Raw genomic sequence first — 72,089 nt, forward strand, 5'->3', positions numbered from 1 at the left:
TGAGGATTAACAATCCAGGGAGGCAAGTGGGTGGTTTTTGGTTAGAATGGATCTATGTAATTAAGAGCCATGGAATCGATTCAAGAGTGGGTGGGAAGTTATCTGTTCCAGATGCATCCAGAGTTTGTTTTCCCTCGGTTGGAACGAATTAATGATTATTTTTTTTTAACGTAGAATGAAATATATTCAACATCTGCAATTCCAAGCTGACACCCACCCTTTCTTGAATAGCCTGCAGTTTATTTCCACATTCTACTGTAACCATTGATGAAAACAATATATAAAAAAAACATGTAAAAACAAGACACAGGGTGTGTTATACGTATGACTGTCTACTACATAAAAAGTACCGCAATCGTGTCAGTATCTGTCCTTGTGTATAAAAAGATTACTGACTAAAAAAAAAAATGCAAAAATGATTTCTCACTTTATCATTTTATTGTACGGGAAATATCTGCTACGCTGTCCTTCACATTATGTTTTTTTTTTTTCATTTCAGGAAACATTTCAATATTCAAAGCCGTAACAATGCCTATTGTTTAAAAAAACGCAGCATTTTAAAATGTTTTGAATATCCCATTTAAACAAGATGCTTTTAAAACATATGCATTATCTATGAAAAACACAATTTAAAAAATACATACATATATATCTTTAAAAATCAGAACCAGAAAAAAACCCTTCACAAGTTTATTTTTTTAAACATACGGTAAACATTGTTATGAAGTGAGAATACCAAAACAGAAACCCCACCTGAAACATAAAACTTAATAAGAAGGTGCTTATACAAAGCAATAACAAAACAGAAAATAATTTCAAATTAGCATTGGGCTCCCCAATGTGGTAAAGCTGCTTGGTGAGCAAGGGACCTATGTCAGACATACCCTACATAACTTAAGGTGAGACCATTTGCACCATTACAGAGAAGATGTCTCTATTAGCAAATCCGACTGGTCCCACCCATCATGTTCTGAAATGAAGGTCCATTTTGGGTCTGAGTATACCCAGACGTGGGTCCCTGGCTAACTGCACCTAGAAAGATACCACATCGATGAGGCTGTAACGTACATCTGTGGTTGCTCCGTTCTGCGTGCAGAGAAGGCTTGCCATGCGTTTCAGGTCCGGTTTATCATGATAGGTGGGACCAGTCTGATATGCTAATGAGGAGGTCTTCTCTCTAATGGTGCAAGTCAGCAAAAGAAAATGGTAATGTTTCTCCAGTGGTGGAATCCTTATATAGGGCAGGATAAGTTGGTGCTGTCTGTTCTCAGTCTGAGATGAGGCTCCTATTTAGTTTTCCTCACCTTAGGTTATTAAGGCTATGCCTAGACATGGGTCTCTGACTCACTACACATAAGAAGATACCGGCTGTGGTATGCTGATAGGGCTTATAAAGAAGCGGAATTGTCTGTTACCTGTAGTACTTATTATGCAGAGTAGATTTCGTATGTCTGAGCTGTCTGGATATATAGGATTAGTGTAATACAGCAAAGGAGAGATTGTTCTTGGGCAGGCATGGCCATTTAGGACCACTATGCAATTTTAGCACTGTGTAGTTTTGACATGAGATGGGGCTTTTTATGTTTTTTTTTACCTTACATACTTTCATATTCGTAACGCAGGAAGATGATTGGGTTTTGGCGCACATGCTGGTTCTGTTTTGGCTTTGTGACATTGATTGTAGGTGCTGTACAGTACATCACGGTACAAGCAACCTGTTCTCATCACGTGCGAATAGATGCAGATCTTCCATTCTGTATTGTTTTAAAGAATTAAGTGTTTAATAAATGATAACTGACAAGGTTTAGCAATTTAGATGCTGACATATGTTTCCTACGTTTTTTTGTTTTCAATTATCTACATCAAAGAACTGGCAACAAAATATTGTAGTTCATCAAAGTGTTTTATTTAGATTTGTCTTGGGGTAAACCAACAGCTTGTATGTAGGTATCTGCCAGATCTCACCTAAATATCATCAATGTGGTCATTAAAAAAAAAGGAAAAACATTGAAATATTATCTCGCTCTCCTTCTGTTTGTATATTTTAATACATCAATTAGAGGTTGGAAAAAAGGTGCTATTCGTACATTACTAAACATGGCAAACCAAGCCACACCAAGCCCACACATTTTCCAGTCCTCTCCAATGTACTAATTATTGCTAATGAATGAAGGGTATACAAACTAATTGTCCAGGTGGCCTTAATTCTTGGATGACCTCATAATATAAATAAATATATATATATATATATATATATATATATATATATATATATATATGGTAGTAGAAGCATTATTAAACATCTACAGACACCAGATAAGCCAGAAAGCTTGTTTGTCCCTCAGAAATCTAATGGTGCTGCCAGAACTACAAGGGATTCTGGGTAGGCATATGCAAATAAGGTCAACAATAATCACCTTTTGCCTCTATATCCACTTTATACATGGATCTCTTGAAAGTAATTGCCCGCTGTACACGACAGCCTTTAGACAAAACTCGGTAAGAGGCGCAGTGGCCAGATCACCGCTCATGGACAGCTGTTTTGTCCTTAATGGGACTCGTCAGCATGAGGTTTAAATACTGGCTTAATACTTTAAGGGATCCATGTATAAAGTGGATATAGAGACAAAAAGTGAATATTGTTGACCTTATTTGCATGCACCTACCCAGAATCCCTTGTGGTTGTGGCAGCACCATGAGATTTCTGAGGTAAAAACAAGCCTTCTGGCTTGTCTGGTGTCTGTAGATGAGTGTTTAATAATGCTTCTACTACCCCCATAATTTTAAGTGGAAGGGTTTTCCATCACCTTTAACCACCATAACTTAAATATGTAAATCGGAGACAAGCATGGGACAGCTCAAAAGCTGGACTGGTGTCTTATGTTTGTGCTTTTTAGAAGCCCGATGAAGTTGACGCATATACGGTTTGTTATATATTTTTAAGGTTTTTTTAGTTTGGTCTCATCTGTCTGGTTTTAAAATATCATGCAGCACCATAAGCTGTGTTTTGTAAAGTTCTTAAGGAAATCTTTAAAAATATACAATCATTAAAGCAAGTTAGCCTTTGAGCATAGCTGTTAAGGGTATCTTGGAAATGTTTAATGTGATACGTTTTAGTTTAATTTTACTTATTTACTATGTGCATTGATCCTGATGAAGTCAAAGCACATGCCAATTTTCCACACAAAAAAATAAATAGGGAAAAATGATTTTGTAACACAATGGGTTGTTTGAAATAAACTATTTTTTATTTAAAAATAATCGATCTAAGCTTTACAGGACTTTGTGAATGAAACCACAGATCCTCCAATCATAATGAAATGGCTTTTCTAACCTTCTTAGTCTGGGGGATATAGATCTTGAATGTATGGTATGTGTACATTGCCATTAGGTCACCCCTTAGACGCTTCTTTTTTTATACATTTTAAAAATACTAGCTATTTTGACAAATATATGATTTATAATAACGGCTTGAAAATCAGTAGATCTTCAAAACTAGTGCATTTAATAATGTCAATTATTTCCCTATAAACAATTTACTTTCCCTACAGGGATGGTTTTCCATGACATTTAAAAAAACCTGAAACTTTGTTTGCTTGAAAGTAGACTAATGTCATCTTTTTTTCCCCTTTCTGACGTTGTTTTATTAAATATCCGAGTCATATTCTTACACTGGGGACATTTATATTCTCAAACAGTCTTACGCAGTAGGACATCTCATTGGCTACAACACATCTAATGTACCAAATTTGTAACACACCATTAACTTATTCCAAATAGACACATGCTAATTAATATTTATAGTAATTAATATTTGTACATATTGCAATTCATTAAAGTATTTCACTAACCAAAAAGTCCTTCTACACAACGAAGTAATTGCAAAAATGATTGAGCAATCCCTTGTCATTTGAAGCATTAATTTGATTTATTTCTTAATGTTCACCTTTTTTTTTCTTCTACAAATAAACATCTAGGAATATAAAAAACCATAAGAATCATGAATATCCGTACATTAAAAAGGTGTTCAAAAAGACAACATTACGTGAAATGGAGACACAATGGTGACTATGTATAAAAAAAAAAAACCTACTCTGTAAAGTTGCCGTACTGCCAAAATAATTCTCCTTCCAACGGGATCATTTTAATGGTTACCATGGTAATTAGGCCATTTTCCAGATTTTTCACCAGAATTATGTTTTATACAACTCACGTAGTATGTATACATTGGTTTCGTTTCTGCTGTCTGCATCCGTCTTTGAGGCTTCAGAAGGGGCAGACATGGAAAGTTCCCATTGTCACATCTCCTGGCGTTATATTGCTCTCAAGAGCAAACATTTCATTATTTGCTGTATGGAGATCCACTTGGTCACTTCTGACTTCTTGGTCACTTTTGAATCTTGACCTTAGTTGAATAGCATTTCTGACATGTGCATTACAGTAGGTGTATCAGTGATCTCCTGTTGACCTGCTCACGTGGAACCTCTAGATATATACATAGCAGGGAACTCTCCAGGTTTGACCCGGAGTCTCTGATTGAAGTGCTGCTTTGTTGAGTCGTGCTCAATCCTGGCCCAAATCCTCTTTTACACCTACTTTAAGGGTATTTGGACCTAGCCCCAACTCCACATGGTGTAGTTTTCCACCAAACAAAACCTTGGAAGGTCACAGGCATACCTGGGAGCTTCTCGGCTCCGGCTACCCGGAGTCTTCCCTTGTAGGGGGTGGTCCCGCTGACGTCGTCGGTGTTCCCCCTGACGGGAGCGGGAAACACCCCCATTGCAAGGAAAAAATGGGCAGGCAGCAGGGCATGTCAAGACCCCGCAAACCGGAAGATTTGGGTCTTGACCCAGAGAACCGGAGAAGCGCTCACCCAGCAATCTCCGGGTCAAATCCGGAGATTTCCCAGGTATGGTCACAGGTAAGGATATATGCTATAACTACCATGTAGTCTCTGAGCAAAAAACACTGCCATAGATAGTATACAATCACTTGGGTGCATTTATAATCTCACTTATTAAACGTCTGCCTTGCTAGCTTTATTTGCAGTTGCAGAGAGATATTCTTGCCTTGCTGTAATATAAAATAACTTGCACTTAACACTATGTAAACACGCGGCAATCTACCGCGTGAGATCACAGCGAGCCATATATTATACACTGCTCTTGGCAGAACAATTTATGAATTTAGACATTATCTATGGATGGGTGTGAGATGCACATTCTGCGGCTGGCGGGCGATCTGTATTATTCTTATAACACTGTATCCTCCTGATTGATTGCACAGCTTAAATTAACTCCATATGTTGCAGATGTGCAAATCTAAAAACCCGTGTTCTGTTAAATGATGTGATTTTAATTCAATATGCCGGCTCATAAATATTCTGCAGCTATCAAGTCTTACAGTTTTGGATAATAACAATGAAATGTGATTCCTTGTTGTGTCTTTACTAAAGTCAAATTGTTATGTAAATATAATAGGAAGTGCAGATGAATGAAGGACATTTGTACAGAATCGAAATTGCCAAATTTACACCCTTTTTTATAATTTGTATGTGTATATTGTTATAGATATTGAAATCCCATTGCACTAGATAGTTTCTAAAATATCACACAGCCCAGTAATCAACTCATTTTTTTGTCCCTTGAAAAGTAGAAGCTTGCTATTTCTACAGGGACATGGTAAAATTAGTGCGTGGGGGGCTCCTCGATGATATAAGTGCCCAGGAGGGTCACGAAATGCTAGCTGCGCTTACATTAAAAGTTCTTCACGAGATCTAGAATTGGAGCCCACCAAATGTACAAAGCAAGAATATGAATTGCCAGACAAAGCAATAGTTTTACCTAGGAGATGAAATTACATTTAAATCATTAAAAAAAAAAATATATATATATATATATATATATATATATATATAAAATGTAATAAATAATTATGTAGATGGGAAAGAGGTAGGAGGGGAAGATGCAAAGAAGAGGGAAGGGTAAGTGGGAGAAGGGGTAAGGAGGGGAAGAGGAGACAGGTGGGGGAGAGAGAGATGAGGAGAGAGAGATGAGGAGAGTGAGAGGAGGAGAGGTGAATGTAAGACTGTGTGTTCATGTATGTATGTATGTATGTATGTATAAGTGTAGTGTTACACTTGTTAAAGTTAAAGTTTGTGTGTGTGAGAGTATATGGGTTTAGTGTATGTTAGTATCTGTTGTGTGTGTGCCTATGGTGTTAGCATTTCTGTGAGTGTTTGGTGTTAGAGTGTGTGTGTGTGTGAGTACATGGAATTAGTGTATGAGCACATGGTGTTTAGCATTAGTACCGTATTTGCTCGATTATAAGACGACCCTGATTATAAGACGACCCCCCAAAATCTGATTATTAACTTAGAAAAAAAAGAAAAAGCCTGAATATAAGACGACCCCAAAGGAAAAAAGTTTTACCAGTAAATGTTAATTCATGTAAACTATTTTTTTTAATAAAAGCTATGATTGATAAAAATATTTTTTTTGTTTTTATTTCTTGTATTTTCCAACCTGTCCCCCAGTTACGCACATCTGCCCCCAGGCTTGCCACTCCAATATGGCACTGTGGCCCATGATATGCCTTTTAACCCTCTATATGCCACTGTGCCCCATGGTATGCCTTTTGACCCCCTATGTGCCACTCTGCCTCCAGAAATGCCTTATCCCCCTATATCCCATTCTGGCATTTAGGGGGTTAAAATGCATATTATGGGGCAGAGTGGCATATAGGGAGGTATAAGGCATTTCAGGAGGCAGAGTGGCATTAAGGGAGTTTAAAGGCATTGTATAGAGCACTCTGCCTCCAGAAATGCCTTATACCCCTATATGCCACTCTGCCATTTAGGGGGTTAAAAGGCATATTATGGGGCAGAGTGGCATATAGGGAGGTATAAGGCATTTCAGGAGGCAGAGTGCTCTATTAAATGCCCCCTTAACGCCACTCTGCCTCCTGAAATGCCTTATACCTCCCTATATGCCACTCTGCCCCATAATATGCCTTTTAACCCCCTAAGTGCCAGAGTGGCATTTAGGGGTATAAGGCATTCCAGAAATGCCCTATGCCCCCATTTAACACACACACACACACACACACACCCTATACCCCCATTTAACTAACACACTAACACACACACACACACAAACACACACACACACTCTCTCTCCCCCCCTCTCTCACCCCAATTCCCCCGCTCTCCCCCCTCTCTTACCGGTGCTTCCAGCCGGGGCAGCGGGTTGACGTCGCCTTCTGCTGCAGCCGGAAGGAGGTGTGGCTAGCAGCGGGGGTTTGTATGCGTCCGTCGCGTATACTTTCCCCGGCTGTCAGAGATCAGAGTTCCCCGCACCGGTGCGGAACCGGTGCGGCGAACTCCGATCTCTGACAGTCGGGGACGGTCTATGCGGCGGACGCAGACAACCCCCGCTGCTAGCCACACCTCCTTCCGGCTGCAGCGGACGTTGTCTACGCGGATTGCGTAGACATCAACCCGCTGCCCCGGCAACACAGCAGGAAGCACCGGTAAGTGAGTGTGTGTGTGATGGGGGGGGGGTCGGGTGAGACAGGAGGATCCAGGTCCCCTGCAGCGGTGCGGGGGATCTGGATCTTAGTCTCCTAATCAGACCTCTATTTGAGGTCTGATTAGAAGACGACCCCGATTAGAAGACGAGGGGTATTTTTCAGAGCATTTGCTCTGAAAAAAACCTCGTCTTATAATCGAGCAAATACGGTATGTGTGTCTGCATATGGTGTCAGGGGTGTTCTGTCAATCAGATATATTTTGATGTGTTATTAATATGTTTGAACACACCTGCTGAGTTTATCTGACAAAAAGGGCTGAAGTGGCCCTACAATTAAACCGACCATGATTTCAGAGAGGTGCACTTTTGATATAAGGGATATGGATAATGGCTAGGAGTCTGGCCTTTGCCAATGCTTTTTTTGCAATTTTGTGACTTTTAATACCTATTTATGTAACTAACTAAAGTATTTAGAAGACAAATGTTTTTTTTTATTATTATTTTTTCTTTCAGTTTACAAACTGTTGGCTGTTCATATACACATTATGGTGACGTCTAGAGCTATAGAATTCTGTGATTCATTCATACCTAGCACACATTCTGATCTCCTACAAAAGATGGGCATCAACAGAGGAAAGAAGAACAGATACATTTGTTCCAAAGAGGGACTGTCCCTTTTTTCACTTATACTTGGTAGGTGTTTGTGGGGCCATCTTCACTTTTCCTGCAGGTGGCAATTGGCAGGGTTGACCTTCATAATCCAAAGTAAAGAGTTTCAGCTCTCTTTAAATTCACAGTTTTGTGAATAAACCCCACCGAATGTACAAAGCGAGAGAAGAACAAAGCAATAGTTTTACCTAGGACATGAAATTACATTGAAATCGTTTTTTAAAAATATATAAAATATTAAATGTAATATATTACAGAAACATATTATTGCCTTCATTTTTATTCATTGCACATATTTCTAATTTTTTGCATGATTAAAAAATATAATAGTAGTTAACGCTCATTTCTACACCCTATATGCTTAGGGATTTGCAGTGATATTAATTTCCTTTTATTTTTGTTCTCTTCTTTAATTATATCATGTTTAATGAGCTTTTTTTCTGACTCAAACATCACATTTCAATAAAATATGTTTGTCTTCAACTTCCAACTTGATCAAATCAAAATTAGGTACATTTGTGATATTTTTCTAAGAAAACATTTGACAACCTTGCTCAGGACCGCTGATGACAAGCCGACACTGGCACTTTAAGGCCAGAGGCCGCATGATGAGTTGATGACTGGAGATGCCTCGCCACACGCTAGGTCTTTATGCTCATATCCAGTAGCTCTCGATCTGCCGGTGGAGTGGCAGATTGGGTGAATATGGGGAATTCTTATGTGTGCTTTTATATGCATTTTTATACATTAATCAAAAGATCCAAGGGTAATCAACGGCCATCCTTTTAGTTTTACGATCTATTTGGGATCGCGCTCCAGTCTATAAGACTAAATTAACCATTCCCAAGGTGTTGCAATGAGTTGCATATCCTACTATCATTGTCTAAAGAATTGGTGAAGGTAAACTGCAGCACTAGAGAGGACTGTCCGCTCTTATCTATTATACCCATTCAAATTGTGCATTGAACATCTCAAAGACTTGACATAATTGTGGAGCTATATGATTAACCTGTGCGCATGCATATAAATGTTATAAAGGCAGACACAATCGACTCAATACATTTCAACAATAGCATGTAAATTGCCAAAAGATCTGTCATTTGTTATGACGTGAGTGACATCTCATATCTAATCTTTCGCGTTCTCCTTTTGCTAAACGTAACGGTGATTCCATGTGACATCCAGGCCAATTGCAAAGTGAATTTTTATGCAGCTAAATATTGTACATATTCTGCAACATTTTTGCAAATCTGCTAAAAAAAAATCTATTTTCGAAAGTCCTATCATGGCACTCTAGATCGCTGGCAGTACATTGATTTTCATCAGCTTCCCTCATGTGTAACAAAGTTGCAGTATTATTGCTGGAGATTCTTCGACTCATTTCCCATTTCCAGTACAAAATGTGACATGCTACATACCACATTTCATAAATATCCTTATTCTGCCACCAGATGGTTGACCATATGCAGATGAGAAAGCACATAGGAAGCATTCCGTCTATGTCTGTTTATTGATTTACGGAGTTTCTGTTTTTCAATATATTAATCTGTTGTGAATAGCGTGCATGAATGGACGAAGGAATGCATGAATGAGCCCTATATGTGCAATTAGTTTAAATGATCTAGAAAACAATAAAAACAGTCACTGGGTTTAAATGTAATTTCTTGTAAAAGGAAGTCTTTGTGTTTTATGACACTTTTGCCCCCAGGTAATTATCCCTGGAGTGTGCACTATTTTCCTTGAGGTATGAAAGAATTTTTTTGTTAACACGAAATCAAGCAATTGACATTGTGTACTACTAAGATATGTGTTTTACAATACATTACCCCCCCCTAGGATATGCGTAATTTATACTTATGATTTATAGAGGCAAAACTATGCACCTTGGATTGTCTGTTACCTTGAGTGGAGGAATTTTGCCTTGTGCTTTAGCTCTAGACCTTGTAGATGGCATTCGGCTAATATTTCCGCTGTTCTGGCACATGTAAACTAAAATATAACTTCTTAGAGGGTCTCTCGGTAGAGCAGGCTGCTTACACTCCACCCCTGACAGGTATCGGTTTTCATCTGAAATGTTTGGTTGCCACCATTAGCACGTCACTAAAACAGAAGGACATTATCATCAGGGCTCTGAGATGGTTTATCAGAGCTCATATTTCATGGAGCTTTGTATGAGGAGTGGTATGCAGGAGAGCTGAAAACCCATTAATCCCGGGTTATGATGGACAGCTGATACTAGTTACTTAAAAAGCCTGATGTATCATGTTATCCATCACGTTCCAGAACCCACGGAATCAAGACACATGAGAATAGAATATGGAGGATAATGCTGCATATGTAATTAAACTAATGGAACAGTCACAGAGCACAGAATGGTGACCATTCATAAAGTTTACAGTGAAAAGTCATAACCTGGCATTAGATGCTTGATCAATACACTTTTCCAAAGATCCATATTTTAATATCCATCTTAAAATAAGTATAATTCATTTTATTGTAATATTTTCCATGATATTATTAACTGTAACATGTGTTGCGGACTATTTAAGACACAATAATATGCATTTGGTTGTTGACTGACAATGGTTACTGCCTTCGATTAGCAAGCAGGTCACACATCACCAAGAATTGAAGAGCCAAAGGCATCCTACTGTGAATATTTACAATGAATTCCCACCGCCACAGCTCCATGGAAAAGAAGAAACACTTCTTTAAAATGTCAGATTGGGTCGCAGAAAACCTACTCTCATTATCACTGAAGGACATGAGTTTGTTTCCCTTCAACCCAGTTGGAGGGCCATTACGTGTGCTCCTTAGCACTTATCAAACCTTAGGCATAGAACCTCTGTGACCAAGTAGATGGGTTAAGCCTATACTGAATGACAGCCCATAGTCACATGACTTTTTGTTAAAAAAAATCCCTTTTTGCAATATTTTCTTGTCTTTCATTATTCGACATTTTAAATATGGATTTAAACTGTATGTACCACCTCTGGCACTTGGGGGAACAAGAGTGACTACTCTGGTCAAAGTATAGTTTAGGGTGATAGGACAATTGAGAACAATAAATATTAATATTTTTCTTTTAGAGCCCAGTATGGACATACAAAAGCAATCTTACATAGAAAAAGTATCGGGAAATGTAATACCATGTGCAGAAAAACAATAAGCGCATGTTTATGATTCCACAATTGGTTGTTATCAAACTAAATGTTTAATGTACTCACCATGTCACAGAATTCAATGAAGAGTTCCATCCCTGTAGATATTCCGTACATAACGTATCCCTAAACATATGTTCAAATTGGGGCTGATGCAGCTGTCAGCGCTAATAGAGTCAAAGGCAGGGATGCTAAGAATATTAATTTAGCATATGATGTCTCACATGTATTCAGTTATGATGCACAGAAACGGTAAAGAAACATTTGGTTTTGTAATAATGTATAAGTGTATCTATCTGCAACACATTCGCATACTATTCCGGTTGAATGTTAGTATTTACAAACATTCGTTTAAAAAAAAAAAAAGTTGTTCTGAAGAGCCCCGTGAACTAAGGAAAGGGTACTCAAATGCTTCTCTTTTTCCACAAATTCATTTTTATTATTCTGGCCTCTCGGTGCTCTTCTACAAAAGGACGGGGCCAGGGACAAAGCCTCTCCCCGTTCCTCCAACTGGAGGAGAGAGTTCTCTGTATCATTTTATTCATTAGGGGTCACTCCTTGCTTTTGAATATTCGTACAGATTGATGAAATTTGCAAATTTCATTAAAATTCAAACGAAGTTGAATGCAAAAGTCTAATTACATTTTTAAATCATCGGAATGAAAAAAAACCAAAACTTTTTAACAGGAAAGTTTCAGTTGATCTATTCATTGTCTGGGTATACGGCCACCACAATGTATAGCCCAAATAGCAATGCAGCATATGAGAATATGTGACATGTTGCACTAAGGTGAGAGAAGCCTCTCTAACTTGAAAAAAAAGCCTTGTAGGAAAAGATACATATATAACACGGGAGCTGACATATATTTGGATGAAACATATGGGGACTGGCTGCTCTTTGAGGACTTATTGATAGGGCTGTGCAAAGAACAAGAGGTCATCCATTCGGACTTTAAGAAAATGGATATTTACGGTAAGAGCAGTAAAGATGTGGAATTCACTAACCACAGACGTTGCACAATCAGATTCAATAGACTCCTTTAAATATGGACTCAATGATTTTTAGCAAAGAGGAATATAGAGGGATATAATTGGCTATAATGACAGGATTAGTTATAACTTGCTGATCCAGTGAGATATCAGATAGCCATTAGTAGTGAACACCAAGGCTGAACTTGATGGACTTGTATCTTTTTCACACTGAATTACTATGTCACTACATTACAAAAATCCTAAGCATGAAGATGTGAACCAACAACCTTCAATTTGACAACCTTTAAATATGAGTTACTGTCTTGGTATAATTGTACAAAAATGTAAATGTTATGTATACAGTGCGTCTTTAAATAAAAGTCCAAATGCAGACTCTGGCATCATTATCCCATTAGATTCTAAAGATTCCTCTAATTGACATTTAATTAACCAATTAACATTTTGCATCAGTAAACATTATGTTAACTATCACCCTGAAAACCTCGAGGACTGGAGTTGTGTGGCCTTATTATGTAATAAGAAAGAAGATCTACAAAACCTACAGTAAGCTGCAGCAAGTTTGTATTATTATTAGACTTGTGCATTCATATTCGGGCGAGCATGAAAACGAACACGAAGGGTGCGTTTTCGTTGTTCAGCCCGAATACCGAACATACGAACATGGCGGCCGCAAAACGTATACGAAGACACACAACACAAAGAATCTTCGTGTTTGTCTTCGTTTACTAATCTCCCTGGTCCCCGTCTAGCCTACCTTATCTACACAGCAATGCAGGGGTTAACGGGAGAGGAAATCTGTAGGTTCGCCGTCAGGAGTTAAAGGGCCATGCGAACGACTCTATTGGTCTCCTGCAAGGGCCTCCTCTGGCATCAACCAATTGGATCTGTAACTCTTGGAGCGGGGAGATCAGTGGCAGAGGAGCTCCCTGCCGGCGACCAATAAACCTAAATAACAGGTTAGTAACCACTTCGGAAATCTTTCTACCTAAACCAGGAAGCGTGATTTTGATGAAGCGTTTTTCCCCTTGCCAATGAGCAATGACCATGCGTGTCTCGCTTTGTATGTATGAATATATTCTAACCACACAAAACAATTGCTTGAATTACACCCATACAGTACTTACAAGTTTACTAGGTCTTATAGGGCCTCCAAAGCTTCTTGGTGCACCAGTAGACCCATTAAGGCTACCACATATGACGTCTCCATAATGGAACCACACACCGGAGCATCAGTTTCACAAATATGCAATTAAATTCTGGGTGTGCCATTGCTCCTGATTAAGCTAAATCGCATTTCTTGACTTCACTTTTGGTTATCTAAAATTTCAGGATACCAGAGGGGGAACCTGGAACGCTAGGACTCCGGTCCCAACAAAGAAAGCAGTAACAACTTAGAAGAGCCATATATTTTAACTATATTGTTACTAAAAAAAAAAATTCTTTCCTGATTCCGAATGGTTTCTGCATCGGAGATTTATCTTTTGAGTTGTTTACGTAAAATAATGTTACTCATCAACTCAATTCCATGATCAGCATTTCTAAATCCTCTTCCAAATGATGCCACACATAACTATTTATGAATCTCTGTACAGATATGGTACATTCATTTTGCTTCGCCTAAAGCGGTTTTCTCTTGTTTAATATCCTTTATGTCAGCTACTTTTGTGCTATTCGGTATGTTATTTTCATTGATTGCTTTACCTTCTAATTGCTACTGCAAGGCACCGGCACATTGTTATTCCGAGAGGAAAGAGAGAGAGTAAAGCTAATGGCTTCAATCATCTGATGATCCAGTGATGCTATCAACATAATTGTGCACTATGATATATATGAAGGTATGCATGAAGTCGTGATGAGAGCCAAAAATCACTTAAAAATTGGCAAGTAATTACTTTATATTTCAATATCCAGTACAAACACTGCATGAAAATAGATACATTTGAGTTTGCTGAAATATCATAAAACTTTTTCGGCAGAATAACTGGAATTTATAAGTCAATATCTATGTAAAGTAATGTGAAACAGTTATTGATGTTAATGTTTGCATAATTGCAGTTTATTTCTTTTCTTATTGGGTTGCTAGATCCGTCACTTAAACCTGTATACCTATACATTCTATACTTTATTTTGTAGGACAGACTTTTGACCAGCAATATGTAGATGTGATATCCTAGAATAAATGAATCACATTTCTGAACTGGTCTTTTATCCCTAAAATGGTTTATGTGACCAAACATACCCCAACCCATAAACTAAAATAAATGTTGCTGGAGATTTGGATTCCATTGTACATTGAACTATATTCTCACTTCTTACATTAAAATAATTAGAAAAACAGCATATTGTTAATCACAGAGTACAACACTCATCTCGATTACCCTTGCCAAATCACCACATCATGGTGTGACCTGGGAAGCCCAGATTTCTAGATGGAGAACAACCCAAGGTCAGCGCAGGCAATAGAGATTCTTAGAATGTAGAAGACCCATATAATAACTGGCAGCAAACGTTTCTTGTGAGACAGCAAATTAGGTTCATAAAAAAGAATAGGATACAATAAGCTGCACTTGGAAATGCCCTAAAAGAATGTGTCCTGTTTGTATTTGTTGTGTTGGTGTCACCATGAACCTGACTGGTGATGACTAAACAGCCCTGGCCACCAAATGGAGGTGGACGCTCTTTATGTTTGTATTCTTGCTCAGTGTAACTTCTCCCATATCCAGCCAGCAGCAAAACACTGTAGGGCCCAATCTGCCAGTCTGGGTAAGTATGTGGCGCTATTGGCCAGTGGCCCACCTGGCATTTGCCAGTTGTGCCAGTTCGGGCCTGATATCACCATGGCCGAACTGCATTGGAAAGTCCCAAGTGGTTCACGACTGCACATATTTTTCCAGGGCCTTTAATTAAGTTAGGCCATTTTGCTAAGTATGTCACGCAAACACATTTCCAGTGTTCTAGAATCTATAGAATAATCTTATAATAAGCCAATTTTCCAGTCCTCCTTAGGAGGAACTCTTTATCGACTCCAAAAGAATTGCCATTATTAAAAAGGAACAATAGATTGCTTGTTGGATATTTTGTATTCTTATTGCGTTCTTTAGCAACTATGAATGTACAAATCACCGAGATTACAATAAACCATCATAAAGGAGCTCTGTTTGTAATCATTACAAGTGTTCACGCTGACACAACTACAAATAAAGTTAGCATAGCGCCTTCAATGTATTGATCTGACAGCGGCTTACATCGTTTCCACAGTAATTATTTCTATAGGGTGCTATGAATAAAACCGGTTTGGAAATCAGATTTCGTGCGTGTTTTTTTATTATTATTTTCAGTATTATCCATCATTGTCAGCCGTGGATTAATACGCGGTAGTAATTGCCATAGTTTGTTTACTGCACTGCATTTTGAGACTATTGCACTAGTGTTCATGCAGAGAAATTATAGTTATGCAAACTTAATAAGTTTTAACCCTTGAAGAGGGATAAGGTTGGCAGTAAGTGGTAAGTGGAACAGCATTTGGTACTCTCAGATCGCTCACTAGAGCGGGTCCGACTGCCCATCAGGCTTCTGTACAATAACCTTGTCAACAGCTATCAAGGCCACGCAGTTGGCTGATGTCATGACTGGCTGATGTCATGACTCAAGCAGCATGAGAAAACCAATGGTTGAGTCTATCATGCAAGTCCCGAGGAGACAAGTTGACCTTATTGAGTCTCAAGTCAACTCTTTGTGAAGATGTGTTGCTACACAATTCCCTCACTGTATTAGTATCTACCACTTATGATGGGAGGCTGTTCCATTTATCTACTATTCTCCCAGTAAAATAAAGTACACTATATTTCTTAAATCACTCAGATATAATTACCAAAAGTCCAAGATTGAAACAGCCTTGTTTAGATTCCCAAGTTGGCTTGAGGTGGGCCCTGGAATTTTATTTGTTTATAATTGTAATATATCCATTCTACATAGGATATCTCCCCATTTAACGGTAAAGCCCCAGCGTTTATTAACCACTTTAACACTGTAACAATCACAAACAAATAGGTTAAACGGTAAAGTCAATTAAAAAACTAGTGAATTTGCAACTGCTCCAAACATATTCATTTTACCAAAGTATAGCATAAATCTACAACATCACTTTTTAAACTGTTTACTGCAAAATCCCTATTTAAATCTAGAGAGAGGCAATAATGAATATATTATGAATATAATAATAGCTTTTGCTGACAGCATGGTTATTTAAATATTCATTTGACTCCGAATGTGATTAATGTTTAAGTTACTAATTTCAGAATCATGTTCTCTTATTGGGTAGTTAACAGCCTTCGACCTTTGTATGGAAATTCCTTTAATTTGCTTTTAATAATTAATGTACATTCTTCAATGTAAAGATACATCTGGAAGGGCACTTACAAAGAATGTAACTTTTTTTTTCTTATTTTAGATTAAATGCGCATGCAAGGCTTAGTTTACAGATGAGACCCGGGTACACGGCCTTGCTTACGCATCCAGAAGGAAGGGTAAGCATGAAATGCTCCAACATACCGTAGTTCCACTTTGAACCACTTAATGGTATGAGCTGGAAAAGATTTTATGAGACCATTGGAGACCCTTCCTCATGACAGTCCATCATAATAAAAACCTGCTTTCTTACATAGTTTTGGGTGTACATGTTAAATTCATGTCCCTCATAAGGCCACAGGGGTCTTTAGGTCTCCTAACTTCTTCTGGGACCATACTCCTCTATGGCATTTGTGATATGTTCATCCCCCCTCTCACCAGAAGACCAAGAGAGCTGGACCTTCTTCAAGGGGAGGTAATACCCCGCCATACAAAAAACCAAAGAGTCTTCTGAGACCCGGCTCCACTATGACATGCACATCCGTGCAAGCCTCGTCATATAGGTGCGCAAAAAGGTGCAGTGTACATAACCAAAAAATTAAAAAGTTCCATAAAAATCTCAGCCCATTATAAAAAATGTATCCATCACCCGCCAGCCATAGGACAGGTCGGTAAGAAAAAATATAATAGCGGAAAGAAGCCACAGGCACATGTCCTTAGCCTTAAGGTCAAGTTTTTGCCCCTCACAGTTACTCATTTTATCTTAACCCAAGGGCCAAGAAGTGAAAAAAACACATATAACATGCTATTATTAATTTATTAATTCATTTTAGAAGAACGTTTCTTTACTTTGACCGCATTTTAAGATCTGAGGTTTTTTCTGTAAGCATTTTCTCTATACCTGAATAAGCAATAAATATATGTGTATAAGACTCTTTATGTTACTGTATAAATAGCATATATGTGTAGTCAGACAAACCTGCACAGAATACATTATACAGTCACCTGAAATGCTGACTATATATATATATATTATATATATATTCCTTCTATTCCGGTTAATTATAATACGCTTGTAACATAAGAAACTCTCTGTGGGCACGTGTATGTTTGTGAAGCTTGAAGAAGTCATGTTTGAAGGTTACTCAAGTTCATTCCAGTTTCATCCTATTATGTCCAGTCATGGCTGTTTGCATTGGGTTGTGCTGCTTTGCGATTTGCTTTTCTCTTTTTTTGGCCTGGAAACATTGATACTAATCATATATATTTTTCTTGTTGCGAAATGGGCTAATTTGCTAGACATGATGCGTTTTGCCATTTTGCCTACCATTAATTGCGCTGATAATTACACTCTTTCATGTTTGTAGTTTTAAAGACCTCTTTAACAACAACATGACATGCAATAACAAATATTGCTCAAGGTTTTCGTTTTCTTCACTTGCGCTTTTGATCTTTCTTAAATTAACACTTAACTTGTCCCTGGGCTCAATTTTCTAAACATTTAAAGCAGTGCAAATAAAAGGAATAGCTTAAAAACACATCTTGAAGTGGGAGTATGTTAATTTAGCAGCTACTTGAAGATACTGGGATTTGTATTTTATTATTAACTTGATGTTCTTTAATGGAATTTTACTCAATGCTATGCTTTCTATCTCAGCAGTGGCTCTTTATTTTTTGTTTTTTTTTTTGCCCCTGTATTACATTAGAAAGGAAAAAGACCTGAAGCTGTGGCATATTCTGGCCTAAGCCAACTAGGCCTAGGGCAGCAAGACGAGGGTGATGGCAGCAACTACACTAGTCAACAGGTTGGTTAATAGGGAGATCACTGATCTCCCCAACCATCCCTTTAACACTATGGAGGCAGGGCCGGCCCTACCATGGAGCAGAGTGGGGCAATTGCCCCAGGCGGCACTTTCGAAGAGGCGGCACATTGCCGCCCCAAGCGCCTTTTTTTTTTTTTAAAGGAGAGGAGAGAGAGGAACGCCGCTCGGCACCCCTCTCTCTCCTCTGAGAGCCCTCTAGCTCGGTCTCGGTGCCGGCTTATAATGCTGAGCGCCGGAATATGACATCATTTCCAGCGCTCAGCAGTAAAGCAGCGCGCACCGCGACAGAGCAGGGAGACTCGCCGCAGGACTGCTGGAAGGTAAGGGAAGTATAAAAGGGGGGGTAGGAAGGGTAGCTAATGACCCCTGGCGTCGGTAGGGAGGGGGCGGCATTTTAAACTTCACCCAGGGGCATTATGTCTTGGGCCGGCACTGTATGGAGGGCTTACGTGCCGCGATTCCTATAAAAGAGTGCCATGATATGATGTCAAAACATAACTAAATTTGTCGACTGCTGGCGCCAGGGCCGCCTAGTCACCCACAGTCCAGCCCTGTTGCCATATATCATTTGAGGAGTCTGAAATTCATAGTATTTACATTTGTTGAATTCTAAATCAATTGGCAATAATACCAGCCGTTTGCCACTGTATCCGAAGTTCGCTCATTAATTCTAGCTTATTAGCACTTACTTTCTATTGCATCTTCCTTTCAGAAGATCGGGTTCTGTTGACCTCAGAGATGCACCAAGCAAAGTAACCAACTACTTCAAGAAACCATGTGCAAGAGTGTAATGTTACAAAGGACGACTCTTCAGTATCTCAATGATCAATACAGTTTAAGAGAAAATAATAGCCCTACATACAAATAATCCTCACACTGCTCTATTAAAGACAATTAATAGCCACTTAATAGTATTTAATTACCTGTAACATAACATGTATGTCTTTTAACTCCCAGAATCTGAGCCCAGAGAGTCATTAGCCTTAAATCACTTGGTACATTTTTTTCTTTGCATATATATATATATATATATATATATACTCTGCTTTAAAATGTTCTATATGTGCAGTAAAATCTTTTGTCCAATCAAAGTAAATCTTACAAGTGAAAGCATTATTGTTAGATCTGTGAGAAAAAAAGCCAAATTAGGCTATTCTGGAAAAAGATGTAAAGAGATTTGGGTGGCATAGTTACAAGAAAGGATAAACTTTGAGGTATGTTAATCCCACATGCGTTAACAATGTGTCAAGGCACGACAACAGTGGATAACATTTTATTAGACCGTATTGTAAATCCATGGTAAATATTTGCACAGCTGCTCGGAATGTTAAAGGGGGAAAACACAGACGGGAGATAAAAAAGGGAAAGGATATGACATCATAGCTTGGTATTGTATAGAGGATAAAAAGAAGCTTGTAACTATTTGTTGAAAGTAAAAAAAGAGAATTTTTGGAAATAGTGAAATGACCGTTTCAGGCCTTTCCTCAACACACAGAAGAGAGAGAATTTTGTTCTACAGGTTCAACACCTACAAGTCCTGAACTGAAGAACAAAATGTCTGCTCGGTAGCAAAGTGCAGAAAACAATTACACTTTGGACAAAGGAATTACACAATGAAAACTTTCAGGGAGATACAACATTTAATTCAAAATCAATAAAAGGAAAGTGAATGGACACAGAAGGATACAAAAGCGCAGCTGCACAGAAGACGCACAAAACCCAGAGCCCCAAACCAGACGAAAGCAAGGCCGTCGAACAATCACTTATCTTCCCTCGGAGAAATAGTCTTGTGCTGCATCAATATCCAGATTGGATAGTTGACAGAAATGCTTAGGAAAAAATATGATGGCTAGAATTTTAGATACTCAGATAAATCATATATATATACGGTATATATATATATATATTATTAGATTGTAAGCTTGTGTGAACAGTGCCCTCTGTTCGTTAGATACATTCTGAGTTTTGACAGCCCTTTTGAATGTAAGCACTGAAAAAAGCGCTGCGTAAATTGTTGGCAATATATAAATAAAAGATTATAATAATATGTTTTCCAGTCGATACTTCAGAACAACATGAAGAGCAGCTCTGAGGTGGAGTAGAGAACAAAATGTTACACATACCAAAAAATGTATGAAAATACAACCCCTGCATCCTTCATCTGCTACCGGGTTAGCCTCTTAACGTAACCTATGGACATAGGAGTTCATCAACACAAAGGGTGACCGGATCCTCCTTGTCAAATCCCTCTACATCCAGTGATTTTCTTTGCAGTCGTAAGAATATCTCCCTCTTCCAAACATTGGGGGGGGGGAAATGTTTTTTAAAAATTGTTTTAATAAAAATAAATAAATTCAAAAAAAGGAAAACTACAACAACATTTAACTTGAATTTTTTTGAGACTTGCTGGAAGTTTTGGCGCCCCTAGATGCACCGGTCTCCCATTAAGCGTAAGATTTCTAAGGTGGACAAAGAGAATGGATTAGCTGGTCCGAACCTCTATACGGACACAATTCAATTTGATCTTTTGGATAGCAAAGAAAATAATATAATTAAATCATTTTTTTCCCCCCAAATTTTTGGAAGAGGGAGATGTTCTTACCAGCAAAGCATTGTCATATATTATAAGAGTTAAGTCATAATAAAGTTTGAGCGTGAGAGGTGAGAGAGCTGTCCTTTAGGATGACCTGTAGTGATCAGCGGCAACAGTGCAGTTCTACTGGCAAATATCTCCTGAGATTGGGTGGAAATTGAGATGAAAAACATAAAAAGATAGAATTTGATGGAAGTTAAGAATTGTACAGCACACACTGTCCACCTGCTGTAAAATCTCATCAGCCATTTAGCCGACGTTCCCGACAGTCAGTCCGGGTCAGACCGGGTTCTAATGTTTTGTTTGTCAACCAGTGAAATCTTTTTGGGGGATTTCTAATTTTAAAATTCATTTTATTAAAGCAAAAATCTGTTACAAAAAGTTGCAAAACTAGCATAATTAGTCATTTTTTAGTCTCAGGAGTGCATTTATTTTTGCTGTATGTTGTGTACAGTCCTGAAGACCACATGTCCAGAAGGATATTGACATTCTAAAGAGAGTTTAGAGAATGGTAAATGGTTTGGAGGATAAAAATTATCAAGAAAAAAACTATTAGATCTCAATATGTGTAGCATAGATGTGATAGAAACCATCAAATACTTCAAGGGGTTTAACAGGGAAGTTTATTTTGAAGGAGAAGAAGACATGTGAGAACAAGAGGTCATACTCTAAAACTAGAGGGTCAGAGGCTTAGATGCAATGTAGGGCAATTCTTCTTAACTGAGAGGGTGGTAGGTAACAGGAACAGCCTCCCAGCAAAAGTGGTAGACGCTAATAAAGTGAGAACATTTAAACATGCATGGGATAGATATTTGGCTATCCTACATTTAAGACAAGACCAAGGACTGATAAACAGGCGGACAAAATAGGCTTAAGTGGTCCTTATCTGCCATCAAATTCTACATTTCTATTTTCTTCACTGTTTTACCAAATAATAAAGTTTATATGCAAAATAATTACAAAGCAAAAGAAAAAAAACAATACGTTGAACCACTAAAATTCAAGGAGGATTCAAGCCATCTTTTTTTTTTTCATTCACAGATTCAAGTCCCAAATAAGTCCAATCAGAAATATGTTTCGAGTACACGCACTCACACCCGGTATTATAAGGGACAAAGATTGCTTTCCGCGTGATATATTGTGAAAGTTTTGAAGATGAAATATTGTCCCCACAGCATTTTCAGCAAAACTCTCTGTAGCAAAGAAATTCACGGAATTACAAATTGCCTTTTCTGCACTTCAGTGAAGCAACTATTCCCTGGTTTAATACTGTCCTTTTTGCATGGATGCCATTCCAGTCTCTTAATACCAGACCTAACAAGAGGAAATTAAGCTTTATACTTTACTTCCACAGATTTTAAAGCTTTTGCCAACTCGCTATTTTTTTTTCCCATGAACCAGTTACAGCTAAAATGGACAAATAGAAAGAAAAAAAGTCTAAAGTATGGGTTTGTCGCCGCAAGAAGCATAAAAGCCTATAAAAGCCGAGTATTTTACCCTTACATTATATATACTCAACCGCATCTCGGAACCTCTTAGTGCAAGTCTAATTCTTCCATACGGGTCTCTTAAATTACTATTTTCCGAGATGATTCAGTGTGAGGACATTACAGTTCACTCTTACAGAATCCTTTTTGCAGCCTCCAAAGGGAAGGGAAGATTTCTCATGTACTAAAATTGTTAAAATGTAACAGGAAAGTAGGCTTAATTTTTGAAGCAGTTGAGAAGAGGTATATATCTATATGACACGTTTCTTCTGATTATACAAATGCTGCAAAAGGTGGACAAAGTCCAAATTTCTAAAATGTGTTTGAAAAATGTCTAAATTTCATAATTAAAATGAAAGTTTGAAAAGTATATATATTTAAGGTAAAAGGACGTTACGTACATTTAATGGATCAGTTCTACGTTATTTTTACATCATTTGCTTTACTGGCTCCAATGATGGATTCTAGCCTGGGTCGACTAGGCCTAGGACGGCAGGTCCAGGGGGGCAACAGCCCCTTCAACACAAAACCGGATTACTTCAGCTCCCATGGTGTGCTGCTGCTCAATGGGCCAGTTACAAGGGAGATTGCTGATCTCCCCAACCGGACGATTTACAAAAGAAAGCTGTGCCTTTTAATCACTGAGCGCTGGGATATGATGTCATATCCCAGCACGCCACAACAAACATGGCAGCTTTGAAGGGAGCAGCTGAGGGAGCTTCCCTGGGTCAGCAATGTTTCCCATCACAAAGCATGGGAAAAAACATACAAATGATGAGACTTCTACAAGAATTCTTGCAGTAACAATAGACGACTGGGCAGAAATGTACTTAGTAAACATTTACAAGAATTTTAGGAGGACATTTTCAGTAAAAGTGTGAAAGTTCCCACAAAGTGAAAATGGGAATTAGAGCCCATCTGTACTAAAATGCAATGGGACAAAACTCGCAAATATTTCATGTTATATAGAGCTCGGTTTAATGTCTATGCATGTGATATAAGTGCTAGCGAGTTGATTCAGTAAAGTCAAATTAACTTAAGCACAACTCAGGTCCAGAACGGCCTTGCCTAACTTACTAAACTTACTAAAGGTCAGTGTTTTGTGTTTAAGAGATGTCATTATCTATAGATATGTTCAAGACAAGAATAGCAAGTGAAACAGGGTGATACGACTGGGGTCAGGAATCAACATAAATCATCAACATTTTCCATACCCCCTACCCTTTAAGGATGATGGTTTGCCCCATTGGTGATAGGAAAGGCTTGGGGCTGTCATCCAACCCTCTTTAAGGGGTGGTACTCGGGGAGATAAGGAAGGCACGCCTGAGACGACTTGCTTTTTAGAACATGCTAGCAGCTAGTGAATGTCCAGTTAAAATATGTTATTTACACCTCTTTTCTGCATTATTTGTATATCTGGTATAGCACAGGAGTACCTATCGATGGGTATCGGTGTACTTGTGGTGTACAACACTATTAAGTGCTAGAAACTCCCTGGGCAGTTACCCCAGTGAGGGTAGCTACTGTGCAATAACCAAACATTGGTGGTCTCGTTGTAGAGGGATTTTTTTCGATATAATTATGATTATGGCTCCAGTTAATGAAAGTGATTCAGTAAATGTAAAAAAAAAAACATATATGATGATATGATATATGATGGTAAAGACCGGATAATAACACTATATAAAAGAAAACATACAAATACAATATTAATGTTCATAACATCTGCTAAACAATATCTTAAGTTGTATTTGTTTGCAGAGGGATTTGCATACCCTCGCCACAGTAATGCTTAAAGAAACTGAGAAAGATAAATATGAACTTTTCTTCAGAGACAGTAAAATCTTAAAGGTATACATAAAGCTGTCAGAATTAATAAGCGATTCAAAAAGAGCAAACTAGATGGGCCAACCAGATATCACAAAAAAAGCTAGTTATGAAGGCCAGTACTGGCCACCTAGTCTGCGGCGGGATGCACGCAGGTGAGCGTGTGAAAGAGCGTAGCCTCTGGCCTTAAAGTGCCAGGGTCGCTTTTCTCTCCCCATGCTGGGCCCTGCAGTTATGTGAGTAAAAAAACACCATCGGCATGCCTGGAAATAAATAATTACAGCTATTACGTATCTGTGAGGCACATAATTTCCATCGAAAAATGGGGAAAAACCACAAAATACGGCTTACTACATCTGTGCAGATTGGGATTTAAATTGAGGCACTTCAATCATTTAAACACATTTTATTGTTCATCTAGGAAAAAAGTTACATTTTTTGGAATAATTATACCCAAGATTGTTAATGGCTTTTAAAAAAAAAAAATCCAGATTTTATTTTATATGACAATGCTCGACAAGAAAAATTAAAATTATATATATATATATATTTTTTTTTTTTTTGCTTGCTTTTGGCAGTATCAAGGCACAGTATTATGTGGTTAGTAGAAATGTGCTCAAGATCACAGGGACAGACGAGTGTCATTCTGTGCCTCTTAATATTATCTGAAGGTGCAGTCAGCAAACTGGCATTTTTAGATAAATAGAACGTAGAAATTGCTAGTTTTTGGTGTACCAAACAAGTTTGGATTGTCATCATGGTGTAATACACAATGAAACATAACATGACTTGACTCACGCACTCTAGCAGAACTGCAGATGCATCAGAAAAGAACTAAAAGCACCCGTATAATGCTAAGGAAATACAGACAGGAAAAAAAAAGTGACTTCTGAAAAAATAAAAGCTTTTAAGAGAGTTAGGTGGGTTCAAGAAAGAAAAGAAAAAATCAATCAAGGTTCACATAGAGTACTTTTCATTCACGCTCCTTGAATATTTGCACATGACATTCAGGTTAGGTCACCACTTATTACAACGACAAGAAGAACCTTTTCCTTTTTTTTTTTTTTTGTGATAGTTACAAGCCATGAGTAGGCAACATGCGCCACATTTTTTTTTTCCAACAGAAGCCCGGCAAGCTTATGCAGAGTGACCTTCATTCCACCACAAACAATAGGCAAATCTTAATTTTTTTCTGGTGTATAGATACTTGTGAGGGGGTTCGTTGGAGAAAATAGAGCTTTCCTGGGATGGAAAGTTATGGGTGAAATGTAACCCCCCCCCCTCCTCCACTTCTATCAATTTCTAATGCTTAAGAAACTCCTTATTTTTCGTGGTGAAATAAAAGTCACTTTGAAGGCTACAATTCTGTTGTCCACCTAGGTGAATACGAGACAAATGTGTATCAAGGTGAACCATTAACCGTACTTTTATTAATCCAGAAAATAAGCCATCACCACATTGAAGCCATTTGGTGCTTTAGTTTAGTTGCCGTTAGATTGTGATAAGACAACCAGTGGTGTATTCTGGCCTAGGTCAACTAGGCTTAAGTCTAGTCAGTTCCAGTGTGGCAGCAGACCCTCTGCCCCATACCGGGCCCATATATACTATAGAGCACCATGCCGAGCCAGCACAGCCCACATAGTGACCCAAACACAGCTCCATGCATACAAAGTACAAGCATATGTCATCATTTTCCCGCTGCGGCGTCAGAGGTAAGCACCAAGCCTAGCCAAGCCGCTGAAGATCACCTCCAATCCTGAGGTTGGTGTTGTTTGTCCCACCCCATATGTGGTTCAGTTTTTGGGGTGGTGTTGCTACATTAGTCACAATCATGGGCGGTAGCTTGCCAGGTATCCAAGGGGTTAATGTGGTGGTATGATCACTGGTGGTCATAACTGGTGGGAGGTTCCTTGCAGGAAGAGGCGCTTGGAACCTCAGGTCCGGGTTGGGGCATCCTGGTAAAACTCTTTAAAACTAAAACTTTTAAAACTCTTTAAAACTACCACCCTGGCAGCAATTATGGAATGGACTCAAAGAGCATTTATTTTTTTTTTCAAATGTCTACATCCCTAATGGTTACTGAAAGGAAGTTGAGGACAAAACACTCCATGAAGAATATTTTTAACTTTAAAACACATTAGTAGTTTAAATACCACTGACCTTTACTGGAATAATTATTCGACCATTATGTGCAATGTCATTTTATAAAAAGGCCTAAAGGAAAAGTTTTATTATCTGCATTGTTCATCCAAAAGTATGAATGGTCTGCGATTTAATTCTACGGCCTTCAATAGTGCTGGAGCTAACATGACAAGTGGGAGTTTAAAAAGTAAGGAGCAGAGAGAGAACAGATAAAACGAAAAGAGGAGAAGTGGCTTTGATTAGAACAGAGGTCACAGTCTAAAAGGAATAAAAGAAAACAAGTCAGTTCGGACGTTCCTTATTTAAAATGGCAATTGAAGAAAATGATCAGGCAAAAAAAAAAAAAAAAATCATTAAAGTGGAAAAGGTTTTAAAGGTTAAATTTTAAATCTTATACCGGGATATTTCAAGTCACCGTCTAAAAGTCTACGAACGCTGGAAGGTTGGTGTTGGTAAAAATTAAATAAAAAGATTTATTTTTCACTGCTGAACCGAGATGTTCCGGAGGTTAATGTATCAATGGACACTGTGTGCTAATAAAGGTATCTGTGATCTCTGGATTCTCCATTTCATTGTAAGTGAAGGGAAGATACGTAGAATTGTGAGAGATTCACATTGAATAACCGTGTAAGGCATTGGGTTTCTGGAACACAGAGGCAGGGGTTCTGGCATAGGGGCGCTTACCAGAAGACCCAGGAAGTCCATGATAAACTGTAAGAATAACAAGCAAACAAGCAAAAAGCGTTATCAACAAAAGTCCAAAGCTGGCCGACCAATAGCAGGAGCTTAACCTTTCCGTTCGCCTGTGTAGCCTCCTGTTCAGCTAAGCAGGACTCCATTAGTATAGTAATGGTTCCCGGGGCATGACGGTATGGGACCAAGGCCTGTTCTTTGTGCTTGTAGGCCTCCACGATGCAGTGATCACAACCGGGGTGGGGGACAGAAAAAATGGAGAGAAAAGGTAGTGTCTTCTGAAGGATTGTTACTGAGTTAATTGTGAGAGGTTCATCTCCTGTAATTGAATTCAGTCCACCAGGTACAGCTTCATATTAGAAGTCAAACTACATTGAGATGCTTTACCTGATCAAAACCATCTGTGCTTCAGCAGATTTCTTTTTTCCACTCAATCTCCTTCCCGTTAAATAACTGTTTTGGAGAGAACATATATATCTAAAATAGATATAGCCATATTAGCTGAAGAGAAGATGGATTCTTTAGTCAAATATAATAGCTCTTATTGGGCTAACTTAGAAGAAGGTGTCATATTCGTTTTTAGGACTTTAGAGGATGTATCCTCAGATGAAATCATTCTATCTGAGGAAGAGACCTCTAAGGTTCGGAAAGCTTATGTGGCTTTACATTGTTTTGTTGTTGGCCTAAAAGGGCTTCGGCTTGGAGAGAAGAGCAGACATTTTGGAATGTAGGATTGCAAATATGAGCTGTTAACGAAAAATACTTTATATCGGCAACAGCTGAGGAATAATATTTTTCGTTGAGACGATGGTGGTAAACCCCTAGCAGGAGATCATTAGACTTGAAATATGGAGAGCTATCATTATCTACTTTATTTATTGTGCTAACGTTCTCCAGCTTCTCCTCACCCCAATCTCACAAAGACTGCCTGAACCAATAAACAGCAATCAGCAACTTAACAAGGGAAGAGATATCTTAAGTGGAAAGAATAATCATGCAGGTCTAGAGAATGTGAACAAGGTAGAATACATAAGTTGTCTTTCTAATACGGATCTATTTGTGGTAAAGACCAGGTTTATTCGCTTTCCCCTCATGGAGGTTTGCCTCGTCATAACTCACATACTCATTTAAAGCAAAGGCTGTAATTGTTCCAGATAGCTAGTTCCAACGTAATACAGAAACACCAAACAATTCCTATAACAATAATTAATTATTAACATAAAACACGGTTTATGCTTCCTTTAAACAGATTACAGGTGTGCCATTTAAGTGTCCAAATGGTCGTTTTTTTACATCGTTTATAGAGCATGAAATGAAAGTGCATTGAATATCATATTTTAAACAATCGCGGAAAGCCTTGAGCTCACTAAAATAGAAATACATTGTTACCGAGATTGTACTTAATGAGGCACACTCAGTTTCCATTAACCATTTTACAATACAGCAGAGATACCTAGAACAGACGCTGTGACGTGGTATGATATGTGACGGCAGGCAGATCTTTACCACTTATTTTCTTATTTTTAGGAGCGTATAAAAAAAAACGAATTTTCCCCATACACTCGGCTGATCGACATGTATCACAGAATAGAAAATACATTTCTTTTTTATGCCCAAATTTATATATATTGTTATGTTTCGTCTTATTCAACTTCAAATTTATAGCCATTTATGTTCGGCGTCTATTGAACAATTTGCTGTTGCAATAAACAGCACTTTCAGGCAACATGTAATTCCCACATTAAATATTATTATTGACTTCTATAATCCCAAACCTTTCATCCAGACCTTGAAATAATACTTTTCTTTGTACCAACTTAGTATTCAGAAACAAGCTCAGTATGCTTTGGGGAATAATGACAAGCGTTTCATGGTTCCGTGACTTTGGTCAAAACATTTCCAACCTAATACATTTTGCACATTTTCGTCAAATTCTATTAAAGGTACTTTTTCCTCTTGGACAAAACATTTATTGCAATCTCTTGTATGTTAAGCAAATAAACATGTGTGTGTCTGTTATTTTTTTGCATAATTTGTTTAAATTTCAATGCGTCACATGACAATTAAATCTGCCCAGTAAAAGGTATGAATAATGCAAAATTGTAATTGATGGAATAATTATTTCTGGAAAGGGTATAGACATTTAACAGTAGAGTATTTATCTTTGGCGGCTGCCTAGGCCAACCCCAGGGCAGCACCACCAGCCTCCCCTCTGTGTCGTCATTCTTACTGCTGAACGTTGGGTTATGACATCATATCCCAGCACACTGCCTCTTATGGAGGTGGTCCAGGGCAGAAGGAAAGTATCCATACTGCTAATGGGCCAGTGGGGTAATAAGTGATCGCCCTTTTAATTGGCCCATTGAGCAGTGGTTCTACAGAGAGTCTGGTTGCCCAATTGAGCAATTGGCTCCATGTTATGCAGCAGAAGGCCTGCGACCCTTCTGGTCCTGTCGCCCCAGACCTAGCCAGCTTTGGACATGATATAATACTGACAAGGAATTTCTTTTTTAATGCTTTATTTAATTATGAGTGCTTAACACAGCAGAGTAGGTGGAACGTGATCTTAAAAAGGTTCAAGTAGTCACATACACTTAAAGTAAAATCTATATAATATTGTATAGTTGTGCGTAAGGCTACATACTGCCTCCTGTGTGTTGCTGAGTTCCCGCCATTGAACGATAAGACATTCTCTGCAAAGAATGTGTAGAGACATGTTTAAAGTGAATTTACCACGAAGGGAAATTAGAGCATTTCAAGAGAGGGGCAGGGTCGCTGACATCGATGAGATATTGCAGGCATAATGCAGGTCAGAGGGGGAATGAAATGGCCAACAGAAAGAGCTGTTTAAGTCTTCAAGAGGATATTTGGAAAAGGGCAGAAAAGGTGAATAGTTTATTGGTCCGATACCAGATGGGAAAAAAGCTCAGCAGAAATGTCATTATCAAAGTGACAAGTTGGGACAGCTATAAGCCTTCCCCTCCGGATACAAGCGAAGCCACCGAAAATATTACAACCATCTCGTTGTCTCTCTATATGCTTACCGAAGATATATTTTAATATCCTACAACTAAATCTTCAATAAATACTTCTTTCGAATTAACAAATACTACTCTTGTATAAACCGTATGAAATCTCAGGCTTGAGTTATGAAATATAAACACAAAGTATTTTTATGATTATTTTATTCCTTGGTAAGGTTGTATCTGCTAATACCGTGCGAAGATTATCTGAGAATATCTTGCGAGGACTACCTGTGAATTTCTTGAGAGGGATATCTAAGAATATTTTGCTAGAAGGACTTTCTTGTAAATTTCTTGCGAGGGGCCTCTGAGAATATCTGATGAGGAGTACTTATGAACTTCTTGCGAGGGGTATCTGCTAATGTCTTGTGAAGAGTATCGGAGAATATCTTGCGAGGAGTATCTGCTAATATCTTGTGAGGAGTATCTGCTAATATCTGGTGAAGAGTATCTGAGAATTTCTTGTGAGGGGTCTCTGAGAATTTCTTATGAGGAGTGCTTGTGAACTTCTTGCGAGGGGTATCGGAGAATATATTGGGAGGAGTACTATCTGCTAATATCTTGGAAGAGTATCTCAGAATATCTTGCGAGGGGTACTTGAGAATTTCTTGTGTGGGGTATTTCAGAATATCTTGTGAGGAGTTCCATATCTGCAATTATCTTGTGGCATTTCTACTTTGGGTGAAATCTCTCACAGGGAACTGCGATGCTTGTAGTTCGACAATGTTTGCTGATGTCATAACGAATGATGATTGACTTCCTGAAATGTCATATGTGACATCACCAATTGTGACTTTTCCCCAAAAAAGTTTCTAAGGGGTGTAAAGTGACATTTTCTGCTGTTTTTAGAATACCTCTACTTATAGCAACCGGTACCTAATGAAATGTTTCTCTGCACAGCAGCCGAAATAAAGATGCACATCTGTCTCAAATTACATCGTTATATTCTGTTATTATTAACTATCGGCGTGTTTGATCTTTATGTTTCAGATACGCTCGCATTATATAGTTTTAATTTCTCCATGGTTGTTTTCTAAGAAAAGTAATTAGCATATTAAATATCACTGTAACTAAGTTATGTCTCTTAAGATTCAGGTAAACAGCGCAGCACGTGCGGCTCGTAGGATGCCGAACACCTCTATGGATGTTAAATATTCCTCTCAAAGGTCAGTCATTACATTAAAAGACCATAAAACCCTGCAAGGGTATAGTTTACCGTTTATATCCATTATGTTCTGCTATTAATGAGATTCAATCACCATATGGGATATTGCTGGAGCTTTGTCATTAGGTAGCATCAGATAAAATATAATGCTCCAACAGAAAAGGTTTGTTGCCTGTAACTATAAAATATGCAAAGGTTAAATATACCATTTAAAAGCAAAAATATGAAGTGAAATCAATTTATGCTGGCATAGGTTGGAAAACAGAAGTAAAAGTTTAGTTCTATTGATGATTTTTGATTAAACATTTCTTTTCCACCCTTGAAAAAATACATTCGTTTGTCACAAGGCGTTTAATATCCATATGCTTGGCGTCTGCTAATTCCACGTAGACGTTTCCGTCTTATTTTCAGCACTGATATAAGTCAGCTGCTAGTTACTTGCACTTAATGCATGAGAGAATTATATGTATTTTATGTATATTTGCTTAATTATGATGGCTATATAGTTGGTGAAAATTAAATACAGATTACCTTTCCAAATGAAAGCCAGTGGGTGGAAAATTGGAAGGTGAAGCCTCCGTACTCTTTCTGCTAAATGATCTCTCACACTAATGGGTATGATAATGAGGGTGATAATAGAAACTGGTGTGAATAGGTTTAAATGTACCCTCCAATACGGTATATGCAGAGTTGTTTTGGAATCTGCTCCAGCTCTGTAAGTTGGCTTGGAGTCTGATTCAGTCCTAGCTCAGTACCGGGGACATCTCAGGGCAGGCTACACGGTGCTCTCCCTCTTCATCGGGTTGGCTTGGCGTGGGGCTAGTTGGGTGTAGAGGTGTAACTAGCTCATAGTACCTTTTGTGGCATGGAATCTGTTTGGTGATCAGTGGAAAGAAGAGAGCTGGTGGAACATGGATGGAGAAGACGTCCAAACACAGAGGAGAATCCTGTATGCTTATGAAGCTCTGGGTGGCCTTCTCATCTCTGCTTTTAAAAAAACATATAACTCATACACAATTCCATTGCATTGGATGAAGATGGAATGAAATAAGTAATTTGCAATTAATTTCATATGATTCTATGAGGGTTTGCATGAGACCAACTTAATACCAGAATCTTTTCAGGGGTACTTCAAGTAATGCATGAGGACCCAAAACCACCTCCCATTCATTCACTCCATCCCATACTCACAAACCAAAATCCTAAATAGGACTCATGGTGGTTCCATTTTGAATGAAGCACCCTAGGATGTTGGGAACATTGCCCATGAAAACAACTGTGTTATTATCAGATTATACATACAGAAATCCCAAATCAGATATATCATTTTCAGTATTCTTCAGTATCTACAATCCTAAACGAACACTATAAAAGTACATAAAATATCAAAAGTGCTGGGAAGAAAAAGGAGCATAACTACAACATAAATATTTATCATAGAATAAAAAGCTTTCTTTTTTGAAACAATAGATACAATTAATTTCTACTCGATGAAATGAAAAACAATTGTCAATTGAGAGACTCATTGCAAATATAATTTGCGTTAGGTATTTTAGGATGCAGAAATTCTATGAGTACTTCAGTAAATGGTTATGGTTGGCTTTACTTAGATCAATGTTTCCTCTATTTCGTTCCTAAGGTCAACAATTTTTTAACAAAAGAGCTGAGAGCTTAAATGCATGGTCTCGAATCTGGTTTGTAAATCCATGTTGAAATGACGAAGCCTCGGTGCACACCCTATCCCCCGATTGAAGGAAAGAGACAGTGATGGCACAGAAAGTAGGGGGTTATTGAGAGAGAGCATGAGAGAGAGTGAAAGATTGTGAGAGAATGAATAAGGGTTCTGAATAGTTTTTCTATTCAGAACCCTTATTCATTCTCTCACAATCTTTCACTCTCTCTCATGCTCTCTCTCAATATCTCCCTACTTTCTCTGCCATCCCTGTCTCTTTCCTTCAATTCCCCCCTGGAATTTAGCCTAAACCGAAAAATGTAATTATTTCCCCAAAAATGGGTGGAACAAAAAAGAAACAATTTTTTTTCTGAATTGTTTTTGGTCCTTGTACACAAGTCTAATAATAATCACCTGCAAAATATAGTGTTATGAATAATCCAAACATTTGGTAAGAAAAAGTGACACAAAAAATAAAGTGAAATGCCTGAGTTGATTGAATTGACTGAATTGATTTATTGCCTATAGCCAAATGAAAAAGTATTATTCTGATTTTCGAAAATATAGGAATGCTTTTAGACCACCTGTATTCTAAGGGGATCTGGTTATGTTCTCATGAACTATTCATGAACACATTTTGCAGGTTAACACATATTCTATGCATCTAGGATATAAATATGTTCTACATGACAAGTACATAAGTGGCTCAAATACTGACATCCATAAAAGAGACATATTGCTTTGTCTAAGAGCTGGAAACGGGAAAATCAAAGGTAGACAACAAGATGTGCATCATAAGATCAGTTCAATGTCAATCGATCCCCCCCCCCCAAGCACATGTAATTTAGCTTCTTAGACAAGTGTTATGTTTTATGGCCTGGCATGTTGGCTTTAATTGGGTCTTTGTCACCCGTATGAATATCACAAAGCAAAAAAAAAAGGGTTTTGAGCCAAAAGAAGGTAATTGGGAATTCCATTCAATTAATTTTATTTATAATTGAAAGTGTGAACTCCAGACCCTACCTTCTTTATTTTACCAAGTTTCAGACAAAAGAGGTTTGTAATTGCAAGCGATTCTCCCTGGAACACAGCACTTTGTATGACTTATTTTAAATTGTCTGTAAAGCTGAAAAAAAAATTCTGTCACGAAATAACACTCAGCTTGAAGCTCCGGCTTCCACTTTGAAACAGCATTTCGTATTTTCGCAACATTTGACATTTAATATAAGGCTTTCTTCATCCTCCCTGATACAGTCTTGCAATAGAATGTTACTGTTTCTATGTTCTGTGGATGCTATGCCCTTGAACATAATTTTCTTGAAATAGAATGATACCTGTGCCTCTGAGCTTATTAACCGTCCTATGTAAGTGAGCATGTAACGGAGTGAAATATTTGAGCCATTTAATAAAATGCTGCATCGTGACGTGTTGTGGAATAGGCTTTTGAATGTACAAATTAAAATGATCGTTGCAACAGAAATTTGTAGCAAAATAATGTTGACGTCAAGATTAGAGTAAGGCAAAAAGTGTGTCATTTCTAACCTGTTACAAGGGCTTCATTTTGCACAATCCTGCTACAGCTTTAGCATGGCTCAGGGTAGAATGACATAGGCCAAGATTCTAATTCAAGCCAACATCTCTAACGTGTGATCACCATAAGCTTAAATCTGTGGAAGACTTCCACTCATCAGATTTACATGTTACTGTACTATGTGGATGAAAACAAATCCCTCGGAATAACTGAATTGGGAATGCCACAGTTAGGGCCGCTATCATTAGGGATACAACCAGTACTGGTGTACTGGGCCTGGTCAGGCAGGGGGACCCTGCCATTCATGAAGGAAGTGGGGTGCGAAGCCAAGGGAAGCATGAGAGACCAGGGAGTAGCTAGCAGGTATGTTAATTTATCTCCCATTGCCTTTTTTCCTCTTCTTATCAATCTCATGTAGCCCACTTGTGAAGAGGGGATAGGGCCCATTTAACCCTGTTTAGAATGACAGAGCCTCTGGAGTCAAGGATGGGGTGACAGAACCCATGAGGCCCTCTACTTGGGCCTGTAAGTTAGTTTAGATTGGGCTCTCTCAGTCTGCTAGTGAAGATCAGTGAAGATTGCAAGTACCAATTTGGTAGCTGGGCGCCCACATGGGGCCCTAGGGGCATGCAGGTATAGGATGTGCCTTAGGAGCCCACTAGTGCAGATTGTGGGGCTCAGCATACCAAGCCAGAACTGACTCACGCTAATCTCAGCCAGTCAAAGTGGGCATACATTTCAGGCTGATGGAAGGGGCATTGGGTCCCAGGCTTTAAATTTGTACTGGGCTCCAAGATCTCTGATGATAGACCTAGCCATAGTTAAGCCTGAGCTCAAACGATTTGGCCTAGTGGGGGTGTTGGTCTTCTTGCTATATGTTTCCATATGTAATGTCAGAAGCTGGACCTTGGTTAGAGATGACAAGGGATAGTCTACAAGAAAAGGGTTTTCTGTCTATAACATTCACAGCCCTCTTCTGTTGAGCCTCTGGGTACTGTAACTGTCAGGACTTAGCAGCACCAACATTAAGGGCAAATCTTAATCAAAGTCATAGAACAGGCCAGGTAAAGAAAGTGTATGGTAAAAAAAAACTAGCCAAAGTTCAATACCAAAGAATCTATAATAAGTGTACCCAAAAGATCAGCAGCAATGCTCACTATATGGGCAAGGAATAAAGAATGAAAGTGGGGTCAAGTAGAGGCAAATGATGTGAAACACCACACTTGACTAAAACTTCACAATATCAAATTGTGCACCGGGAAATGTACATAAAAGACACCAGACGCAATGGCCGAAGTGAAGGGAAATTATGTGTGTATTCATTTCAGGAAGGTGCTAAAAACACATCCAGGCATGCAAAGCCACCTTACAGTATTGTCCTGAGACTGAAGACTTGATTGCATCTCTTATGTCTTGCCTTCTGTCTTAGAAGAGAGGGACAGTGGGCCTCGGAGACATCAAGATGATAGTCCTCTTCAAGTTGAGAAGTGGCAACCGAGGTCCAGTTGTCCATTGGGACTTTTTTGTACTCTACAACTTTAAAGTTCTTTACCAACTGGAGTCTTGTACCCATGTCTCCTGAAAGTGTAATTACATCCAAGTACACCAAATCAACACAACCTCCTTTTTGATTTGTTTGTTTGTTATCCAGAAGTTATTTCCTAGAAGCACCTTCCAAGAGAACAACTGCATACAGCAAAGGGCAAACTCCATATTATTCAGAAGAAAATGAAAGCTCCGCCATCAGTCTAGCTATTAATACAAGACCATGGACGCTAATTGTTGCTTTTGCATTTGATGCTGAAGTTGAGTATTTTTCAACTCTGTATTTTATATTATGAACACAAATCAATTTGTTCACTTGCCAAACTTAACATATTTCAAAACCATAAATATGTTTTTATGCCATGCAATTTCTTAAGAAGAACTTTCACTAAATAACATTACCACTTTATCAAAACTGATGAATAGGTTTTAAAATAGGAATAAAATGGCATGCATTACCATTAATATAAAGACTAATTACGCATAATGTATAAGAGGGGAAAAATGAAGTAAAAAAAGAAAAAGAAATTGCTCCAACGTTTTCTATTTAAAGCAACCTTGTTAAGTTGAAACACAAAAACAGACAGTACCATCTATCAAATTCCTCACATTATCTTAGAGACCTATTTATTTATGTGCTTTGATATATTGCACGAAAAACTGACATAAACGACCAGAAAATAAAATAAAAAATTGCACGGAAATAACTATTTTTAGTTATGCACCTCACGTACGCCCGACTCCTTACAATGCATGCACATTAATAAAGCCAAGAGTTTGTATACATAATGCATAAACACACACTGGGCTGGATTCAATGATAGAGATAAATCAATCACGAGTAATTGAATAGCAACCGTCCTATAGGCTGCAATGGAAAAAAATATACATTTTAACGAATCTTACCCAATATACCTCTATTTGTATCTCATTTTTATATCGTAGTTTTTGGGAGCTTTGCAGATTAATTAATTGTGATAGATTTATTGTTGACATTGAACCTAAACTTTAAGTCTGTTTGATATATGAATCTATATAGTAACCATGAACTGACGGCAGGTAACCATTCAGTCTATCTAGTCTAGTAGTTTGGCAGAAACATTTAGCATCAAAAAAGGTGATTGTCAGGAACCAAGGGACTTGAACCAGCAACCCTGAGCATGGCTAATCCTTCACCTACAGGTGTCATCACTAGGATTCCATGTGGTCACTGGCATTCCTGTCTCCCCATATGCCTGTCCAGTTTGTTGCCAGTTCCATTCACATCTGAGGCCGATCAGATAATGTATAACCAGGGGTGCTTCTAGGCTAACTTGCTGAAGTATTGTAGTTCCTGGTCCTGCAGTATTCTGATTCTTCTTCACTTGATATGTACCCCGGGCTCTGGACTCACATTCCTGTGTTCTGATTTAGTACCCCATTTGGATTGATGATTATCTGATTATCTGCCCTTGGGCTTTTCTTTGTTTATGCCTCCATCTCCTCCCAGTGTACCTCCAATTAGCATTATTGTGTATGACCTTGGCTTCCCACACCCAATTGCCCTCTGCCAGTCTCCATAGACTCCGTTGCCATCTCCATAGCCTGCTATGCTTTGATAGTTCCCTTCTCTGTGCCTCCTAATAGGAAGGCCAAGGCTGCAGCAGGAACATCTACACCTGCCATGCCCATGCCCTAGTATAAATTCAAGATGAGAACGTGCTTTAATTTCTTCTTTGCAATAATAGTAAGAGATCCCATTTTGGTTTAAAAATCCCAACAAGGAGTACTTGATCCTTACCATATATGGTAGTGCTTTTAACTGTTTCTTATGAATTTACTTGTGTAGTTGGTGGAATTTTCAAGCCATGCAAACCTACACCTTACAACCCGCACAGAATTCTCTGACTGTGACAGGGATTGGACATCCACAATACATTTATTGTGAATGATGAGTATTAGGGCTATTTTTATTTATTTATATGTATAATTTAATAGTGATATCATTAGTTCTTAATATTTGAAATTATTGCACATTAATACATTTTACATCTGTGATAGAAGATGACAGCTTATAATTAGAGTTCAGGGGTGGTATCTTGCATATAGCTCTAACAAAAAAAAAATGTGTAAATGTTAAATGGCCATCTTGAGATGGGTCTAAAGGGTTTTTGCCCCAATCTTAGAGTCTCAGGGTGAAAGGGCAGATTCTCAGGGGTCACACATTCTGGAGCTGACTCCTTCCTATTCTACCCTGCAGTAATCATAACTTAAGAGTCCCAACTGGTGCTTTTGCCTCCAGTAAGTTGGTATCCCTGCTTGAATCCAGGTGACTCAATTAGGTGTATTTTTAAATAATGACAAGTCCGGGTTTCCGTGAGATCCAATATTAGAGCGTTTCGCTTAATACGTTTGTCGACTACATCGAATCTTCATGATGGGCTATGAAAGGGTTAATATTGTCTTGTTTATTTAGAAAGTAGCCAGACATGCCAATCGGCATTAGTCATCCATAGAAGTATACATGCCGGTTTGTTTATCTCAGTCCTCGCTTTAGACTACAACGGCAGGAATCTCCATTCCCGTGCGATATTTATTTCGGGCGGATACGATGCTTGCACAACAACCTTTTTGAACAAAAATTGTCCTTGTGACCGAATTCTATAACCCATTACATCGAAACGTAAACTTTCCATTGAAATATTCTTTTTTTTTTTTTTTTCGGTTTTCGATTTCATAAATTCAGAGGAAAAAAAAAAAAAAAAAGAAAGTCAGATAACCTTTTCCAAGTGTGTACAATTTTAAAATTCAATTATAGAAGCATCGCTGCACCTTCAGATGACCACTGGCTACTTTCGATACGACGACGGACCCGTCAAATAACCTTGCCTGAGGGAGATTTGTTCCATCCCAGTCTGTTTTCACCACGAGATCCAATGTTTTCTGAATTTGTCTGGGTGATTGATTCTATCGCGCTGTATGAGATGTTAGGGAACAAGATAGAATTAAATTCCACCGGCAATGCAAACAGCGAGGTGAGAACTAGCAGAGCAACCATGTTTTATACAAAGACTCGCGCCAAACAATGATAAATGTACGTTTCTCTAAATTGCAGTCAAAAGATTAAAACTGTAGCTGACCCATGGGTGCACGATAGCTTACTAAAGGAAGTTGGATGTTTCAGGCCGTTCCAGAAAATCTCTGTAAATGTTATCACAGCAAGCTCTGGCCATCAATTCTATGTCTCTGTTATCCGTTCTTTGCACGTATCGTGAAGCTAAGCGCTCACACAAGTGTCTTATGATGATATTTTTAATTGGTGAATTATAAAGAATTAAAGGGAAAAGAACGACTGGCCTAACATATAACATGGCCCTGCATTACTGGCACAGCAACACCATGAGAGGGAGTGAGTAAGAGTGTGAGTGAGTGTGTGTGATTAGATGACGTTACTGCAAGTGTGAAAAACCATGGGTTTGAAGTTAACAGAACATGTCAGAGATGACACCAGAAGAGTTTTTGTAACTTTTTATCCTGGTTACTGATTCGCTGGTTTGTCATTCAGTGTTGCTTGAAAGAAAAGTATAAGTGAGGATACTGGTCTCTATGCTGGGTTTATCATTTGTTCTGTACCCGTGTTGATGCAGATGAGAGTGGTAAGCATGTTGAGTTTTGGGGAGATTTCTTTCAGAAGTTTAATGAGATTTGGCGGTGTGATAAAAGTAAGGATTTGGAAGGTGGTGGTAGCATGACTGAAGTACCCTCGATCTCCGGGCCAGGCCCCTCACCCAATTTACCTGAACCAAATAACAACAGACACATGAAACTTGGGTTGAAAAGGCCACAGCCAATTTTATTTATTAACCAAGTCATTGCCACGCAACGTTAGGCCCGACACCTTGTTGCGTTAACAGGGCAAAGACCACCAAACTGGACACATGAATATAATAAATAACATCAATAAACATAAATAATGAACAAAAGCCATAAAGCCTACCAGGCAAACTAGGAACCACCACACAGGGACGGACATACCAAGATGCCCAAAGCCGAATCTAAGGCTCCCAGAACCATCTACTAGGAACATCTCATCAAACGCTCTCCCTCCGGAGCAATCTCACCCCCTAGATTCCTGGTAAGCTACGCACCCTGTTGTGACAGCATAAGTACCCCAACATAATACAAATACCCCAACATACCCCAATAAACAGGGAGTGCGGGACAAACAACACAAGGTAAGGTGACTACAAAATGTCCCTAAGACTCGTGTCACAACCCCTTAAGTAATCTTCCCCTAAACCCCACCCCCAACTTACCAAAACTGGCGCCAAAAAAGCCTGGCCCTACTCGGACCCCGCCGGTATCATTACGGTGGCAGCAAGGGGGGGTATTTTTAAGATGGGTGCTAAACAAATAATATTGGGGTTAGGACAGCTTAATCCAATGTGAATTAAAGCCTTTGCAAAATAAATTGGTATAGCTGACCATGGTGAGGTCATTGATCGAAACATTCATTGCACACCCATGAGGTGTCTCAAATCTTCCCTGAGTTGAAGTCAGCGGGGGCTCCTCTTGGAAAACAATAATGAAGAATAAACCAAGGAAACGTGCAAATGAACCTCTACTTTCATGGAGAATAAAGACTAGAAATATGTAATTTCCTTTACCTGATGACCGAGGGGTGCAGTACTATAATTCAATCCTTGTCTTTGCATGAACTTTACCAGAAATCAGTAGCCTGTTAACCTTCACCACTAAAATATTGGTGCAGATCACTTAATTTGACTCTTTAAATCTCAGATAATTAATAACACCTAATAATCGCCTACAAAAACATGATATATGTCTCTCCGGATAATTAGCCTACTGATATCACAAACCATAAAGTATAATGTCTCTAATTCCTTAATAGGAATACTCAGGTTCTTTAATTAATGTGAGCCAACATACTCTAATTTATCTTGCTGGTTTGAGATCAAAGAACATGAGGTTATGAATATCAATGATGGCTATTCATGCGTTCTCTCATATCGTCATGTGCAGGCACAGGTAGACACCAAAACCGGTCCCAGGCTAGCCATTTGGTACGCCAGGCAAATGCCCAGTGGGCCACTGCCCGATATCACTCCACATGTGTGGTCGCCGGCTGCAAATGGACGATCACACACTACATGAGCATGAAAAAGTAAAGCATAGTGTGTCATATCCCTGCCCCCACCTCATTAGGCAGCTGCTGGCCTTAAAGTGCCGGGGCATCCCAATCGTCCACAGCACAGCCCTACTCAAAACAGCCTTAATAAAAAATAACTTCTTATTTTAATTCATTAGAAGACCTTGTTAACCATCTTGCATTTTAAAGCTATGTAGGTAAAAATAACACTGAAAAATAAAAAAATAAAACATCAGAGCCGGTGAACATAGTTGATTGAAAAATGAATCAAAACAGTTGCACGCAGAAGCAATTTATGAGATGTTTCTGCTGAAATATAGCAAGATATGAAGGGGATGAATCATATAATCAAACAGAACCTTGTAAGTAAGCCAGAGCTAACACAGGTCTTCAAAGGGTAAATGAACAAAAGAGAGAGGAAGAACATAATTGTAAGTACTGTTTTAAGGTAATCACTCGGAGATGCAGTCTGAGGATGGGATGTCAGAAAATAACTAGTTATCTGCTGCTGGATCACAATTATGGTTTTTTAGGGCTCATATTGGCATAGAATTCAATTTATTTCTTGTTATTCTACACCACAATATGTACAGGATCTGAATCTAGTTCAAAATAAAACTGTATCTGTCTATAATAATACACATTGTGTTATATATGTATATATATTAAAGTAATATGAGTAAATAGTAATAATAATAATAATAATAATAATAATAAGCATGTTATATAAAAAGGGATGTATGCATTATTTATCAGTTTCAGAACAGTTCTCTATTCCATGTAGTGTTAAGAACGAAGGACTTTTGGGTGAATTTCTACTGCCAATAAATCACTAAGGTGGAAACCATCTGAATAGATCTTTTTTGGGGGAAAAAAACCATAGGACACTGATGATAAGAGTGTGAGTTTCCCAAAGCGGGAGAGAACATATTAACTGGCCAAGAAATTAAATACATGAATGAGCCCTGTTAACTGGAAATCTCAAATCCAATCTGTTTGCACAATAAAAGTTGGTACACAGAGAGGATCCAAACTCTCCAACTATGAGTTTCTCTTTAGGGGAAAAGCCCAATTGGGCCTCTTTATGGGAAGTCAGTTTACCACAGAGTACATTTCCATATATTATGCATCTTATGCCTTTGGTAAGTTAGATTGATTGATTGACCTAATGGCTCCAATTTAACAGCATGTATCACAACATTTACCTGTTTAGCTTAATTTTGTGGCAAATGAACACCTAACTGTAATAAATCAAAGCCAATCATCCATAAACAATATGGTTAGGTATCACTATAAAACTGATAATTATAAAGTCTACCTGCTATTCTACAATACATTTTATATAATATCCCAAAACATCACAATTAAATATATCAGTCTTAAACTTGACTTATATTTCTTGCAAAGGTGCCTCGTATTTTAATGTGGAAGAGCATACCCCATCTAGTGGCAATATCTGGAACTGCATGCTCTTGTATCCACATGTAGCAAATAATAGCTCTATTATCAGAAAAGCAAAACAGAACAGAGAGGATTCTGTGTGCTACCTGTAGGGATGGCAACACAAAAAGATCTTCATCTGATGGATTAGACATAGACAAAATGTAAGACTGTGGAAAACATCGAATACTCACGTATCAAAAAGTAGTATACTGAAATGTATATTCCAGTACAGCTCATGTTTATCATAGTGTCGAATTATTATATATTTCAATATTTGGGTTTTTTGCATTATTATGGAATTTGTAAAGCATTCAGCGTCTAGGTGCTGAAATTCTACCTGCCACTCTTATTTTGAGCATTTACTTTTAATCGTTGAGATATAATGCTAGGAGTGGTCTAGCTGGTTGAAATGTACGTTTTTAGATTTCAAAAGAAACACAGCACAGGGACCTCGGAAGGGACTAAGCCAAGTAACTGAGCTATCCAGGCCAGCTATGAATAGGTTTCTGGAAATTCCCTAGTTTAGCAATCTTAGACATCTATAATGCAGGGCCAAAGGTGATCCAGAATCATCTGTGTCTTTGCGGTGTAAATCTGACCAAATACCCTGTGTTGACATGAATCAGGTCAGCAGTATGACATCACATTCTGCTCCTTAGCTCTTTTTCACCCTCATTTCACATAGGCACTCGGGCAGAGTGATTTTAAAAAAAGCAATCCCAATAAACAGGACATTTTCAGTGTCACCCGACAGAACAGAAACCTTTTTGTCAGGACTGTCAATACAAATTTAAAACTATTGGCAGCTATTCATCTTGTATTTGTTCTAGGCAGTTGCATAGGCTAATGAATATACCTAGGAAAGCATTCTGTATGTAGGTCTCCCAATCCCTTTCTATGGGAGGCCTGAGTGACATCACCGAAGGCCAAATATGATGCAAAAACACTTTAATGTGGACCTTACTTACATTGAGGGAAGGATTTGCACTCATTAGGAAATAAACATTACATGATCATCCAGGGCAGCTGTCATGCTGTGATCCATACACCCAGAAACCAGGCTTTGAAGTGTAAAATGATACCTAATTCAGCTTATGATCTTAAATATATACCTATAACAATGTAGCTAATTTATATTTTTGCAGGCTTATTAAAATAACTATATGTGTGCTTCGGAAAAGATTTGATTTAAAAAAAACAAGGGGCCTAACCCATTTCAACTTCTCACTTGGAATAATACTTTAGTTGAAATGAATGGGACTTCCTAATTACATGTTAGTGCGCTCTATCGTAAAATCATATGCGCTATGTAATTTAAACAGCTGGAACAAAAGACATTAAACATTTATCCACGTGTACGCTCATGTGCGGGTGGATCAAAGGTTTTTGGGCTACAGGTGGGGTTCAGGAGACGTGTTTGAAAATGTACTTAAATAATAGACTAATTCCTACTGGACTGATTATTATTAAAATAGTGCAGCATTTTCTCAAATACAAGAACAAACTTTATTTAAAAAGCTAATACATAGCAAAACGATATTAACTATTGGCATTCTGGACTGAGAATGCCAAACACGTGTCTTATACTTGATGGCACATCAGGATCTGCTCTGAGCGATCACAAAAATCCTTTTCTTTACTGTAGGGAGCTGCCGAAAGACTAAGGGGAAATCGTGCGTGTTTTACTGTACTTGGATACCAACCATGTATGTGGTAAGTAGTTGGCACCCAGTGGACCCAGAATGCCAACCATGTCTGTTATATGTGGCGGCACATTAAGAGAAGTCTAAACACTGGTAGTGATTCATCTATAGAGAAGGCAGCCGAATATGGCTACCTTCTACCTTGGCAATATACTGTGTGAAAAAAGGAAAGCAAGAACATGTTGCCAGCTGATTTATTTTTTATGAGATAAAATGGCTAGCATACTGGAAAAAAAACCTGAACCCTGCAAACATAAACGATTATTATGCTATGTGTGCCTACCCTCTGATATGTACTATGGCCTACTCCAATTTAGAGTGCCACTCCTTACATATGATAAACTTACTAACGGGGATGGGGCCTTTGAGAACATTATTTATTTTTAGTTAAGATGGAAGTTACCAATCTGGCCACAAAAAGTCTGGATCAGAAACATCGTTTTGTTTTTTTCCTGCAAAAGGTTTCTGTAGCAGTAAAATAGGCGTGTTGGCCATGTTTAGAATATCAAACGCAAACGCTTTTGCCACTGATAGCACTAATTTAGCACAAGTATTAAGTCCTCATTAGTAACTGACAATGCTTATGGATTAGTTTTGGAAAGCAGGTGCTTTTGTAACGCCTGTAATTGTCATGCGGCTCTCCTCTAGCAGAAGCCATGCCGATAGAGAACCTCTAATCACTGGGGAAATAAATCCTGCCAGTAGGTGGCATATTTTGGAAGGGTCTCAGAGGTGGGTATATGATGATTCAGATGGAGGTCAAAGGGCGAGTTGCTGGAGATAAAAGAGTAGAAGAGACTTGGCCATCCAATTTGATTTATTTCTGGTGGTAGCGAAACCCCTGCCTCATCTTCCTAGAATCATTGACGAAGGGCCGAGTATGATTAGAGAATCTAATAGCTGGAGTATGATGGCATAATATGCCATTCCCTGTGTATGGAGCGTTCTCCGCCAGCATAGAACACACAGATTTGTCAGCTCCCTTGTCGGAAACCATGAAAAGCAGTCACAACAATGACTGGATCCCTCGTGACTTAGGCCAAAAGTCAAAACTTCACCTACTGAACCTTTATAAATTACCCTAGTGATTAAAACTTGAATTGGGGTATGCAAATGCAATAACTCGCAGCTTTAACAGACAGATCACCATTACTATTGCATATCATATTCCACCACCTTGGTCAACCCCATCCAACAAACCCAAATAATGTGGTGAATTGACGCATTGAGAGTGATTCTTCCTGATCCCTTTACTTCCTAAAACCTGTAAAATGTATAGATCACAAAAAGCCACAAATCCTGTCCATTCAAATATATCCTACCCAGTAAAAATATTCAATGTACTTACAGAGGTAAGTAGCTGAAATATATTGGACATGTGATCAGTGTTCCAAAGCATTCAATGATATGAGAAGATCAAACTCTCAAAAGCTTGGATTTGGTTGTAACCAAATTAACCCCTCATTACCAATGTATAGCTCACACAACAAATAAAATCAGTAATTTTGACCTTGTACACTTGGCTCATATTCTGAAACTATCTGATTGTAGGAATCCCTCCTCGCGCCAGGACGATAATCTGTGAAACAAAACAATTGTAGGAATTGCAGACAAAGTCGAATATAACACCCCGTTTTAACACACAGATTTATTTCCCAGTTTTGAAGGACTGAAATCCACCTGCCTTCATACGTGGCTTATGTGTTAATAAATACGGGATCAGCCGTCTCCTTGTGTTCACAGGTGAAGCTCGTGCTATCGTTTAAAAGGATACAGCGTTCTCAAATGAGACTGATGCAAGTCTGATGTAAAATCTATTACGGTGAATGTATTATGGTTACTGTTCATATAGATGATCTGTGTAACTAGATTCCGTCTCGAGGGATCCAGGAGGCACTTCAGTATAACCCTATATTTCCTGTTGATGTTTTCTACACCCATACTGTTATGCACTGTGGTATATATATATATAAGTATATGATAATTATGTTTTTCAGTCTTCATAATAGATACGTACGTACAAACTTTCTTAATGAGCTGACTGTAAGACTCTTCAGATATTAACCCTTTAATAGTCTAGTGGCAACCAGATTGCCTTTATAACGGTACTCACAAAAACAATTACTTGTCAGGAGGTAGATACCAGGAGGAATACATTCGGTACTTGTGTGTTATGTGGGTGCCTGCTGCCAAACCCCCATACCATGCGCACAGGTCACTGACTCTGTTTGGGACCACCTCATGAAATGTACTCACAGACCTGGAGGCAGGGGGCTTGTTCCTAGTTGGAGGAGCAGTGGCGGCCAGATAATACACAAGTACCATAAATTTAAGTGTACATGGCTGTCTTTAACATGGAGCAAACAGGGCTGGTGGCTTATCTTAGTGCCCATGGCCACCAGAGCCGCCATAGCCTGGAGGTCTTTGCAAACACCAACACAGACCACTCCACTAACATATCCTCCTTTGTGCCTGTACACAACCTGAATGTGCGGGATGTCCAGGATATGAAGTGGGCCGCAGACTTCACATTAGTGGGTATGTCTGTGCTGGGGATTGCACCCTAGGTATAAATGAACGGGGTGCGACATAGTAGGCTGGCCCATAGTTGTAGGGATGGCCTTCGAGAAAAGTTCCAACCAGAATTTAAAGGAATCATCTCCAGATCATGAGACCTTGAGAATCTGCCTATTCACTCTGAGATTAGGGTACAAACCCTAAAGGTTTTTCAAAATGTACCAAAAAAAATGTATGTGCAAAAGTACACAAATATTTAAATATGCTCACAGCAGGGCTCCACATAATTCACAATGTACCTCTTGAAACAAAAAAGAAATATCAACAATAGTGTAAAGTCGCTTTCACAATAGTAATAAAATGCATAAATTGGGTCAGTCGCGTGGTTCTGAGTGGACATAGTGATCAGGTAATCTGCACATGGGGAGAGGCCATCGCCACCACAAATATCCATGAGGCAGGCTACCAGCTTTAATGTCTCTGTCCTCACCAGTTTGTATGATAAATTCACAATTACAGCTTATACATATACCAAGGAGAAGTACAATTCCAATAAAAAAAAATAATAATAATAATATATGCAAATGAATGATTACCACCGGTTTAAGACTCCCTATCAAAATTAGTCATCACTTTTATCGCATGGCTGTACTATTACATTTCTGTGATGCAATTAACTAACATCTTCTTGGATAAAACCTTTTTATATAAACTTTGAGTGTCTAACCCAGCTTAGTCTTCGGCTCAGCAGCTGGCACTGAAGGGTTAAATGTTCTATTAGTACACTTTATCCTAAAGTAATTGCGTTTTCGGTAAAGGGACTGCAGTACATCCGACCTCAGCCATGTCTTTAGGGAATCCTCAAAACCACTTTAAGAATCATAGAATAGAAGTGAATTAACGTCGAAAATTTTACATTTAAATTAAATATTGGATAGTTATCTCTAAGGGAAATGTTATATGTCAATGTTGTGCACTGCATATAATACAGCTTGTTTAAAAATACATCTTTATAGACTACGGTGACAAAGCCAGGCAGACGGTTCATCTTTGGGTCCCAAGTCCCCCTTTTATGTATCTCAGAGTTCTACAGGCCTAAAAGTCACAATAAGGTGGATAGAAACAGCGGAAAACAGCAGTGTTTATAAAGCAAATCCCATGGGGAAAAAATATATGTATAAATATATAATTATATAAATATATAAAATATATTTAAAATATATTATTATTATTTATTATTATTATTATTATTCACTGAGCATAAAACCCAGTGCTATATACAGGAATGTAGGCTGGCATTGATAATAGCCTGTGTTTTTTTATCTCAATAATTTTCTTTATTTGCAGGCCTGGAGGCCGCCATTGTTATCAGTCATGTGATACGTTGGGTGCCTTTCCCTGCTCAATCACCACACCGAGGACTATATTGTCCATTCTTCCACAAACTTTCAGTCAGAGTGTCTGGCTGGGTAATTAAGACTGCACCATTCTCTTGTTTGCCACAGGCAGTATGATAAGGAGTCAGTATGTTTGTCTAGTAGACCTGGCTAAGATAGCAGCGCTAGGACATATACGAATGGCCAATATGCGGCTGCCTCCATTATATTATTCAAAAACAGAAAAAGAAAACATAACATTTTTGAAAATATATTTTTATCTGATACTGATAATGAATTGTTTGGTGGGAGTTCTTAAAATTCTCTAAATATGGTATGTTAATCTCTTTAAAAATGTGTCTCTACCCCAATCTTTCTGGTGTCCAAATCATTGTTGGAGGTTACAGGCGATAGTAGGATATTTTACCTGGTTGGGCTTACCTTAGTTCCTGGTCATATTGTGACAGCATGCTGGCGTGTGATGACATATCAGCATCAAACGCTATAAGGAGAAGATAGTTTTCCTATTTCTAGCAAAACTGAGAGTGAATACTAATCATTATTTGGAAACACATGGTGGTATGTGACATCACACATGTTATGTTGACATAGCTTGTTCTTTAAGCAGAATGACCACAAAAAGCCAATTTCCATATCTGAAGTTAGCGTTGTGCAGCTGCCAGGAGTCCCAATAATCAGAACCCCAGTTCCCCAAATAAATTTGTGACAGTTGACAGCTATGGAGGGTGCACTTGCACTATTTATGTGTTGACCCTTGCTACTGTATGTAGGTAAAAGTAATCACAAAAGAAAAGTGCGCTTAATTAGAATCATTTACTAACACGGGATACAAGCATGTAGGTGTAAACAATATATCTGATTAATAGCTCAGCTTTTCCCTGTACTATTGTTCTATAAGCTGAAGCGAGCAAACAGAGATAAAAATCGTTCCTTGTTCTGTGTTAATTTATTTCTCCAACATTACAGGACACGCATACATTATTCTGCAGGTTCATTAGCAGTGAGGAGGATAATTAGCAATTAAATGAAAACAGAAAGGTCATTCACATTACAATGTTGTTGACTCCACTTATTTTGCCTTTGTACACCTATCTGTATTTTATACCCTGCCCCATTTCTCTGCATTAACACAAAAACCATGTATATAATAGACAAATAGTGAAAATGTGCATATAGGCCAAAAACAATTCCGGCACATTTTTCGGTTCCTTCTTGACCCATTCGTTTTTGGGCAACACACTTCTTTCCTTCCCCATTCAGTTCGACCAAAAACGTGGGGACAAAATTTGTTGCCCGGTACCCATATTCACTCTCATGCCCTCTCTCACACTTTCACTCACTCTCTCATACTCTATAAGTGTTTCTCTAACCACTTCCGCTTTTGCCGGACACGTCCACATCTTTTTCTTCATCTTCTTTTGTCTCTATTCTATCTTCAATCTCCAATCCTTAATCTAGTATCTTCTTTCTTCGTCTTCATTTCCGCAGACATACCCCGGCAACATCTGCCAAAATGGCGAACCTGCAGTGACCTTATTCTCTCAGAGAAGAGAATGTCACCAAAAGTGCCAAGCATTATTAAACACTCATCTACAGACACCAGACAAGCCAGAAGGCTTGTTTTTCCCTCAGAAATCTAATGGTGCTGCCATAACCACAAGGGATTCTGGGTAGGCGCATGCAAATAAGGTCAACAATTACCACCTCGGGCTCCAAAAAAAACAGCCGTCCATGAGTGGTGATATTAAATACAAAAAAAAAAAAGAGTGGTGACTGCACCTCTTCCTGAGTTCTGTCTAAAGGCTGTCTTGTACAGCGGGCAATTACTTTCAAGAGATCCATGTATAAAGTGGATATAGAGGCAAAAGGTGATAATTGTTGACCTTATTTGCATGCACCTACCCAGAATCCCTTGTGGTTGCGGCAGCACCATGAGATTTCTAAGGGAAAAACAAGCCTTCTGGTGTCTGTAGATGAATGTTTAATAATACTTCTACTACCTCTTAAACGGCACAGGCAATGGCCGTACTGCCCAATCCTGGGATATGACATCATATCCAGACACTACGCCTTTAAAGGACACAGCGCAGCTCTTCATAATGTTAATGGGCTGGTTGGGAAAATCAGTGGTCTCCCTTTTAACCAGCTCCTAGAGGGCGATCTGGCTCTGTTATGCCACAGAAGAGCTGCTGCCACCCTAGGCTAGAATACGTCACTGCTTTTATTTAATGATGTGCCCTTGGAGTTGTTTTTCTTGGATTTCATTATTTCTAGTACTTTAGAAAGCTGATGCCATTTTCAGGAAAATAAAAAAAAGAAGGGAGGGGAAAATGCAAAAAAAAGGGGGTAAAAAGGAAACAAACAAACAAAAACATCTTTAAGTAAACCTTTGCCTGGCTCTTCCTTTTCTATAAGTTGTTGCCTTATAAACAAAAGAAGCATATCAAAATATCCTGTGCTGTTTAAACTGTACAGAAAATCATAAAGCAACAGATCTGCTAAGGTTTTTAGCTTAACGTGCTGGGAAGAAACATAAATGGTTTTAAACAAAACAACATGCTCCATCTTAACATGTTAAAGCCATTCGCCACTAATTGGTTATGTATCTATTTGTATAATCACAAAGTTAGAGCGTGTTATGTATTCAATGTGAAGATGGTCAATAATGTACTAGTAAGATACCTTCTGTTTCTTGGATCCATATGCCATACAGTCTACTTCATGTTATCACTAATTTTTAAGCATTCCATACAGAGCCAGCATATATCATGGAAGAAGAGCGCTATCGCATGTTAATAGGCTGTCCAACATTTACATAATATTCTAATTGCCTGCAGCGGAATTTCTCTTTGATGGCATTAATGTAGACTTGCATCAATCATCCATGTTATATGGAAATAACTAATGGGATTCTTCTTGATGGATTCAAATGGACATGTGCTATCAAAAACAACATCTTAGAATAGAGCAGGGTTGGGTAACTTGTGTGTTTTCCAGATGATGATCAGCTTCTACTATCATCATGCTGAAATAGATTTTTTTGTCAAGTATGGAAGCTGGGGTGTCCCAACTATGGTATAGGGGTTCTTTGGAAATACTAACCATTCAATGGCCAAATGAAGTCCCTTTTGCCGAGTAGACTGATGCACTTCACCATGAGACTCTTAATGAGTCCTGGTTATATAAGGATAGCAAGCACTTAAATTATCAGTCATCTGAGATCAATTTTTAACAGTGAACTACCAGAAAATGATGCACCAGCTGGAAAGTGACAGCCATCAATATGTTGTAAAGTGTTAAAATGGATCTGAGGAATGTTTGTCTCCGGGGATTTGCATATTCGCCATGAAATTGGACCCAAGCTCTTATAGGGCTGTAGCTCCTATAAAATGCAAAAGGGTTATGAGAACAACTCAACCCAGAATGGACAGAAACTTAATACCCTACAGCACATTTCTGGGTTTAACATACTGGTATAACTGGTGCCATTACAGAAAAGAATGACACATCAGTCTGATCCTACTGACAGAGGCTGTCCTGAAGGAAAACATGAGATACATTTTCTCTCCACAAGGGAACCAACAACCCAGCCTTAATGGGCTTTTTCACGAGCCAGACTGGTTTCTTCTTTATGCTTTGGGTGAATTATGAGATACTGTTGATGAGAATGGGTAGCATCTTAATATTCTGCTTTATGTTATGTTATTTGGGAGCTTCTTAAGTATTAGTGTGCATGTACAATTACAAAGGACAAATCTCCAGTAATATATTCAGCTGATCCTCCCATGCAGGGCAGTCCTGAACCAAAATACAATGCACATTTCTCCAGCACAAGAGCAATCCCAGATTTGTACATTTCAGCTTGATTGAGTTTTATTCAAGAACATAGTAGAAGTATTAAACACTAATCTACAGACACCAGAAAAGCCAGAAGGCTTACTTTTCCCTCAGAAATCTCATGGTGCTGCCACAACCACAAGGGATTCTGGGTAGGCACATGCAAATAAGGTCAACAACAATCACCTTTTGCTTCTTTTTATTTATTTATTTATTTTTATTTATGCATCGCCTTGCTTTTTCTAAGCTTGGGTCTGAGTACAACCATGTTTGAGCTCACCTTTACGGTTGGGGAGAACCTAAAATAAAAAAATCCCTAAATTTCTTACAAAAAGGTACTCAACCAAAAACCGACAGCAACTTAAAAGTGCTTAATGGTGTTGAGCTGTTCCCACTCAACAGTCTTTCTGGTTTTCAAAATACTCCATCGATATATCATGTCAAGGTTGCTCTCATAACTCTCAACTTCTTTGGCGGAGTCTCTTGGGGTTCACCCCAAGTGTGGAGATGAGTCTAGATATGGACCTCCTTGCTAATGCATGGAGACAGTTTGTCTTATCCATGTGTGTGAAGTTGGAAGCTGGGCTTGGTTTCTGGGTGCCCTGGTGTGTAAGATTCAAACCTTAATGAATCTCTAATTTAAGGTTGGGGATACCAGAATACCTATCCCATGCATGTTTAAAACCTCTCTCTCTCATGTATTAGCCTCTACCTTTTACGCTAGGATGCTGTTCCCCTTATCTACCACCCTCTCTGTAAAATACACCGTGTCTACACTGTTCAGACCATAGGTTCCATCAGTCAGAAGCAAAGTTGTATTTTCTTGGTTTTTCTGAATGTGCCCTTCATTTATAGGGAACATTTATGGCAGGGGCCCTTAGCTTGATCATTTTCAAGGTATTGCAATTAGGGAACTGACATGTTCGTAAGAAGTTGGTAGCTATGACTGACAGGTACCACAAATATGGCAATTCTATAATTATCACTTTTGAAACCTGCCAAGGGAATAATTATAATGGAATGAACTGTTAAAAGAGTGCATTTTCATTATAGCAAGCTATAAAATAACAGATCTAATTACAAAAATATGCATTCCGGGAAAAATAATTTGCAAGTGAAAAAAAAAAAATGAAATGAATTTTATGTGGATTTGATCACAAAAGTGCCTGATAATAAACATGTTTTTCTTCTAATAGATATACCTGAATCACTAGATTGTGAAATATAGCCTGGAGAAGTCTGTAATAAAAAACAGCATCTTATCCGGGGCTGATATTTACAACCTGGCTTTAACCTGTTGGATGCCAAAGTCCGAGAGATAAAATGAGTCAGTATCCCTTGGGGACAGAAGCAGGTTGATATCAGAATTGGGTTGAGCAAACGTCGTGCCGAGCCGGACCGGACCTTCTTTTCGTATACATAGATGGTTTTAACCCTCTTGGTTCTGAGTCATTGGGATCGAAGGAAAAAAGGGGCAAATTCATATGGGGGGATTCTGCCGGCTCCTCCAATGCATTGGGGACACCCAAAAAATGTGAATTCACACATTATGTTCTTTTTAATTTATGAAAAAGATTCTGAAGATACTGATTAATTGGATATTCATTTACTTCATATCCTGTTGCTATGGTTTAGAACTCTTTTTTTCTAAATTCCAATTCCTTTAACTGATTAAAATTATTGAGTGCCAGACTTGAGACGCAAGACATGTTCGTACGATGTGTTTCCCCACCCCATATATATTTGAAATGTCTGATTCTTTCTTCAAAACTGCAAAATCATAAACCATAAAGAAGTCTGTTTTTTTTTTAATAAACACCTCACAGTCTAGGTTGAATTGGATCTTCGGTCTCATAAAATGATGACATTTAAGGTAACATAAAATATTTTGCTGCAGTGAGAAAAAAATGGCTTACCTGCATAGCGTTCCACCTCACGGCCTATCTAATGAGGCATCTTATGGAGCTGAAAGCAAGGAACAGATATAAAACCGGAAAGCCATACCACGCCATACCATACCATATTCTAAGAATACTGATCTGCTCAGTCCAGGGCCGGACGGAGGATGAGTAGGCCACTGGATAAGGGCGGCCACATGGTACACGTGCCAGACTCCATCCCTATTTTCATGCTAAATGCTTACTGGAATCCATTTTGCATTATATTGCATAGAAATCAGTAGAACATGTACTTCTCCTCCAGTTACCTCTAGAGTAGGGAGCACTCATTTGCACACTCACCGAGTGACAGTTCTGATTTTGCCCTTAGATTCCTCCAAGCTCTACCTCTGTCCTGGATTTTGGGACACAAGTAGAGCTCAGCGGGACAGCGTGATTCAAGGCCATGGTCCCGATTTCATTCTCCGGTGTCTGTGACCACTGGGTAGGAACACAATTTTGCCCAAGTTCCAACCCTGGGCGTCCCGATTCACCACTCTCAGCAGGGGCCAACATCACGGACTCTGTACTGACAGAGTCATGGTTATGGAGGTCTGCAGAACTATCTGATGAAATAACAAAAAAACGAGTCTCCAATTTACCAAACAGTATTACAAAAGAAAAAAGAGAGGATGCCTGTGAGGGACAAAGGAGCTGCATTTGAAATATCTCGAGACATTTTTCTGCATTAGAATTTTTGGAAACTAAACTGGTCTGCAACTGTTTGCTTGGCCTTTCTACTTTTTACCTGCAGTGATCAGTCAATATGTTACTGCTGAATGTACAAAAAACACCATTCTACTTCTTTCTTTTTGAATAAGCTGAATTTCCTTTTTTTTCCCCTTTCTTAGTAAAAGGTCTGGTTGTAGATATTTTTTCCATAGCATAACCCGCTATTCTTGTCACTAACATTGTTGAGATCAATAATCTGGACAAAGAACCTTTATGTACTAAGAGAATCTATTTTGACACAATGTTAGGTTGATACAATGGATTAGATTCATTAATATCAATATCATACTGTGTTCATAAGATTCCTTCACACATATTCCGACAGGCGGAGATCCGCTTCTGCCATTGTTAAAACAGTTGCCTTGTTTGCTAACTTTGACATACCTGACCCACTTAATAATAATAATAATAAAAAATATTTTTATTAATAATAAAAATATTATTAATTATAATAAAAAATATTATCAATAATAAAATTATTATTATTATTATTATTATTATTATTATCAACGTATGTATTTTTGGGGGAAATCATATAAGAAAATACCAGGTTAACACTTTGTTCACCAGTGTGCTGGCCATCCTTTTTTCAGCCAACTTATTCATTTTCCATTGTTGCTATCGCTTTGATGACAACGTTCATTTTTAATTTACCCAGGCCTATTATAATCAGTAAGTGTGCATTTCATTTCCCCATTACATAGCGAGAGCGTGAAACTACATCGAACAGTTTATTAAATAATTATCATTAATCTACAGTCTCAATGAAAGTGATTTAAGTACACTTAATGATCAAACTCCATATTCACTCCATATCTCTCCTCATTTAAAGGTTGAATCTGTGAATCTGACTTCCCCAGGTTCCAATGTGGAACAGAATTAGATTTAATGTGGAACTTATTACTTTTGGCTGACAGCTTATTATTATAATGCAGTCTGATAAAATCAATATATATATATATATATATATATATATATATATATATCCATATATATATATTCTTAAGACCATTTAGAAATATGTACAGTATTAAAAAAAATTAGTATTATTAAACTTTTATAATAAACTTTTTCTACAAGGACATAAAAGACATATTTAGCATAGATTAGCAATTTAATTTTCAGATTCCACATACTGTGAATATGAAGAATCGACTAATATCAACAAAAAACACAATCATTTTTTCTTTGTTAATCTTACGAACATAAAGGAATGACTAAAGAGCACTAAAACAATAATTGCTGAACACTTCAGCTCCAAGACCTATAGTTTCTGTAGGAAAAGCGCGGTAATAAGCGGCGCCGACTGGGGAACGAGTGCAGCCTACACAAAAGCTTTCAAAAAATAGTAAGATGTTCTGGATGATTTAAGATACTTCAAATATATATATATGGAAAAGAAAATCATAAAATGCTTCTAGAAAGTGGTGCTCGCCATTATTCACTCTATATGGATGCAGCGGAAGGTAGGGTTTAATTTTCAGTAGGGGAATAAACAGACAATAAGGCTGTATTTTATATCTATTTAATCTATCATATTGATTTTATATTTACCATACATGAACCTACCCTTTCCCCCAAGGTCTTCCATTATTACTTTAAATATTATTTATTTACAGAGCACTAGCGGACTCTGTAGCGCTATTACAGAGGGGAGGCTGAAAATTAATAATATTAAATTGACAGAGGCTGAACCCCATAAAGTTATACCGGCCGTACCCCCTTTAGACAGCCAATGATTCTGTAATTGTGCTTCTTAAATTATTAATTTCGGAAGCCAGCAGGCAAGCTTGTCTTACCTCCAAGGTGGTTGGATGTCCTTGAGTATCTCATCATTTTCTGCATGAGCTCTCAATATGTTTATGCCTCCAATACGTACTGAATGCATGCCTACCTCTATTGTGTTCCATTTGACTCATTAAATCTCCATAATTTTTTATTTTTTTTGCTTTTTGCTTTGTTATCTTTTATACGGAATGCATAGCTACCCTTATGATATTGGTTGAGACAGTCTATTTCCAATTAATTAAATGGAATTGCATAGTTTGGAGTGAGCGGCGTTGGATGAGATAGTCTAAGGTTTAATGATGCTGTCACGAGACTGAATGCGGGTAAACCCGTTACTCGTATTTACATATTTACATGTAGCAAAAAGGTGATTGCCCCTTCATAATCATCATCTGCTGGTGTGTTTGTGAAGCAAAACAGAAATTAATTCCATGGTTTGGGGTCAAAGAAAATCAAATAAAGTGTGTGAATTGAATATTAATGAAAGTGTTATTTGATGATTTTTTTTCTGCATAATTTTTAATCAGGAATTGTCTATGTCCTTTTGAAATGAGCAAACATTGGTCCATGTAACCAAGAGACACATCGATAAGGGGACGACAGAAAGAAAAAAGTTACGTGATGTGTTACACGCTACCTGGTTACTCGTTGTGTTAATGTAACTAGCAGAATAATAATACTGTGGCAGGCGCAACGTGTGGTTTCCTAATAAAGAAAGGGGCAAGGAGGCATGAAGCTAGGAAACGTGGCAGATTTATTTTCAGATTTCTTGGTGACTGTCCCAAAAACTAAGTTATGTGGCATAAAATGGGAATCACAGGCAATCAACCTAATGACTGCTCATGTTTGTACGATTGGGTCTCACATTGACATGAACCGAGATAATGGGACCTATGGTTTCCCCTCATTCTCCCCTGTAGCTTCTTTAAGTATTTTTTGGATCCCAGAGGGAGCTTCCCTGCTTTTTCCTGGATTGCAGCTTTTTGTTCTTTTCTTTCATTTCACTGATATTTTCCTTTTAAGACCACAAGAAAACCCAGTATAAAGAAGTCTCTGGGTCCCATGCCCTGGAATAATCCCTACAAAAGTAGATTCTTCAGGATTGCAAGACTTGAGAAGATCGGTCATCCATTGTGGTGCAGACCTACTAATAGAGCTCCTTTCTGATAGCCTTGACAAGCGATGACATAACTTATCAGCCCCTAGGACAAGATATGTTTCCCGAAGAATGAACTGCTTTATTGGGGTTTCCATGGGTTTATTTACACACACATGCAACAGCATGAGCATAGGTTAAAAAAATCCAGGAGTTGTTAGATTACAATTCTGTTATTCAAAAGCGATGCCAGAGTTCCTGGTTCACAACAATGATAAATGTGACATAAATTAAATCATGCAAATTTAGCATCTTTACAAGCATTGAACGGATTAACACTCCCCACTCAGATATCTGACTAAATTCTCACCTAAAGCTCGTTTGAACAGGAACTCATTAAACCAAACAATATAAACAAACTTGCCCTATGTCATAACATACAATATCGAATTCTTTAATGACTTGGCTCCTCATTCAATGTCTCTGAGAACCACCACAGACGTAGTTCTAGCTCAGCTTCCCCTACTTGATTTGTGGCTTGTGCATCTCTAACATCTTCAGAGTTTACTCTCCTTCCATGGAATGTAGGGTTCTTGGTAAACTTCTCATGGAGGGTCCCTTCCAAAACATAGACCACTCTATGCATTGCCTTCTCATACTTGCCCTAGACAGCATAACTCAAGCTTTTTGTGGACTAAGATATGGATCTTTAATGATAGATTATCATTGGGTCTATGTTGGCATGACCCTACCCTGAGCAAATGGTCCATTTAACTCCCATAATATGTGATTCACTGGCACCAGTCCGAGCACTAATTGCATCAAACTCCCCAAGCTTAAGTACTGCCAGAAAGCATCCATTGCATGTTCCGAAATATAATATTAGATATATGTGCATGACTGGAACTATATTACCATAACATCTTGACTATAACAGGTGTTCATGAGTAGGATCTAGTTTTGTTAGTGAACTTTAGTACTTGCGCATTACAGAGGCGTTCATCAGCACCTTTAACACTTTAATTAATTTTTAACAGTATCTGTGACCTCTACACCTCACTTTTGCTGACAAACCTGCGATATAGAAATTCTCATTTAATAGGTTTTAAATATTGAATTTAACAAATATAATTCCTAGTACTTATGAATGTCCAAACATTCCCTGAATTCATTCTTTAATCAAGTAAAAAAATGTCCTTGTTCATATTGTTGCAAGAACCAAATAATTGTCATGTGACACAAGAGCAAATAATGATAGGTTTTTGCCATATAAAAAAAATTAAAAAAATGTTTATTCTTTTAACAAAATCTCTTTTAATAATAATAATTTACACATGCTTTTATTGTACTAGCAAAAATAATAATAATAATAATAATAATACAAAAAAAATAATAATCGCAGAGCCTCTTGATGTATTACATTATTGTGACTGTGTGTTAATTATAACATGTCTGGTCTGCTGAATGCAGAAGGTATCATTGTCAAAATGTCATATTTTTCCTTCTGTGTATTGGTGTATTGTATGTCACATCCATTTTAGACTACTGGAAGCAAAGTCCACGGTGAAAAGCTGAAACCCTGTAATGCATCAGTTTTATATTGGGAATGATAGAATATATTGAGGCCGATGATATAAGCTCGAGGGTGCATTGAGATTGATAAACAACTCCACAATACACAACATTCTTGCACATCAGAGTCACTGTGTAGTGAATTATATGCAACCAGTTAAGGTTTTTCTACCTTTCAGCCAACTTCATTCCATATAACTATAGATTTCACACCGCTGTCTTATTTTATGCAGCCGAGTTATTCATTTCTAAAGAAAGTTGTTACTTGGCTTGCCCCCTATATATTATATTCATATTATTGCCTGACAAACTTTCTTGGAGACCCTACAGCAAAGAGCGTGAAGGTACCGTTACTGGTTTACGCTTGAAGGCAACTGCTTGAGTTTAGAAATTCAGAAGACTGGCATGTGGAGAAAATAGCACCAGGATCTAATTTGTACACAATAATTTAGGGGGTAGGTTACCACTTGTTTAGACATAAAGGGGCAGTTCAGGTGTTATAGGCTCTGTGTAAAATGTCCTTGAGGGCGTCATGTTTAATGATCGTGAATTAAATACTTATGATCGCTTGTCTTAAAAATGCATTATAGTGTTTAGAACTTTATATGGAATGTGAATCTCCCACATCGTCTAAGGGAACTCTTTAGACCAATGGGGGCTTTAAGTACCCCCTTAATCTGCTTCAATGACAGCACCTCCTCTGGGTAAAGGTTACTTAAGAAACACCTAGGCAAGACCCTCTCGGTCTTAAGACAAACTCATTCCAGATTCATGAAGGTATTGTTATGTGGAATTGAATTGCATAATAGCTTGGGGAACAACTAAGTCCCAAATTCTCCTTCATTGGATTCTTTACAGGGATAATACAGTGTAGCCCATCTGGTTATTCCAACACATAGAGCCTTAGCCTTTTTGTACATTATTACATTGTATTCCGTGAGCTGTATTTGGATCAGTGTAACCAGTTTCTATACTGAAGTTATGCTGATGTTATGGAATCGTCCATGTATAAGAAAAAATAACACAAGCCATGATATAGCCATTTTCTATATGTATAGAGACAAAATCAATACTCACTTGAAGTTTTGTTATGTTCATGAACCTTGATCCTAGAGATATTTATTGATAACTTCTGATATAAGTTATAGAACTCACACGACTAAACAAGAACCCCATTCCAGGCGTTCTTCAATGCTCATTTCTTTATGATAATAAAAACATAGATTTTCGTTTTTATTTTTCTTTGTGTAAGTTATATGGCGTTATCCATTTAGAGGGCCTTCCCTTTTTAACTACCCATAATAATATAAGTCACCTTACAGCAAGGAAGTTTGACCTAAATCTGGTAGCAGAAAATCGTTTTCATTAAAGTTTATGAATCTCTGGTTTCCATCATTCAATCTTTCACAAATGCTTAAACATTTTCCCTTGCTGCTTGGAAGCATGAAAGCAAAAATCTGAAAAGTGTCAAGGCTGCTTTGCTCGGCTCATCTAATTTCGCTTATCATTATATGTGAACACAGTCCCAAAAAGAATTTCACTTCCCCAATTCAGATATATAATTTTGATGAACATCGTAAGGCCTAAACAATGATTTTTCTGTAGAAACCTTGGAATAAATTGTATATAGGGCGGTGTCACTAAACCCTTTTTATGTGTAGAGGCTTATCTCTAGACAAAAGCTCAGGGTAGCATTTAATTGCATTCATTAAGGAGCACTGGTGATGGACATTTTCCAAAATGGCAGCTAACTAAATGTCCCATTATATACCATAGACTTCAGAAGGCATTGTCATGGGTGTTGGGTTGGAAGTATAAATATTTTTCCTAAGCCTGCCAATTTACATTTGATAAACAGATATTGATGACTGGGTATTTACTAGTGCAATGCAATTGACCAGGCATGGTCACCAGTAACTAAAATTCTACCCCTAAGGCGTAGACAGAAACACTTAGTTAGTTACAGCCCAATGGTGTAAGTGAGCAGGGATAAGACAGTAAAGTTTGGATCCCTTGTTATTACATTAGGTTTTATGCAAGTGTCTAACATGGCTTTGGCCAACAGATGGTCCTGGACTCCTCTGGACTAAATAAACATGTCCTACACTTGCCTTGGACCCAGCCAGGGTAAATATTAAGCCTGTGGTTTAAATTGTTCATAAATCCACCTTCCAATCCAAGAACATAGATGGTGAGCATACTATAAGCTATTGAAAGAATATTTTTTAGCCAATATACAATATGATCCTCATTGGTGGTAGGTTTATCGTTGGCAATGCCCTAGGCCTAACCCAGCACAATGCCAACTGCTAGCACCTTCACACCACTGTCTTTACTCCTGAGTACGGGATATGAAGTCATATCTGGGCACGCTGCCTTTTGAGAACACCCAGAGCTGGGCAGATGGAAACTATGGAGATGGTGTTGACTTGGTACAGTCTTCCGTAGTTTTAATGGCTACATAGAGATCAGTGATCTCCTTTTTAGCTGGCCCATTGAATAGTGTCACTACGGGGAGCCTGATTGCGCAATAGGGCGATTGCCTACCTGTTAGATGACAGGGGGCTGCCACCTAAGCCTAGCTAGTCTAGGCCAGAATACACCACAGGTCCTCCTTACTAAGCAAACATTCAATGGTTAAATTGACTTGTTATAATTGAAAGAAGACACCATATATACACTTGCAAGTTTGCATCAAAGAATAATACGAATGTTAGAGTTATATTATATTATGATGAGCTTTGACCTAAAACTACAGGGGCGCTCTGAAACGGTTTAGTCCCAACAGAGCTTCTACAGCTACTTATCAAGAAGAACAACGTTAATGTTATTCTGTGCATCTCTCCATCTCTCTGGTTATATTGCTTTTACAAAGTTACCATATTTAGTTAGAAATAGTAGCCTGCAGGACTTATTTGTAGTTTCACACGCTTATAAACTTGTACATCCATTAGTATTAACGACGCGCATCCTTGTCTGAAACAAATGGAAAATAGTGGTTCACCTAATGAACATCCTGAAAAAAAGGAATTGAGATTTCGTCTTCACTGATGAACAAACTCACATCTGTTTTATTATTTCTATCTACTTGAGTTCATTGTGTATATATTGTCTTAGGCTGAAATTTCGCTCATAAAGCCCTATTCAAGTAATGAAAAAGGCTATTTTTATGCTGGTGACAATCTCCAGAGATTTGTTTCGCAGAAACAATAAAAGATAGATAATGAGATTTCATTTAGGAGCATTTTTTTTATTGTATGTTAATAATTATGAATATTCATCCCCCTAAATGTATGGATCCTGAAACAGCATCTATATAAAATAACAATTGTGGATGATTTTTACCTGGGACAAATTTAAGTAATTTAATCCACTACTCTTATTGTATTAATAATGCCAATCGCGTGAGAAATGATTGAAAACTCTAAATGATTGTCAAGTTAGAACGCAAAATATTGGGGATCCATATGTCATCAGGTAGGTCCTTCTTCTGAGGCTTTGTGGACTTTGTTGCTTGTATTGCTTCCATGGAGTACCCGGTGATGAGTGGGTCCACTAGATGCTGAGTGCCGCGGTATGACTTAATTTTAGTGCTTATTCTTTCTTCCTCCCCAGTGGCATGGCCATCTGAAGTTGTAGGCTCCTTGCCCATTATGGGGCGTGCATGGACTCTTTAATGCCCTTGAAGGTTCCTTAGCCAGACAGCCAACGGAGGGTAAGGCTTAGAAGTAGATATATTTGATTTATACTGGCATGTAGCACCAAATTTTAATTCCAGTATCCCAAGATCCGCCCGAAACCATAAGCCTCTGATATATCATATCGTACTGAAAGGAGTTAAAGTATTTTCATCTATTTGAGCTTAGTCACATACTCCGCACTATATTATAAATCTTGCAGTGGTCGAAAGTGGTGATGGAAAATTACAATTAAATAAGACCTAACAAATGAAGTTTGAGTTCACTTTCTAATTTGCATAATTTATTTTTTTTACAGAAATATGTATTAAATATTCACAATCTCTTATTTATACAGCACTTTGCAATATAATGCATTATATTAACACATAATACGATCTCCGAATGGCCGTCATTATTATTTATAAGCTCCCCATCACTCCGTATAAATGCGGTATGTATATATTGTCTTGGGCTGAAATTCCGCTCATAAACCTTCTTTAGAAAGCAAGATTTCCTGAGCTATTGGACCTTTTTTAAATATAACGTAGGATGGGATGTGTAGGCTTGAAGTAAATGGATTCCGCAAGTGTGTCTGTTGTCTTTATTACACATATTTCATTGAAGCCCCAGGGTTCAAGAAAGACAGATCCGTTAACAGGGCCTTCTCTGTAATTACGGTGCCTGCAATGGGTTTCAGCGAGATATTTGTTATCCAAGGTAATTATCATTAGAGAACGAGAAAGAACCTCTGTTTCCTATGCATTGTTTAACAGTGCATTGAAGTAGAATGCAAAAAAAATAATAATACCAGACCAATGGAGGGATTTGAAAAGCTGCCAAGAGTGCACTTCATTGGCAACGAGTGAAGTTCGGGCAATGATATTACTGCAAATATGTAACATAAGGTAGGCAGTCGATGGTCCCCAAAAGCCTAAGGCTTAAAATCCTGAATTAAGTTTAGTTTTAGACATTTTAGGAAAAGATCATTAAAATGATGCTGTAATTAGGTGGATTTGTTATCTACGCTCATTATCTAGAATGGCACATGATAAAGGTAATGGAAGTCAAAGTAGATTAAATACTGAGCTTAAACTACAGTAAGACTAGTCCAATGATTCCCAATAGACTTATTACGATATCCAGGCATGGCGAGAGGAGATAGCAGTTTGTTTCTTCATGTATTCTATGAGAATGTGTTTGGTTGCTTGGAACACATTGTTTCCTCTTAAAGGGGTGTTGTAATTAAATCTTATCAACCCAACGTATAACTCTTTCTGGGAGCAAAGGATTTAACAAACTGTGGGTTGATCATGGCCTTGTTAATCGTTTGTGCTGCCCGTGTTCTGCACATGTGCTATTTAAACATGTATGGGGTAGCCGTAAAGCTATGGGGAATCTAAGACAAGACCAAGGGCTGATTAAGATTTGAGTCTTTGCATCAAAACAAAAATTCCATGTTGTGGACATCTGGACGCAATGACCTAATTAGCCGGGTGTATAAACGTGCCCTCCTCCCCAGCTTGTTGCCAGATCATTAAGGCTCCCTGTGTGTAGAGCCAGCATTCCTGTGACTACCCTCGTTCATGAGACTACTGTCGCTTCCGTGTCATATCCCTTCGTTTGGATTTCTCGCTGGTAAACCTTGTATTAACCTTGATGACTGATTACTCTTCCCAGGGGAGAGCGGTTGATGTGTTTAAGTCCTGCCTTGTTTGTGCCTGCGCCCTAGCATATTAACATGCTGCTTCACCATAGTCTAGATCTACTCCATTACTGCCATATCTGAGGCATTTTAAGAGCAATTAAGGCAAGGGACAACAGCAAGCAGCTTTGAATAGACAGACCATATCCACTATTGGTTATGTAATAATATTTACCAGTTTGGTGCGATAAATAGATGAGTAAGCTATGGGGGGTGGGAAGTTTGCCACATCCACAGATGTCCACAGGACAGTGGATCAGTGTCACCAGAGATATATGGGCCTATTTACTAAGAAGTGGTCAGTTGAGTTTAGTGTCAACGTGAGTTTCTTGCCTTTTTGTTAATTCTGCAATTTAGCAGTCAAGTTCGAGTAGTGAGTGTTTCTTTTTTGCAAAATAATTTTTTTTTGCTAACCTTAAAAGACTGGCAACTGAAGTGAGGAAAGCATTAGGCCTATTTTCTGAGGAATGGAATCATTACTGTCCAAAGTCCGGCCCGAGGGCCAAATGTGGCCCGTGTTCCGGACTGATAAAGCCCCATAGATAAGTTGCCCAAATATGGATCTGTTTTTTTGATATTAAAGGCAGAGTGATTTAACACCTGTTTATATTTGTCATCCAAAGTCACAAAATGAAAAGTATGCCGTTTTCAATAAACTTAATAGTTTCAATAAAAATAGTTAATTTGCATTTCATTTTAATGGTTCAAAGAATGTCAGGCAAAATGGTCGGCCCTCGCACATGTTCACTTCATCAAATCTGGCACTCTTCGAAAAAAGTTTGGACATGCCTGCTTTAGGGTCTCTAGTCTGCACTGTATGTAGGGTTGAAAAGGAGTCCTAATCTGGCTCTGATAATGTCAAACATAAAATGCACATGTAAAAGCAAATGGATGTTAATCTATTTCCCTATTAATTTATCACATTCCACCAGATGAGTAGAATTTGTTACCTTAATTATCATCCACATGCTCTTATGCTCATATAAATGTGTTTTATTTGCCAGTATTTAAATGCCCAGAGTAAATAACTAGTCAGAAATTTCATAGAAAACCCATTTAGTTTAATTGACGTCACGTAAGTGCCACTCGTGTATGAACGCCGCACGAACGCGCTCAACAGCTTCTTTGCAACATGAGGCACTGCGAGAGATCAGTGTGTGGCTGTGAATCGTGATAATTGGCTTTAGTCACAAAATCGGATAAATAAACATTCTAAACGTGAAAAAGATCACAATGTTGATTCAGTGAAGTGCTATAAATCTCTGGGTGATATATAGGCACTAATAATGCACGCTACATTTTTAGGAAAATGTTACATAGCAGTCATGTTCGCACCTGGGAACTTTCTGGCTCTGGCTACCTGGAGCCCTCCATTGTGGGATGCGGGCTGGAGGTCCCGCTGACGTTGCGAGTGGTCTCGCTGATGTCACCGGGCAATCCCGCTGTTGTCACTGGACAACTGGCTGCTTGGAGGGTAAGTGGGCAGTTAGTGGAGCATCATGGGGATTGGTCCTCGCGGCTCAATGTCTGGGACTGGGCTTTTTGGGGGCAGCTACCCATCACTGGGGTCTTGCAGGCTTTGGGGCAACATGCATGTATGTGTATTTGCTCATACTGGTGGTCTGTTTTTGACCTCAATGCCTTGGGATTTTGAACACTTTTAGTTAAATGAAGGAACATTTCTTTTTTTTTTTTTTGCCGTTGCTTGTGATCCCAAACACTAATATGTCAGCCAAAAACAACACTTATTCTTCAGTTAACACATCTGGTTTTTATCATGAAGGAGGCCAAACCTAAAAAGAGAAATCAAAACTAATCAATGCTTATCTTGTTCTCATGCTAGATGTGTTTCTTTTGATATCTCTTATGGAGTATGACCTTTCCTTCATGTCATGTTGCCCTTCTACTGGGTAGATTTACTTTCTGGCCCCTGGAGAGTTTCGGCAAATATTATTTAGAGCATCAGATTAGTGTGCTATGAAGTTAAATTTGCAAAAGCAATAACTATGTAAGACCACCATAAATTGAACACAATTAGCAGAGATTAACCTGGGATCATTGGTGAAAGTGTGGAATGTGTCTACTCAAGGCCACCTAATCTGGCCCTACTGACAGTTTCAAGGACCCGTAAATATTGCATTAACTTTCCACACTGATTGCATCCACATTTAAAGAGGCACTCCAGCCACCAAATCCATTTAATAGCTGAGTATCCCTTATAATCTTTGTGATGACCTCTTTGCGAATGCATGGAAGGATTCTGCACAATACCCCCTGTGTATTTTTCTCGTACCAGGGACTTTCCAGGTATGTTTTTATTTCTTACAACCCTTTATGAAATACGAAATACAAAAAAAAAAGTTTTTCTCAATATCATTTTTTTCTTTTTTTTTTTTTTTAAATGTGGGCGATACCCCAACCCCCTTCCTCCGGGCTACTAAGGCTTGCAGGAGATCTTTTAAATAAGTATCACAAGAATCTCAGAATACAACTTCAAGGCCGGCTAAACCTTGTATTCTATTACCAGACTGATTTTGCCTTTATTGTAAAGAATTGCCATTGTTGTCTGTTTTTTATTTTTTCAATCTCAGCAGGAATCATGAGGTATGTGCATCACAGGTCAAGGATGATTTTTTTTATTTAATCAATTGAAATTATTTATTGAATCAAAGGAAAATGTATTCTTCTTCTTCACCATTTTAATATACATAGCCCAATACCAATATATATGTAATAAACATACTACTAATAAAGCTAAATACTGGGTTTTGGGTGCCATTTTGAAACGATGGTGAATCGTGATTGCTTTGCTGTGATTGTCTGCTTTCCTTCTCCTCTGTGCTCACTTCTTTCCACTTCTCACTAATTAATGGTTATTAGGTTCTAGCCCTTTCATGTGGCTAACCCTGTGCCTTCATAAAGCCACTTCGCTAAAAATCCCACTCTAAGAAGCTCCTAGATATGATCATAACCCGATCTCCCCATTTCCATGGCAACTGATGGGAAACACGAGTGGTGGAGGCATATATCTCTTAACAACCCAGACATAAGTTTTGGTTTTATGGGACTTTTCAGTTGGTACCCTTCAAGTTATTTTGACTAAGGAGAGTCACCTGAAGTCAACTTTTATTTTTTGGCAGTAACCCTATAGTTTTCAAAAAGGAACAAAAAAGGTGCAAGATTAGCTTAACCTACAACATATATCTGGGTTTAGTGATATATTTTGTTCCACTGAAAGTGTTTAGGGACAATACATGAGAGTAAAAAAAGGCGAGTGGACCTTCTTCGTTATGGGGCCTAGAAGGACATTAACCTCACTTCACTGACAGGGTCTAGGAGGGCTAATATATGTCCAAGATTGGTTTTCTCATGTATTTTAGGTTTAAACTGCCCCTGTGGCTAAGTTTGATATGTGATGGAGATATTTCTCATGGAGAGAAAGCTCATTTTCTAGTTTCACGGTTATTATTTTTTATCAAGTAGTCTAAATTTATTGTCACCTTCTCCCAGGTTCTGCCTTCTCCTACCACCATTCAGGTCCATAGTGATTAGCTTCAGCCTCTTCCCAACTAAGCCATGCAAGAAGACCTCTGGGGGGCCAGCAATGGGACTTTCCAGGTATGTTTTTATTTCTTACAACCCTGTATGAAATACAAAATACAAAAAAAAGTTTTCTCAATAGCATTATTTTTTTTAAAATGTAGGCGATGCATTTTAACAGAGTTGTCCTAAAGTGGACTTTTCAGATTTGAGAACATTTAATGAGACAAGAACAGTTCTCAGCAAGTTAGACCACTCTAATCATGTTAAACTGCATTAATTAGAACAGCTTGTATATGCAAATTAGTACAATTTACACCTGCATATATTTTAAAATACACCGTCCAGAAAAGATGGACTCAGCAGAGATCCTCGCATAACGGTTCATAGTTCCATATTTATCAAACTTTCATTGTGTAATCCGAGTATGTTTCGCATTTTACAGCATCACATATTAAGTGGTTTGTAGCTTCTAGGAATGCTAAAATGTATTGTCAGTTTAACTGCAAATAGTATTTTTTTCCTCAATCTGGGATTATTAAAAGACGCTATGAGAAATTCTAAGGGAATAAATTCATACTGCAGGAGGGAAATATATATGGCATATAAAAATTAGTTATTCCTAAGAAAAGAACCATAAAATGAAGCAAAAAGTGTTCTGTCTTGCTAAAAAAAAAATAATGTAAATGCTTAAGAAGATAGCAAAAGTACCAAAATATCACAAGCTTTTAAAAACATATATATTATTGGAATAAATATTGGATAGGTATCTAGGTAATAAATAATTACATTTACATTATGTTACCAACATATTTCAATATGGAGACTAGGGACTGTATACAAGGCCTTATGGCTACCTCTATATTACACACTTATTACACACATATTACACAGGCTTATTCGAACAGTGGAAATACAAGGAAGAGAGAACAATTTCAAGACTTTTTGCTTTTCTACTATCTTCGTGTTTTGCCTTAAAAAAAAGCATTTATGAATAGTTTAACCTATAACGCATAAAATATATAAAGTGCAAGATGTTTATAAAGTTGCTACGTAAAAGCAAGTTATTGTAAAACTAGAAATTGGATTGGTCTCCCATATGTTCAGACCCCTGGCACTGAAAGAGTTAAAGAGTAATTGCTACCCTAATATAAAATATTTTATATAAGGCGGCTACATTCCAATTTCACCATTCTGACTTCAATTTAGCCTGGTGGTGAGACGGAGACTCAAAGAAGAAGAAACAGACACTTTAAAGTCTACGTTGATTCATGATTGGCTGATCTGTGTCTTCCATCAATCAGATGATGTCTAGATTTGAAGTCAAGCCAATGGCAAAAAAAAAAAAAGATTAAAAGGTACTAATGGTGACCAGCTGTCTCTTACATCATAGAGGCCACAACGTAACCCAAAGCATATCCATATGTTTCCGAAGTCTCTATCTATAAGGTTCTGTATAAGATTGTTGTCTTTGGGTCTTGCTGAAAACACATAATAATTAGACAGCCTATACCGGAGTAACAGCTGTAAAATGTATAGCAATGGATTCGTTTCTCAAAACGCCTTTTGGTTATACACGCACATTCTAATTGTGACGTAGTTGTGATGTCATTGGCGTAACGCGTGGCTTGTGAGCAGCATAAAAGGTACTTTACACAATGCATGTGTCTGTGCAGCAAGGTGGACGCTTCGTTGAGAAGATTTGGGTGCCGCAGGTTCTCAAATGGAGAGAAGACGCTTAAAACTGTGATCGTGGAAATGTATAAAAATGCCCCAAAATGCAACAAACTGAAACAAAGATCTGTGAATAAAAAGGTCCTATAAAAAAGAGAAAATATAAATATTTGTATTTATGTTATATATATAGATATATATATATATATATATGAGTCATGGTTTTTCCATCAGAAATATCAGCAAATAAGACTCATTTGGTCCATCTAGTCTTCCCATTTTTCCGACGTTAATCAGTCGTTGGTCTTATCTTGGATTCAGGAGCCATATGCCTATCCCATACATGTTTCAAATTCCTTGTTATATTAGCCTCTACCACTTTGGCTGGGAGGCTGTTCCACTTATCTAGCAGCCTCTCCGTAAAAGTAAAACCAAAGTATCTATAAAGGCTGATAATTCATTCATGGACATTATTATGCGGCAAGCACTTGTAGTGTAGGGTTGCAAATATTAAAGTATCCTTCATTAAAGCGTTACTCTATTTGTTTCTGTTATACGGATTTGTTATGTGACAGTGAGTAATGTGTAAAGGATAGAGTCACTTCCACGTCTTTTCCTTTTTTTTCTTTTCACCGCCTCCCCTCCCTCCGGTAGCTCATTAGTTTCAAAAGAAAAATGTGAATTTTTTTTAGTTAAAAAAAAAACAAATTTAAAAAAAAACATTTACACCCGACTAGCTCATCATAGGATTACAAGCCTGGGTGTGACTGGAATGTCCAAAGCAGATTGACCTTAAGAGCGAAGACAATGGAGAATTTAGGAGTCACCTGCCATCTTTACTCGGTGTTAATGATCCGGGAACAAAACTATTTTAGAGGAGCAGGCGTCGGTGCTTTGGTAGAAGCTTTAGCCAGATGGCTGTTAGGAAATCTTGAATGGGCAGTTTGCGGCTTAACTTTTTAAAGGTCCCAAAGGGGGTGGGGGGGGAGCCCTCGATGGTTGTTATTAATGAATCAGCTGTGTTGGTGGAACGCACTTTTTCCTTTTATTAAAACGAAATGCTGATAAATAACTATGACATCACTACTAAGGGATTTTATAAGCTGATTTCCTAACACGTGCCAGAGAATCCTGCAATGAATTGTTATTTCTGTGGGAATACAAAAGGTTAATAATCTTCTCTGGTTGTGTATATAAATGTATATATGTGTATATATGGAGAAGGGAGGATATATTATGACTTCACCTTTCCTAACAAGTGCAAGAGAATCCTGCAATGAATTGTTATTTCCGTGGGAATACAAAGGGTTAATCTTCCCTGTTGTGTATATAAATGTGTGTGTGTGTGTATGTATGTATATGTGTATATACGGAGAAGGGGGGACATTTTATTATAGTCACAACGGGAACTCTTTGGTAAATGATGGAAATATAATGTATCTCATTCTTTTAAGTTCCTTCATTAATGTATAATTATTCATTGTCTTCATTTGCATTTCCCCAATAAGCCCCTGTAAGTTTTTTTTTTTTTTTACTTAGGGCCCCTAAACTCTAATGTAAGTGTGCAGTCAGAGAGAGGGATAGTAAACCAACGTAGAGGCATAGATACAATATAAGAAAGTTCTTCACATAAAGAGTAGTGGATAAGTGGGATAGCCTTCCCATAGAAGTGGAGGAGGTTAATACAGTAAAGGGCAGAGGGGCAGATTGTGACCCTCCGTACTATTCTTTATGTGTTATTTTTAAAGGGTTGTTTCCTTAAAATTCCATTTAAAGGGCCCCAAAGTTCTGAATACTTTGCCCCGTCTTCCCTATTATTATTATTATTATTAATTCATTATTAGATGCACTGATATAGAGTTAAATTATATTACAAAAAGCATCTTCGTTATTTTTTTCTCAGGTTAGTTTTTCCACCAAAATATAGACCCTCAACTCAAGAAACCAGATGTTTTATTATTATTATAATTATTATTAGTCAAAACATTTCATTCTGCAAAAAAAAAATATCCAGGATGAGATATATTTTACTGTGTAAACTAGTCTAATAACAGGTTTAAAATGGTCAATTTTTTACAGATTTTAATTCTGCATCCAGCAGCTTTGATGATGTCATCGGGCT

The sequence above is a fragment of the Spea bombifrons genome, chromosome 8, assembly GCF_027358695.1.
Source record: "Spea bombifrons isolate aSpeBom1 chromosome 8, aSpeBom1.2.pri, whole genome shotgun sequence".
NCBI lineage: Eukaryota > Metazoa > Chordata > Amphibia > Anura > Pelobatidae > Spea > Spea bombifrons.